General features: G+C 40.7%; 1 protein-coding gene across 2 annotated transcripts; it reads left to right on the top strand.

Annotated features, from left to right (window-relative positions):
- The first annotated feature begins 16,368 nt into the window (after positions 1-16,368).
- Positions 16,369-52,718, top strand: dynlrb2 (dynein light chain roadblock-type 2). Of its 2 annotated transcripts, none has more exons than XM_059993258.1 (4): positions 16,369-16,452; positions 28,490-28,565; positions 45,611-45,778; positions 52,502-52,718. In XM_059993258.1, exons 1-4 carry the CDS (start codon positions 16,450-16,452, stop codon positions 52,543-52,545), a joined length of 291 nt encoding a protein of 96 aa, XP_059849241.1. In that variant the 5' UTR covers positions 16,369-16,449; the 3' UTR covers positions 52,546-52,718. The 2 variants fall into 2 exon arrangements, with proteins under 2 accessions (XP_059849241.1, XP_059849242.1); XM_059993259.1 differs by lacking the exon at positions 52,502-52,718 and adding an exon at positions 47,763-47,839.
- Positions 52,719-68,059: the final 15,341 nt, after the last annotated feature.

The following is a 68,059-nucleotide window of genomic DNA, read 5'->3' as shown; positions in this document are numbered from 1 at the left end:
AGCATGAAAAGGGGTGAGAAATTAAGGGGGGGGGGTAAGGAGGCATTGCCAGAAGTTTTAAGTTTGAGATGGCTCATGCCATCAGATTGGAGGCTACCCAAATGGAATATAAGGTGTTGTTGCTCCAACCTTTTTAGGTGGTTATAGTAGTAGTAAGGCATTGTTCCAGCTATACAAGATCTGAGACTCCACTTGGAGTACCATGTTAAGTTCTCGTCAACTCATTACAGGATGGATATGGATACTATAGAGAGAGTGCAGAGGATATTTAGAAGGATGTTTCCTGGACTAGAGAGCATGCTTTATGAGAATAGTTTGAGTGAACTTGGCCTTTTCTCCTTGGAGTGTTAGAGGATCGGAGGTGACCTGATCGAGGTGTATAAGATAATGAGATGCATTGATTCTGTCGATAGCCAAAGGCTCTTTCCCAGGACTAAAATGGCTAACACAAGGTTTTAAGGTGCTTGGAAGCAGCTACAAGGGGGACATCAGAGCTAAGTTTTTCATACAGAGAGTGGTGAATGTGTGGAATGCACTGTCAGCAAAGGTGGTAGAGATGGATACAATAGGATCTTTTAAGAGTCTCTTCAATAGGTACATGGAGCATAGAAAAATAGAGGGCTATGCGGGACAGAGTCTCTAGGCAATTTCAAGAGTAGGTTATATGGTCGGCACAATGTTGTGGGCCGAAGGGCCTGTAATGCGCTGTAGATATCTATGTTTCCAAGTGTGGCCTCCTCCACTGTCCTGATGACACTCAGGTTGAAGGAACAACATCTTGTATTCCGTTTGGGTAGCCTCCAACCTGATGGCATGGACATCAATTTCTCAAAATTTCCGGTAATGCCCCTCAACCACCCGCCCCTCCCCCTTCTCCATTTCCCATCCCCTTTTCCCTCTCTCACCAGTCAACTTCTGAGCTCTTCACTTCATCCCTCCCCTTCCAGGTTTTACCTATCACCTGGTGGTTCTCTCTCCCCTCCCCTAACCTTTTAAATCTACTCGGCTTCTTTTTCTGCAGTCCTGCTGAAGGGTTTTGGCCCAATTTGTGGACTGTACTTTCTTTCATTGATGCTGCCTGACCTGCTGAGTTCCTTCAGCACTTTGTGTGTATTAGGGATTAGGACTGTGTAGATTGGCGTGAATTCTATATCACCTCTGAAATACTAAGCATTTCCCTTCACATTTTTAAGTGTTTTTCCATAAGGCATAGCATCAAAATTTAACCATTTGGACCATCAAGTCTGCTGTAACACTTGAGCATGGCTGATTTATTCTCCCTCTCAACCCCATTCTAGTACCTTTTCTCCATAACCTTTGATGCCCTTTCTATTCAAGAAGCACAATCTCCACTTCTCGATCTGGATATCACTATACACACAGTGATCCAAAAACAAAGGATTCTATATGCTGGAAGAGCTCTATTCACTTCTGGTAAAAAGACTGTTATCCCAAAAGGATAGCTTTAGTTCTGACAGTGATAACTCCTCATGAGTATTTTACATAATGATCTTTTTCTCTACGAAAGAGAACCAAAAACCAGAGGTGAAAGAGACCTGAAGAACAACTTTAGAATCAGATTTATTATCATTGTCTTTCTTTCTTTTTCAATCTTTTTATTAAGTTTCAAATTAGCAAATATAACAATAATAATAATGGTACAAAGAGATTAGCATTACATTAATAACAGTTAACATATACAAACACAGATTCCAAGTAACAAATGTAGTTTAGCCTCCCAATCACGTAGTAACTGACCATAAAAAAGATATTTTATAATGAGAAAAAAAAGAACCCCTAAACTAAAAAGAACTAAACTAAAAAAAACAAAGATTGTTTGCCATATTTCATCGACTAAAATTATAATTTGTTGTTAACTCCGCTCCTCTATAACTGAGCAAAAAATTACTAAAAAATGGATTCATACATCGATTCCATGTCATTTTCAGAGTTAGTTGTCACGCTTTTCCTAGAGCAACCAGAGCCAAACACATTGCTGAAACTTTTAAAATCTTTGGGACCCCCAGCTAACTTTATTTAATGTGCTCACTTCAATGGCAGGGATTGAATGTCATCATCTCCTATAAAGCGAAACCAAAGGACATATAGTAATTGATAACAAGGTTTCACTCCGAAATGAGTTCAAAGCCTTTTATGCTCACTTTGACTGACAAAACATGGAGGCACTTTCAATAATACCCACAAGCACCAGCCACCCTCTGATTTCAGTCTCTGAGGCAGACATGTCAACATTCTGCAGGAGGGTGAAGGAATGAAAAGTATTTGGCCCAGATGGGGTACCTGGCTAAGTACTGAAAACCTGTGCTAATCAATTGGCTATATGGTTTTGTGATATCATTAACCTTTCACTTCGGCAGGCTGAGATGTCCACCTGCTTCTGGCAGGCTTCAGTTAAACCGGTGTCCAAGAAAAACATGGTAACATACTCAATGACTATCATCCAGAAGCACTTACATTCAAGATGATGAAGTGATTTGAGAGGTTGGTGATGAAAAATATCAACTCCTGCCTAAGGAGCAACTTGGATCTGCTCCAGTTTGCCTGCCAACACAATAGCTCAACAGCAGATGCTATTTCATTGGCTCTTCTCTCAACTCTGGAACATCTGGGCAGTGAAGGTGCATACATCAGTATGCTCTTTATTGACTACATCTCAGAATTTAATACTATCATCCACTCAAAACTAATCAATAAGCTCAAGACCTAGGCTCAATACCCCCTTATGCAACTGGATCCTTAATTTCCTCACTTGAAAACCCAGTCAGTTTGCAACAACATCTCCTCCACAATCACCATCAGCACCAGTGTACCATAAGGCTGTTTGCTTAGCCCCCTGCTCTACTCATCTGATACTTATGACTATGAGGCTAAGTGTAGCTCCAATCTATTTTTAAGTTTACTGATGACACCACTGTTGCTGTAATTCTACCAAACCCGTACATCTGCTTAAGCCCTGTAGATTATTCTCATTCAAATACCCACTCAATTCCCTTCGGAAGAAAATTAATAAATCTGCCTCCACCACCCTCGCAGGTAGTGTATTATTGCTGTAACTGCTTTATCAGTAAAGTGTAAAGTTTTTCTCCCTCACATCCCCTCATTTTTTTCTGTTCAAAATCTTTCATTTGGCGAACAGGAAGAGCTTTCCTCTAACCTATCTAAATCATTTATTATTTTTCTAAACTTCCTTCAGATCTCATATTGTCAAGACACAGAAAGGTATCAATTCAGCCATTTAGGTTCATGGTTGTTCCCTGGTAGCAATCCCGTTAGTTCCATTCCACCACCCCCCCCCCCCCCCCACCGCCCATGCAATTCATTGTCTCCCACACAAATCTACTCTCCTTCATAAAAAGCCTCTGACAAGTGAAGTAAAACAGTGACCAAGTTCTTGATCAACAATTCAATTACATTGCAAAAAGTACTGATGACACACTCTGAGGATAAGAAGTAACTGACCTGTGAACAACAAGAGCCTGTGCTGAAAAAAAGAGGAGAGTTACTGCACAGGGCTGAAAGAAGCTGCAGAGGGTTGTAAATTTAGTCAGCTCCATCTTGGGTACTAGCCTACAAAGTACACCCCCCCCCCCCCCCGCCCCCAATACCAGACAGTGATCCAGCCTGTCAGAATGCTCTCCTTGGTACATCAACAGAAGCTTTTGAGTGTACTTGTTGTCATATCAAATCCCTTCAAGCTCCTAATGAAGTATAGATGCTGTCTTGCCTTCTTTATATCTACATAAGTATGTCGGGACCAGGTTAAATCCTCAGATTTCTTGACACCCAGGAACTTGAAACTGCTCATTCTCTCCACTTCTGATCCCTCTAAGAGGATTGCTATCTATGAAGAGTTATCTACAGTACCCCTCCAAATTACATATCATCACATCCAGGACAAACATCACTTTTCATGCACAATCGTTGGATGAAATTTTATTATTCTTTGGCTGGTGCCACTATTAGAAAACCATCACCAAGAGATATCCCTTCACAACCTTTTCAGAACATTAGGGCTAGTTTGCCATCCTATCCCTCTTTCCAAACTAGTTACTTTTTTATACCTCATTTAATCTTTATATACTGTACTTCAACAACTATTACCTTCATTTTGAAAGCAAAACTTATGTAACTGGAGGATCATCTAGGAAACAAGTCAAATTAAATCCCAAATGACCTCTAGATGAGGTGAAAACTAATAATGTACTTTCAAATAGAGATCTGTTCTAAATTTTGTAGAAAGACTGATAGTTTCTGAGAAAAATATGAAAATAGAGTAAATTGATCCCACACTCCTTGGAATTTACAAGCATGAGTTGTGTCTTTATCAAAGTAAATATTATTCTGAGGAGCCCTGACAGAATAGCTACTGTGAGAATGTCTTCCCTTGTCAGGGATCTAGAACTAAAGGGCCAAGAATATGTAGAAAAGGACACATACGAGAGTGAGTTGAGGGAAATTTTCTTCTTATGCAAAGTTGTTAACCTTTAGAATTCTCCAGCAGGCTGTGAAAGCAAGATTGTGAACAATGAGACAGATCTATTTTTGGTGTAAGACCTTGAATATACCACTCCTGCTCCTGTTCCTTCTGTTAACAGCATTAAGCCCACTACTCCTCTGAGTTTCCAAATCAATTTCTTCCAAGTTTTCTTAAAAATCTTGATCCACTTTCTATTTTTAAATCATATTTCCAGCATATCTTTTTCTATTAATATTCTTTGTAGGAGCCATGCATCTGTCCTCTATCTGATATATATTTTTGTGTTGCACATTTATTATGGTAACTAGTCAAATGAGTGGAGGTATGCTGAAAGCAAAGGAAATAAGTTACCTATTCTTGCTTATTTCATTGCTGTTTGTAGCTTGGGACCGGCAGAGATTGTATCTTTTGCTGACCACTGAGATAATGCTCAATAATGCTTAATTATATGTTTGCTAATTGCTAATAAAGGATCAAATAAAGGGTTTGACTTTTGGAGCAATCATTGGAGCTGTGGGCGCATCCCGCAAGTGTAACAATCCGTACAGTTGAAGGCAAGCAGGATTTGTTTTGTTTTGATTTTGGATTAGTTTTGCTGCTACATTCTTCTTGTGCTCATCCGAAAGTAGCTATGTCTCCAACTCAGCACTATCAGTTCAACACACAATGTATAAACCATTATGTTCTACTGAAGGTTCTTCAATCTGAAGCAAAGTCTGTTTTACCTTCAACAAATACGGTCTAACCTACTAAGTCTTTACATTTTCTTTTTTTATTATTTCAGATTTGCAGAACTTGCATTTTTGATTTACTTCCAGTTTATAGAACTTCCTGGAAATGGCCATGCCATAAAAAGCTGTTGAAATCTATTACTGTAGAGCAGCTATTATCAATGGTGAACGGAAGTGTCACTCATCACTTCAGATATCAAGGGGAGAATGCATACAGTGCCTTTCAGAAGAAAAGGAAGTGCAGATCAGGAAAGAGAATGCTAACAGAAAATAGTATTAAATATTCAAAGTTAATGTCAAGTTTATTACCAAATGCACAAGTCGATGTATAGAGGTGCAACGAAACACTCAGTTGCAGCAGCATCACAGGCAAACAGCATCATATCAGCGGCACTTATAAGAAAAGCAGAGCAACCGTAAATTATGCATAATTTTTACACGGAAATTCAATCAGAACAAAAAAAACAAAGTCGATTTTAGTGCAAAGCCGCATCAAAGCAGCTTGCCTGCGCTGCACTATAGAAGCTAGTGATATTATCAAAATCAAAACCTTCACCTAAAATCAAGGGACTTTCCTCATTAAATTATGAATCATAAAAATTCATACTATTACTCAGCAGATGAAAATTACCCTAATATCTAACTATAAATATTATTCTAAGATTTAAAATCCTTAAAGAATTTGAGCACATAAATGAAAATGGTTAAACTGTAGAAATAGACCATAGACAATAATGGCTGCAAGGTGTAAGGTGACAAGGTTGTGGTTGTAAGGGGAAGCCATACTTTAGATGAGTTTAAGGATTTTCCAGAGGACTAGCAGCAGCAACAACAACATGGTAAAAGTATCAAGGGAATAGCAAACAATTAACAGGCAAATAAAACTTAAAAGTTCACTTTGCATCAGTGGAAAATTATAATTTTCCCACCAGTGACTGAACAGAGCAAAGGAATGGATTCCTAACACACGAACATGGAAGAAAAAAAGGAAGAATTTTACAATGAAGTCTAGTATTACCACAAATGCTTTGCCATGGGAGCCTACTGATAAAATATCATCTAAATTTGATAGGGAAAGCAATTTGAAAACTTGGGAGAGAATCTGGTCACAGAAGTGAGGACCAGCATCACATTCAGTAGAAGGACAAAGGCCAAACAACTTTTTGTGAGGTAGTTTCTGGCATTCTATGAACATTCTCCATGTTCCAGTTTAGAAATGTTGGTGTTGAGAGGAGATGATCCTCATAAAAAAATCCCCAGACACAGATGCCACTGTCCTATTTGAGTGTGGTTTTATATGAGATCAGTTTGTGTCAGTCAGCGTGTACTGCACTTACTGATTGGTTCTGACAGAGGCTCCCAATTCTGCCACTGTACAGTAAATCACTATAGTTCAAATAATAAGTGTGGGGTAGTTCTGCAAAAAGTTTAACTAACTAGGGACACAACAATATATCTGGGAAATTACAGTTAGCATTGTATTTCTATAAACTGAAAGGAATTTCTGTGTTTCAAGTATTATTATTAATTTCTCCAATTTTAGTGAACCTCTGTTAATTGTCAATAACACTGTTGCCTTCAGTGTGCTTGTTAGAGTGATTTTTGGGTTTAGGTCATTTACATTTAGCAAATGGTTTTGGCTACCAGTCTTCTGTTCCTTGATAGTGTATTGTGGATTCAGTTTGGGACAACGCATTCCTAAAAGCTGTGGATTCCAGTCCAGACACTGCTGGCATCTGCGGGATGGATGTGAATCAGAAGGTGTGAAGTTAGTATGCAGTTTCAAAAGAAATCATTGTCTGTACCTTGTAAATATGGAATTGTCCTTTGTGTTTAGCAAATAAATATCGAGCCCCACGTTGGGCCAGCAGACCTTTCCACTGAAAGCATCTCTACATGATGCCTGCTGTACCTTGTTTTGTCAAATAAAGAAGCTGCTTTGTATCTACCAGTAATTTTCTCTGGCGATTTAATTAACCCAACAACAGTGCTAACACACTTTTTGAGGGAAAAAATGTTTTAACATTTTTTAACAGCAGACCTCAAACCTGGTTTCACATTTTTTATAGTCTACTGAGAAGTAGTGAACCCTGCATTCCTAATGTTTAGACATACGGATACCAATGGATTGTAAAGTACCAATCACAAACAAGAGAAAACCTGCAGTTGCTGGAAATCCAAGCAACACACAGAATGCTGGAGGAACTTAGCAAGCCAGGCAGCTTCTATGGAAAAATATACAGTTGACGTTTCGGACTCAGACTGTTCGACGGGACTGGAGAAGAAAGATGTGTAGATTAAAAAGGTGGGGGAGGGGAGAGAGAAATGCAAGGAGATAGGTGAAACCGGGGGTGGGTGGGTGGGAAGGGAAGTTGATTGATGAAAGAGATACAGGGCTGGAGAAGGGGGAGTCTGATAGGAGAAGACAGAAGGCAATAAAGAAAGAATGGGGGGGGGGAGGAGCACTAGAGGGAGGCAATTGGCTGTCATGGTCCCGATGGTTAATTCCCTATCTTTCTCCTAATTTACTTTGATTATGCCTTTGATTCCGACAGTTTAATTTCCCATATACTACTAATTCCCTTTGATGATGGCACACCTGGAACTGCAGTATAAGAACCCCGGCGTCACACCTCTAGTTGCCAGTTTGCTGGTCTTTTTTTTTAGTGTGAGTAAACTATGTTTCCCGACCACTTAGAACCATTTGTTCTAAGCTTAGCTCCAGTTTCAAGGGTTACCTATGAGACACCGTTTCTCTGAGTCAACGCTCTGTGTCAAGTTCCCTCCTGCTTGCTGTTTGGCGTTTTTTACCCGTGTAAAACATCCAAAGTCATTCTCTGTGCCTGTGTCCTGAACTTGGGTTCACTTCAGTTGCTCATTGCAACATGGGCAGGGAAGGAGATAAGGTGAGAAGGAAAAGAGGATGGGGAATGGTGAAGTGGGGGGGGGGGTGGGGAGAGCAGATATTACAGAAAGTTCAAGGAATCAGTGTTCATGCCATTATGTTGGAGGGTACACAGATGGAATATAAGGTGTTACTCCTCCAACCTGAGTGTGGCCTCATTGCAACAGTAGAGGAGGCCATTGATTGACATATCTGATTGGAAATGGGAAGTGGAACTAAAATGGTTGGCCACTAGGAGATACTGCTGTAGGTGCTGGGCAAAATGGTCTCCCAATCTACATCATGCACAATATATGACCCAAACAGACTCACAGGCGAAGTGTCGCCTCACCTGGAAGGGCCATTTAGGGCCCCAAGTGGTAGTGAGGGAGGAGGTATAGGGGCAGGTGTAGCACTTGTTTCGCAAGGATGTGCCAGGAGGGAGATCAGTGGAGAGGGATAAATGGATAAGGGAGTCACGTAGGGAGCAATCCCTGTAGAAAGTTGAGGGGTGGAATGGAGAGAAAGATGAGCTTCGTGGTGGGATCCCATTGGAGATGAAGGAAGTTTCAGAGAATTATGTGCTGAACATGGAGGCTGGTTGGATGGTAGGTGAAGACAGGAGGAACCCTATCCCCAGTAAGGTGGTGGGAGGATGGGGGAAGAGCAGATGTGTGTGAAATGGAAGAGATGCAATTGAGGACAGTATTAATGGTGGAGGCAGGGAAGCCCCCTTTTTTGAAAAAGGAGGCCATCTCCTTCATTCTAGAATGAAAAGCCTCATCCTGAGAGCAAATGCAGAATTAAGAGAAGGGGATGACATTTTTACAAGTAACAGGGTAGGAAGAGGTATTATCCAGGTAGCTGTGAGAGTCCATGGGTTTATAATAGACATCAGTAGATAAGCTGTCTTCAGAGATAGAGACAGCGAGATCGAGAAAGGGAAGGGACGTGTCAGAAATAGACCAGGTAGATTTGAGGACAGGGTGAAAGTTGGAGACAAAGTTGATGAAGTTGTTGAGCTAGGCATGGGTGCAGGAAACAGCACCAATGCAGTTGTCGGTGTAGCACAGGAAAAGTAGAGGATGAACACCAGTGTAGGCTTGGAACTTAAAACTGATCCACGTAGCCAACAAAAAGGCAGGCATAGCTGGGACCCATGCGAGTGCCCATGGCTAAACCTTTTGTTTGAAGGAAGTGGGAAGAGCCAAAGGAGAAATTATTAAGAGTGAGGAAAAGTTCTGCTACACAGAGGAGAGTGGTGGTGGAAGGGAACTGATTGGGTCTGGTATCCAAAAGGAAACAGAACTTTGAGGCCTTCCTGCTGGGGGATAGAGGTGTATAGGGACTGGACATCCATAGTGAAAATAAGATGATGAGGGCCAGAGAACTTGAAATCACTGAAGAAATCCAGACCATGGTCACGGTTGTAGATAGGAAGGGACTGAACTTGGTGGGAATAAAACAGAGTCAAGGTATACCGGTTGAGGGTGCAGAAGTTCCGGAGAATTATCTGGTGGATGCAGAGGCTGGTGGGGTCATAGATGACCTGTTGGAGATGGCGGATGACTATTGCTCTACTCTCTCACCACTCATCACCCTTTTCTTTCTTCCATGGCCTTCTGCCCTCTCCTATCAGGCTCCCCCTTCTTCAGTCCTGTATCCCTTTCACCAAACAACTTCCCAGCTCTTTACTTCATCCCTCCCCCTCCTGGTTTCAACTATCACCTTGTGTTTCTCTCCTTTCTTCCTCGTCTTTTAAATCTACTCATCTTTTTTTCTCCAGTCCTGCATAAGGGTTTCGACCCAAAACGTCAACTGTACTTCTTTCCATAGATACTGCCTAGCCTACTGAGTTCCTCCAACACTTTGTGTGTGCTGCTTAGAACAGTACCAACAATACTTAACCAGCTGCAGTGGGAAAGCCACATTGTTTACATGCCAGACACCATATGCCCAAAAACATACTATTATGCTCTGTTTTGGAGTATCCAGATAATCACAAAACATATATCAGGCTGCTATTCATTGATTACAGTTGACATTCAACACCATCATCTCTACGAATCACCAGACTGCAAACTTGGGCCTTTGTATCTCCATTTGCAATGGATCTTCAACATTTTTAATCAGAACATCAGTCAGTGCAGATCAATAATAAAATCTTCTCCCCACTTACAAACAGGTACACCACAAAAATATAACCTTAGCCCATTGCTCAACTCTCTCAACACTCATAAGTTGGTGGTTAAGCACAGTTCAAGAACCATAACTCACCGATGACACCACTGTTGATAGATCTTGGAAGATGATGAGGAGGCGTACACAAGTGAGATGGATCAGTAGATTTAGTAACAACAGCCTTGAGAGAAACAACAGTGATAGAAAACCAAGCAATTCATTGTGGACTTCAGGAGAGGAAAAATGGGAGAACACACAGCAATACCCATTGAGGGGTCAGTGGTAGAAAGGATGAGCAGCTTCAAGTTCCTGGATGTCAACCTCTCAAAGGATTGATGCTGGGCGCAATGCAGCCATGCAATCACACATAAGGCACACTAGCAGCTGTACTTCATTAAGAGTTCGAGAAGATTTGGTATGCCACCAGACTCTTGCAAATTTCTATACTGTATACGTACAGTGAAGATCGCTCTGTCCGGCTGCACCAAAGGATCCAATACACAGCATCGCAAGATGCTGAGTCTATAGGGTTATAGACTCAGCCAGCTCCATTCCTGGCACAACCCTCCCACCATCAAGGACATCTTCAAGATGCCATGCCTCAAGAAGATGGCAACCAGCACCAAGGTCCCTCACCATCTGGCACACACCCTCTTCTTGTTACTAGCTTCAGGGAGAAGGTACAGGAGCCTTAAGACTTATACTCAATGCTGCAGAAACAGCTTCAAGACCTCTGCCATCAGATTCCCATATGGTCCACGAGACCATAAACATTACCCAATTATTCCTTTTATCCTGCACTATTTATAGTCATTTCATTTTGTTGCATTGTACTGCTGTTGCAAAACAAGTTTCATGACGCGTAAGTCAGTGATAATAAATCTGATTCTGACGCCTGTCATAATCACCAGTTATAATCAAGTTTAATATCACCAGTGTACATCATGAAACTTGTTAACTTTGTGGCAGCAGTACAATGCAATGCATGCTAAACATAGAAAAAACTGAAATACAGTATGTATATATAAATACAAATTTAATAGTTAAGCTAAAAGAAGTCATGGGTGTAGATATCTCCAGTACAGAGAAAACACTTCAAGGACATTCTCAAAGCCTCACTTATAACTCTAATACACTCTCTTTTTAATCTCTGCCTCTCCCAGTGTAGAGTGCCCTCCTGCTTCAAATTATCCATTAATGTTCCTGTACCAAAAAAGACCAAGGTAACATGCCTGAATGACTGGCATCCTGTCGCACTCACCTCAATAATAAGCAAATACTTTGAGAGGCTGGTCAAGGATTACATCTGCAGCCCAAACTGGGCCCCCTACAATTCACCACCAACACAACCATTTGACAGATGACGTAATAGCCACTGCTCTACATACCATCTTCACACACTGAAGGGGATAGAGCAGGTGACAAGGTAGCCCTAACAACAGCAAGGGCCAAACTGTCCCGGGCCATCAGAGAGGCAAAGCATGCACATGCCCAGCAAATCTACAGCCACTTCCAGGGCAGTGGCAACACGCAGCGCATGTGGAAGGGCATTCAGGACATCACCACCTGACTGTGCAGGTGATGCCTCCCTCACAGATGCGCTGAACAACTTCTATGCTCGTTTTGAGGCGGAAAATGACATGACGGCGAGTAAGTCCGCCTCTCCTCCAAATGACCAGGTGCTAAGTCTCACTGTGGCTGATGTGAGAAGAACCCCATGCAGCATCAATCCACGGAAGGCTGCTGGACCAGACAATATTCCTGGTAGAGTGCTTAGAGGATGTACAGACCAGCTGACAGATGTTCTCACTGACATTTTCAACATCTCCCTGAGCAGCACCATCGTTCTAACATGCTTCAAGGCCACCACCATCATCCCCATGCCAAAGAAGTCTTCAGTGTCCTTCCTCAATGACTACTGTCCCGTTGCACTCACATCCATCATCATGAAGTGTTTTGAAAGGGTCGTCATGAGGCATATCAAGACCCTGCTGCTCCCCTCACTGGACCCCTGCAGTTCGTGTACCATTTCAACCGTTCAACAGATGATACCATTGCCATCACCCTCCACCTGGCCCTAACCCACCTGGACAAAAAAGACACGTATGTACGAATGCTGTTCATAGACTTCAGTTCAACATTCAACACAATCATCCCTCAGAAACTGATTGGAAAGCTGAGCCTACTGGGCCTGAACACCTCCCTCTGCAACTGGATACTAGACTTCCAGTCTGGAAGACCTCAGTCAGTCCGGATCGGAGACAGCATCTCCAACACACAGAGCACGGGGGCTCCCCAGGGCTGCGTGCTCAGTTCACTGCTGTTCACTCTGCTGACCCATGACTGTACTGCAACACACAGCTCGAACCATATCATCAAGTTCACCGATGACACGACCATGGTGGGCCTCATCAGCAAGAACGATGAGTCAGCTTACAGAGAGGAGGTGCAGCAGCTAACGGACTGGTGCAGAGCCAACAACCTGACTCTGAACAAAAGAGATGGTTGTTGACTTCAGGAACGACCACTCTCCGCTAAATATCGATGGCTCGGTAGAGGTCATTAAGAGCGCCAAATTTCTTGGTGTTCACCTGGCGGAGAATCTCACCTGGTCCTTCAACACCAGCTCCATAGCAAAGATGGCCCAGCAGCGTCTCTACTTTCCGCGAAGGCTGAGGAAAGTCCATCTGCCAACCCCCATCCTCATCACATTCTACAGTTGTATTGAGAGAATCCTGAGCAGCTGCATCACTGCCTGGTTTGGAAATTGCACCATCTCGGATCGCAAGACCCTGCAACGGATAGTGAGGTCAACTGAAAAGATCATCGGGGTCTCTCTTCCTGCCATTACAGTTACGCTACACTCTGCATCCGCAAAGCAAACAGCATTATTAAGGACCCCACACACCCCTCATACAAACTCTTCTCCCTCCTGCCATCTGGGAAAAGGCACCAAAGCATTCAGGCTCTCACGACCAGACTATGTAACAGTTTCTTCCCCCAAGCTATCAGACTCCTCAATTCCGGAGCTTGGACTGACACCAACTCACTGCCCTCTACTGTGCCTATTGCCTTGTTTATTATTTATTGTAATGCCTGCACTGTTTTGTGCACTTTATGCAGTCCTGGGTAGGTCTGTAGTTTAGCGTAGTTTTTTTCTGTGTTGGGTTTTACGTAGTTCAGTGTAGTTTTTGTACTGTTTCATGTAGCACCATGGTCCTGAAAAATGTTGTCTCATTTTTACTGTGTACTGTACCAGCAGTTATGGTCAAAATGACAATAAAAAGTGACTTGATTTGACTTGGAAGGATGCTCATGTGAGTTCAGCATTGAACACCATAATTCCATCCAGGCTTGACAGGAAGCTCAGAGATCTCGGCCTTGACCCTGCCTCATACAGCTGGATCCTGGGCTTGCTGTCAGGGTTGCCGGTAGGTGGTAAGAGTGGGCTCCCTCACCTCCACCCCTCTCTCTCAACACAGAAGCCCCTCAGGGCTGTGTACTAAGTCCCCTCCTTTACTCCCTGTATACCTAAGACTGTGTCGCCACCCACAGCTCCAATCTGCTAATTAAATTTGCCAATGAGACTACATAGATTGACCTTATCTCAAACAATAACAAGGTGGCCTACAGGGAAGAAGTCATCTCCTTGACACAGTGGTGTCAAGAAAACAACCTTTCTCTCAATGTCGCAAAAAGGAACTGGTTGTGGTTTACACGAGGAATGGAGATGGGCTAACCCCTATTGACACCAATGGATCTGGGGTTGAGAGGATAAACAGCTTCAAGTTCCTCGGCAGCCACATCATCGAGGACCTCACGTGGACTGTACACACCAGCTGTGTGGTGAAAAAGGCACAACAGCGCCTCTTTCACCTTAGATAGTTGAGGAGGTGTAGCTTACTAGAACTTATTCACTAGAATGTTACCTGGGTTTCAGCACCTAAGTTACAGAGAAAGGTTTTACAAGTTAGGTCTTTATTCTTTGGAGCGTAGAAGGTTGAGGGGGGAACTCGATAGAAGTATTTATGAGGGGGATAGATAGAGTTGACATGGATAGGCTTTTTCCATTGAGAGTGGGGGAGATTCAAACAAGAGGACATGAGTTGAGAGTTAGGGGGTAAAAGTTTAAGGGTAACACGAGGGGGAATTTCTTTACAGAGAGTGGTAGCTGTGTGGAACGAGCTTCCAGTAGAAGTGGTAGAGGCAGGTTCGGTATTGTCATTTAAAGTAAAATTGGATAGATATATGGACAGGAAAGGAATGGAGGGTTATGGGCTGAGTGCGGGCCAGTGGGACTAGGTGAGAGTAAGCGTTTGGCACGGACTGTAAGGGCCGAGATGGCCTGTTTCCATGCTGTAATTGTTATATGGTTATATTATATAGTATGGGCCCCCAAATCCTAAGAACTTTCTACAGGGGCACAACTGAGATCATCCTGACTGGCTGCATCACTGCCTGGTATGGGAACTGTACCTCCCTTAATCGCAAGATTCTGCAGAGTGGTGCAGACAGCCCAGCGCATCTGTAGTTGTGAACTTCCCATGATTCAGGATACTTACAAGGACAGGTGTGTAAAAAGGGCCCAAAAGATCATTGGGGACCCAAGTCACCCCAACTGCAATCTATTCCAGCTGCTACCATCCAGGAAATGGTACTGCAGCATAAAAGCCAGGATCAACGGGCTCCAGGACAGCTTCTTCCACCAGGCCATCAGACTAATTAACTCATGCTGATTTGAGTGTATTTCTATGTTACATTGACTGTTCTATTTATTATAAATTACTATGATTGCACATTGTACATTTAGATGGAGACATAACGTAAAGATTTTTACTCCTCATATATGTGAAGGATGTAAGAAATAAAGTCAATTCAATTGATTCATGGAAATCCTTGACTACCTAATTCCACCTATCATTGATAGTCTCAGCCCGAAACGTTGACTGCTTGTTTCCAGATGCTGCCTGACCTGCTGAGTTCTTCCAGTGTGTTGTCCATGTTGATTAATAGATCCATATCTCTGCAAGTCTTTACTTTTCAAATATATATGTGTACTTTTTAACTCTCGAGAGCTCATACATTAAGTTTCAGTCCCTAACACACTCCAGAAAAAAATCTTGATCTTCCCTTTAATCCTTCTGACAATTAATTCAAAATGACCCTCAAGGTTTTTGCTATATTTTTCAGCTATATTTCTATACACCCAGGGCTTCATAACCTTTACAGCTGTATTATCCACCTCTTCATCCTCCTTGATTCCAAAGGAGAAAACCTTTGCTTATCCAGTCATTCTTTATAGTTATTATTTTTTAAATTCTCTCAGAAAGAACCACTGGATAGGCAGTGAGAACCAGGAGTCACGATGATGGGTCCACATGGCATTCAAACAATTTATCCAGCTGCCATACCATGCACAATCTAGTTCACCTGTAGCAGAATCTACAGATCCTGCAAAGGGTTATCAGTTACCTCAGAGCCCACACAGCAGGAATGGAGGCAGGTTATTCTTAACTGCAATGTACTAATAAATAGTTATCAAAATCACTCTCCAAACGATCTCGCTCTTTAGATTACCTTCTCTATCTCCTTTCAGGTGGACTGCTTCTCAGAAATTTTTGCAGTTGGCATGAAATCACAAGAAAATCTGGTAAACTATAACAGATAAGTAATAATTATATTTGCAATTGTACATTTCTGCTTTTTACATCTTCTAGTATCTCTACTCACAACTATCTATTATAGATTGAGATGACAATAGTTGGGAGTAAATGTGCTTCCTTCAATTGATAACGCTCTTTCTCCATACAATTAGCTTGGTACATAATAATTAAATTGTATGAGCCACTAAAAACCTATTTTGAGTCAAATGGCAAGCGTATTGACAATTAGTTACATTCTTATTCCTTTAGTTTTCACACCCTTCACCGACCATCCAAGTTATTTCTCTAAGGATTAATAATCCTAAGAGTTTGGCGAGCCTTTCCGAAACAACACTGAAAGATCAAAGTGGACCCAGTTCACGATTACACAGCACTGAAGAATGTCACACAGCGAATATATCCGGGCCAAGAGTCATTTCCGGTTCCGCCTAGCAACCGGTAGTCACTGTGAACTGTTTGTGTCGTTTCTTGCTGCCGGGTTTTGGGGAGAAGATGGTAAAACAATATATTAAGCCCGTTTGATATGACTTTTTGTGTATTATTGCATCGTGGGGGAAGTGAATGGAGGATGTGTTAATGCTGTTGTGCGGCACGATCTGCTGTTGCAATGAATCTTGAGTGCCCAATAGTTTTTCAAAAAAAGTCGTATTCTGTTCCTAGATCAGATTCTTTTTAAATGTATGTTTCGTTCTCTTTCCAATTTTGAAGATTCATTGTAAGAGTATTTTCTTTACTTTTGTACAGTTTCTGAGGAAATGTGTTCACTTTAATAACACTCGTAATTAATACATCGACAATTTGGCCTAAAATAGGTTTTCATTAATACTTAAGTTCTTGAGCTGCCGAGCAGCTGAATATTGATGGGTTCAATTACTGCATTCAGTATTTTACAATAACGAACTGCTTTGATGGTTTTCCTGTGATCTGGTTCTTCAGACTTCTTCAGCTCCTTTTTTAAAAATCGAGATTTTGCTATTTTTATTGTTCATATTTGGCTGGAAGGCGCTAATGTTTTGCAAATTACCATTCTTACTTATAGCCTGATAGAATCGCTGGGTTCTGAAAGTGTATTAGCTACTTTTTTGGCTAAAAACTGGATGAAACAATAGATTGAGAAACATAATTGTGTATTTTTAAAGAAACAAGATTTGTACTTTTTAAACGGGGTTGTGAGTTATTAGTAATATAATCATTTTCAAGTGTAAAATAGCAATGTGTGTATTTTGGACTCCTGAATTTTATTTCTTGAGAGGACTATAGATTTGTATAATATTTGATTTAAGTATTAGTTACTGCTATTGTCTGTTTATTGCTGATAGGAACAATCTGAGGTCGAAATTTCAGAATACTGTGGCATACTGAGAAAAGATGCTTTCTTCCTAAAAGAGGATTGCAGTGCTAATACTGAATTGTAAAAATTGAAACTCTACGGAGTTGTGGATTTAACAAGCTTTATTGTTAAATAAAAATAGACTGGGAGTTCCTCTATGCAGACAGTTTAGATGGGGTAGAATATGTTAGATAGGTCCAGGAGAGTTTCTTGAAGGAGTATGTGAATACTCCAACTACAGGGGAGACTATGCTGGATTATGGACTGAGGAGTGAACCTGGCGAAGTGACTGATGCACATTTGACATGTGGACGTCATTTAAAGATTAGCGGCACTGAGTTTAAGACTTTTTTCCAGGAAGAGAGAAGGGAAAGGATGGCAAGGTACAGGAACCTTGGATGTCAGGAGAGATAATTAAGTCAAGAAGAAAGAGGAAGTGTAGAGGAAGAGGAAAGTCAAGAAGGAGGCTTAGGAAGCTGGAATCAAACAGGATGCTTGAGAACTATAAAAGGGCCTGAAGAAAACGCAAAAAGACATTTAGGGACGTTAGAAGGGGCTATATGTTAAGTTCTAGGTGAGTAAGATTAAAGAGAATCCCAAGATATTCTGCACATACTTCAACAGCAAGAGGATAACTAGGGAGAAGGTAGAATAAAGGAGATGACTTGTGCTTAGATGCAGAGGATGTGAGCGAGACCCTAAATAAGTATTTTGTCAGTTTTTAATCAAGGAGGAGGATGTAGAGGATAGCAAGATCAGAGTGGAACATACTGAAATGATGTGTTGTAGGGTAGAATATGCCAAAATGACATGTTTCAGGGCAGAGCATGCTAAAATGATGAGTTTCAAAATTAGGAAAGAGGTAGCATTAGGTCTCTTGAAAAACATTAAAGTAGCTAAATTCCTAGACCTGTTGGTATATACCCCAAGTTCTTGAGAGATGAAATTTCTGAGGCCTTCACCAATATCTTTGTATCCTCACCTGCCACAGGTGTAGTGCCAGTGGACTGGGGGAAGGTTAATGTTGTTCCTTCATGCAAGAAGGGAAATAGGAATAACCTTGGAAATTACAGGTGGTTCTCTTGTCAGTGGTATGGAAGCTAAAAGATAGGATTTTTAAGGTTAGAATTTATATGCATTTGGAGAATCGATGCTTTAGGGAGCAGGTTACACCTGAGTAATCTCAGTGGGTGAGCATCTGGGGGACAGTGACCGCTGCTCCCTGGCCTTTAGCATTATCATGGAAAAGGACAGAATCAGAAAGGACAGGAAAATTTTTAATTGGGGAGGGCAAATTATGAGGCTATAAGGCTAGAACTTGTGGGTGTGAATTGGGATGATGATTTTGCAGGGAAATGTACTATGGACATGTGGTCGATGTTTAGGAATCTCTTTCAGGATGTTAGAGATAAATTTGTCCCAGTGAGGAAGATAAAGGATGGTAGGGTGATGGATGGGTGACAAGTGAGGTGGAAAATCTAGTCAGGTGGAAGAAGGCAGCATACATGAGGTTTAGGAAGCAAGGATCAGATGGATCTTTTGAGAGATATAGGGTAGCAAGAAAGGAGCTTAAGAAGGGGCTGAGGAGAGCAAGAAGGGGGCATGAGAAGGCCTTGGTGAGTAGGGTAAAGGAAAGTCCCAAGGCATTCTTCGGTTATGTGAAGAACAAAAGGATGACAGGAGTGAAGGTAGGCCCGATTAGAAATAAAGGTGGGAAGATGTGCCTGGAGGCTGTGGAAGTGAGTGAGGTCCTCAATGAATACTTCTCCTCAGTATTCACCAATGAGAGGGAACTAGATGACAGTGAGGACAATATGAGTGAGGTTGATGTTCTGGAGCATGTTGATATTAAGGGAGAGGAGGTGTTGGAGTTGTTAAAATACTTTAGGATGGATAAGTCCACAGAGACACGTGGAATATTCCCCAGGCTGCTGCACGAGGCAAGGACTAGGATCTTTATGTTCCTGTTGTCCACGGGAATGGTACCAGAGGATTGCAGGGAGGTGAATGTTGTCCCCTTGTTCAAAAAAGGTAGTAGGGATAGTCCAGGTAATTATAGACCAGTGAGTCTTATGTCTGTGGTGGGAAAGCTGGTGGAAAAGATTCTTAGAGATAGGATCTATGGGCATTTAGAGAATCATGGTCTAATCAGTGTCAGTCAGCATGGCTTTGTGAAGGGCAGATCGTGTCTAACAAGCCTGATAGAGTTCTTTGAGGAGGTGACCAGGCATGAGGGTCGTGCAGTGGATGTGATCTACATGGATTTTAGTGAGGCATTTGATAATGTTCCACATGGTAGGTTTATTCAGAAAGTCAGAAGGCATGGGATCCAGGGAAGTTTGGCCAGGTGGATTCAAAATTGTCTTGCCTGCAGAAGGCAGAGGGTTGTGGTGGAGGGAGTACATTTGGATTGGAGGGTTGTGACTAGTGGTGTCCCACAAGGATCAGTTCTGCAACCTCTACTTTTTGTGATTTTTTTTTATTAACGACCTGGATATGGGGGTAGAAGGGCGGGTTGGCAAGTTTGCAGATGACGCAAAGGTTGGTGGAGTTGTGGATAGTGTTGAGGATTGTCGAAGATCGCAGAGAGATATTGATAGGATGCTGAAGTGGGTTGAGAAGTGGCAGATGGAGTTCAAGCCAGAGAAGTATGGGGTGGTACACTTTGGAAAGACAAACTCCAAGGGAAAGTACAAAGTAAATGACAGAATACTTGGTAGTGTGGAGGAGCAGAGGGATCTGGGGGTACGTGTCCACAAATTCCTGAAAGTTGCCTCACAGGTAGATAGGGTAGTTAAGAAAGCTTATGGGGTGTTAGCTTTCATAAGTCGAGGGACAGAGTTTAAGAGTCGCGATGTAATGATGCAACTCTATAAAACTCTGGTTAGGCCACACTTGGAGTACTGTGTCCAGTTCTGGTTGCCTTACTATAGGAAGGATGTGGAAGCATTGGAAAGGGTACAGAGGAGATTTACCAGGATGCTGCCTGGTTTAGAGAGTATGCATTATGATCAGAGATTAAGGGAGCCAGGGCTTTGGAGAGAAGGAGGATAAGAGGAAACATGATAGAGGTATACGAGATATTAAGAGGAATAGATAGAGTGGACACCCCGTGCCTCTTCCCCAGGGCACCACTGCTCAATACAAGAGGACATGGCTTTAAGGTAAGGGGTGGGAAGTTCAAGGGGGATATTAGAGAAAAGTTTTTGTACTCAGAGTGGTTGGTGCGTGGAATGCACTGCCTGAGTCAGTGGTGGAGGCAGGTACACTAGTGAAATTTAAGAGACTGCTAGACAGATATATGGAGGAATTTAAGGTGGGGGGGGGGTTAGGGTTTAAGGGTCGGCACAACATTGGGCTGAAGGGCCTGTACTGTGCTGTACTATTCTATGTAATCTGAGATTTTCCAGGAGGTGACAGGGGTTGATGTGCAGCAGTTGCTTACATGGATTTTAGTAAGGCTTTGGGCAGCCACGATAGTGTGATGCTATTATTATTCAGGATGTTCTGGAGTTCAGGGATTAATACTGGCACAGTCTATGAAGTGTATGTTCTATCTGTGACCACATGGGTTTCTTAGTGTTTTGGTTCCTCCCACAGACCAAAGCCGTACTGGTTGTAAGTTGTCTTGTGATTAGGCTAGTATTAAATAGCTGGGTTGCTGGGCAATGCGGCTTGTTGGGCCAGAAAGGCCTGTTCTGCAGTCAAACTGCCTCTCTACCAGAGGCCTTTAGGTTCAGACCCAGGGAATAATTGTCAAACACAGTTTACTTAGAAGTACGTACTATTTATTAGCAAGCTTGTGTGCTCAGTTAAACCACAGAGCTCGGAAAAATCTGCAAGACAAGTGAAGCCCCAAGTACGGTCTGGGCTGCTGTTAATAGGTCCGTTATTACATACATACTTTGATAAGGGTGCAGAGAAGCTTTCTCATGCAATAAACACTTCTTTGTTCATACATTATACTCATGGCACAACTTGGCAAACTGCCAATAAGTCAATTAAGTTTTAGCCCTTTTAATTCTGCATATAATTCCTTACTGCGCTGAATCTCTAAATAAAATAAATTAAAATAAATCTACAAAGTCCTTCATGATCAAGGTGTCCAGAAAAGTAGGATGCGTGAAATCCAGAGTGACTTGGCTAATTGGATCCAAAGTTGGCTTGAACATAAAAGACAGAGGGTACTGGTGGATAGGTCTTTTTCTAGATGGAAGTGTATGACTAGTGGAGGCTCATGGGATAGTAGGTGGGAACAAGAGGAACTCTTTCCCTGTTAAGATGACGGGAAGATGAGGAGAGCGCAGCTATCCAGGAAATAGTGACTATGTGGGTGAAGACAGCGTCAGTGGTGGAGGAAGGGAAACCCCACTCTTTAAAGGAGGGGTTCTCTGATGTCCTGATAGGAAAGCCTTCACCTGGGAACAGATGTGGCAGGGATGAAGGAACTGAGAAAAGGGAATAGTGTTTTAACAGTGGACAGGGTGGAAAGAGGTATAGTTAACATGGCCATGAGTATAAAAGATGGTAGACATCTTCAGATATGGAGACAGATCGAGAAAGGGGAGCAAGGTGTCAGCAATAAACCAAGTCAGTTTAATGGCAGAGTGAAGTTGCAGGCAAAGTTGATGAAATTGATGAGCTCAGCATGGCTACATGAAGCAGTATCAATGCAGTCATCAGTGTAGCACAGGAAGAGTTTGGGAGCATCATCAGGGAAGGCTTTGAACTTGGACTATTCTACATAGCCAAAAAAAAGGCAAGCATAGCTGGGGTGTCTGGGTGTTCCTTAATTTAATGTTATATAATATTACTTAAGTTGTGAGCATACCCATTGCCACCATATCTTCAGGAGGTGCATTCCAGGCAAAACCAACTCTCTGGGTGAAAATATTCATACTTTACATCTAGTGCTCCTTACCTTAAACCTATACCCTGCAGTTATAGGCATCTCTGCTGAGGAAAAAGTTTCTGACTATAAAAGTAAGATGTTGTATTCATGTTCACGTTTTGGGTTGAAGCCCTGCATCAGACTCATTGTCAACAATTCCTTTCCCCTCACAAATGCTGCACGACCCATTAAGTCTCAACAGTAGATTGTTTTTTCTTTTGTTGCTCTAGATTCCAACATCTACAGTCTTTGAATTTTGCCTCCTATGGACATGAACACTAACATCCCTTTTCCTAACTACTCCTGAGCGGAAAGCCTTACTGTTTATCATGTCTATCCTAGCCTAAAGTACCCTCCCAAAATATATTGCCTTATTTTCAAGATTGAATTCCATATGCTCCAGCTCTGTCCATCTTGCCAACTTATAAGTATGTTTCTGTAGCTGGTCGATCCTCCTCACTACCAGCAATGTTACCTACAAATTTCCTAATCATTTTTCCAAACTGTTAATGTATATAACAAGCGGAAAAATTCCCAACACCAATCTCTGTACTACATTACAAGTTCATAAGCTGCTAATTACAAAAAGAACCTGAGCTGCTCATTCTGTTTCCCATCACCAATTTACTTTTTGGTTTAGTTTTCCAAATTTCCTTGATTGTGCGGATGCTTACCTTGCTTTCCAGAGTCCATTTGACAATAACTGCCCTACCAACATCAACACACTTAGTTACCTCTTAGAGAAATTAAATTCAATTGAGTAGGATCTATACTTAACAAAGCCATGCTGACTATCCTTGATTAAAGCCTGCTTCCAAATACCTATGGTTTATAAATTGTTTTCAATAATTTCCCCACCACTAATTTTAGATTCACTGTCTTGTGAACCTGGCTTAACTCATTAGCTATTGAGTTGAAATAGTTCTGCATTTGCTGATCTCCGGTCAGCTGGACCTTCTTTTGTTGCCAGTGGAGATTTGAGAATTTCTGTCCATGTCTAAGCAATCTTCCGTCCCTTCACTCTCAACCTGGAATATATCTCATCAGGCCCTGGCTGTTTGTTCTCTTTAAATTCCATTAAGGTATCTTCCTTTTCATTGGTAATTTGGTGTGGACTTAGTGAATACAGACTGCAGCCCTGTTTAACCAACACATTTTTCCTGGTCATGCTATTGACTAGGTTCCCCTTTTTCCTTTACATTTTCATAAAGGTGTGCTTACAGTTATCATTAAGGACATTTCCACTTTTCATTGCTACCATCAGGGGGGAGTTGAATGACACACAAGGTTTTAAGAACAGCTTCTTCCCTTCTGCCATTCAGTTTCAGAATGGCCCATGAACGCTACCTTGCTATTTCACTCTCTTTTTGCACTACTTTTTTTTATATATTTCTTAATGTAACATAAGTTTTTATGCATTGGACCATACTGCTGCTGTTGCAAAACAACAAATTTCACATTTCTCAGTGATAATAAACCTGATTCTGGTAAAATAACAGTTTATTCATGTATACTGTAAAATTACAAACATGTAAATGCATTTTCAGAATCAGGTTTATTATCGCTGATATCTGTTGTCAAATTGCAGTAACAGTATGGTGTAATACATTAAAAAACTAAGTTATAGTAAGAAATATTATAAAAAAACATTGTGCAAATAGCATAGAACTTTATTGTCAATTGCTCAAGACAAGATTGCGGTTCTACTCCAGTCTGTAAAATACAGATATTTACAATGCATGTGGTATGGCTTAATTTTTTTTTAAATCTTTCATATTTACATGCAAAAAATGATTTCAATAGTCAATAACGCTCAAAGTCCATTGGCAAGGCAGGGTGCTTCATTATTCAGCTGCACAACAACCCTCAGGAAGAAGTTGTTTTTCTGTTTTACTGTCTTGGCTAAGATATTTCTGAATTTCTGACCAGATGGCAAGAGATTGAACAGACAGTGTCCAGCATGGGATGGGTCTTAATGATGCTATGAGTACACCATAGGCATTTACAGTTGTTGATTGCCTCCAGGTCTGGTAGTTGAGTCCCAGTGATGTGCTGAGCTGTCCCAATTGCTTGTTGGAGCGCTTTGTGATCTGTCTTGCTGCATCTCAAGTCTCACACTCATGCTGTAAGCTGTCTCTCGCACATTAATAAAAGTTGGCCAGCAATTTTTGGGCCAGATTAGCTCTCTTTTAGTAACCCCAGGTAGTATAGTCGCTGTAGTGTCTTCCCTACTATCAAGGTTGTGTTGATGAACCAAGAGAACTCCTTGGTCATGTTCATCCACAAAAACTTGAAACTGGAGGCCCTTTCCACTACCTCGCCATTTATGAATAGTGGGGCTTGTTTGGAACCTCTTGGTGCCCTAAAATCAATTACCATTTCTTTTTTTTTGTCATAATATTGAGTGATACATTGTGGTTTTTGCACCAATTGGACTGTTTCAGCACCTCCTCTCTATATGCAGATTTGCTATGTTTGTGATTGGTGCAATCAGATGGAGAGCAAAATAGTGAGATAGTGTTCATGGATCATTCAGAAATCTGATGGCAGAGGAGAAAAAGCTAACCCTAAAACATTGAGTGTGCATCTTCAGACTCCTTTACCTCCTCCCTGATGGTAGAATGAGAAGAGGACATGTCCTGGAAGATGAGAGTCCTTCAAGATAGATGCTGCCTTAAGGCACTGCCATTTGAAGAATTTCATGATGGTAGAGAAGCTAATGACCATGATGGAGCTGTTGAGTCTGCAACCCTCTGTAACATTTGTCGATCCTGTACATTAAAGTCTCCATACCAGGCAATGATGCAATCCATCAGCATTTTCTCCCTGGTACATCTGTAGAAATGTTATATAACCCTCTCTTCCTCTACTACATTCCACTCTTGCACTGTTGGGATATAGGTAAAATTTTGCAATTCCACATGTGGCAGACGTCCACGAAATAAATGATGATTTTCTTGAAGTAGAAACAATTTTGGAGTGTTGCAGCATACTTCTTTGCCCATCTAACTCCTTACTAGGTCATAAATATGATACAAAGAGGTATTAAACTATAACTGAAAAGAAACAAGATTTTTTTATTCTTCTGTTTGTTATCATATTTTTACTGTTTACAGTTCCAAGGAATGGTTAGATTGACTCAGCTGCAAGCTTTTTCTCCTTCTAATGTTAAGCTGTTTAGCTGAAATTTTGGAGGAAATTGCAAATGAAAACTCATGTATTGCCTGTGGTGAGCAATTTTCAAAACTGCTGGATGTAGTTAGTCTTTTATTTTCTTATTTGAGAAAAGCTGTGCTTTGGCATTATCTCTTAAGTTGCATTTTGTGTATTTTTCTGCTCCACTTCCAGGGTTTTGTGAGCTGAACTGAAGTGAGTCTAGTAGACGGATTGATTGGCTGATTCCTTTAAAATTCTGGTGTCATTGTAGCAGTGTTTCAAATTGCCTACTTAGTATGGCAGAGCGTGTCAGTGTTTAGTCACTAGTGGTTCCATTCCTCACAGTACCAAAGGGTGAATAGAATCATTGTCATATAGAAAATGAACGAGAGGTTTGGCCATGTGTTTACCATTTCACATAATCGAAGTGTCTGCACTTTATCAGTTTATTCAGATTATTGGCTCTTACATAAACACTTTTCATGATTTATTTTCAGTGGTATTTCCACTTGTACTATTTTTTCACCTACGCTGGGCGAAAAACTTATTTCTTGACTCTTGCTAGGGAAACCTGAGGTAGCCCAAAGATGTGTCAGTTCACACTGCATTAGCTAAAAGATGATTTTTATTTACCTGTAGTTATTGTGTAGCTACCTTTCTCAGATAGAGAGGCAAAGGTTTGAAATAATTCCACGTGAATAGAAATACAAATATTATACTTGATCTTATTCCCCCACCCCCATTTTAACTCTGTCCAAACATCAGCCCAGGTCTTTCCCAAATATTTTAATCTGATACTTTAATGCTTCATTCAGATTTTGCTGATTGAATCTTCTTGCATTTTTCCCAATTACTTTTCTTTGTATATCTTGATTTTTTGGTTATGCTTTTAACTCATTTTCCTTTTTTATTTATTGCTCTCACATTTGTTATTTAATTTTGGAAGATTCAGTCTGCTTTGTTTAGACTCATTATCACCATTTTAAAAACTTATTATATAGTAATGATTAACAATGCAAGGAATGGAAGAAAACAATGGATTCAATGCTTTGTACCAACTCCATCATTCAGTAACATCATAGTTGGCATTTTAGCCTGAAATTTGATTCCCAAGGTTTAGGATTCTATCTTTTCAAACTCAGCACCAGTGCCTGCAACAGCCTCCAATCTGAAAGTGACTGTTTTTCAATCCTAAATTCATACCAGTTTGTTACTACCAATCCTATGTGCTTTGATTTCATTTATATCCATTTGTGTGGCATTTTATTGAGGACTTTCAGAAAGATCACGTGCCCCTCATCCACTGAAGTAACCTCATCAAGGCAACCTTTGTATTGATTGTTGCATCAAAGTGCTTTGATTGAACTACCATACTGAGCACCATGAGAAAATATTCTAATAGTTGGAGCACCTTGCAGTAAAGAAAATAGATGTAGAACATTTTGACCTATTTGACACAATTTTTACAAGCTTTTTGGAATCTTCCGTAAAAGGTGGAAAATAATGCTTTTTAACTGCTGTAACATTTCCTTATTCCACAACATATTTTCTGCTGTCTCAGTCCATAAGAGGGCCAGAACACATTTACAAATCTTTTTCTTTCTTTGCATATTTATCAAAGCTTTTACTTTTTTTCTGGCTGGACTACAAATGTATTCTACTTGAACCTTGAATTGTGATGTTTTCCCAATCCTTGGGTTTCCTGCTCTTTTTGGCTACATAATGAGCCGTTTTCTTTATGCTGATACTGTCTTGAGTATATAAGCAATAGTTTTATCATGTTTCCTGTTGGTATTTTGTTTTAGCTATAAATTTAATTTTGATTGTTCAAATATTAGCTATTGCATGATTGATTACTTACTGTAGTTATGTCAATCTTTCATAGGCAGCTCATGCCTTTTATGGTTTGTTTGCTTAGATTAAAGATCCTGTTTTCCCATTAAACTGAATGGCTCTCATTATGTTGCAATCATATTGTGATCACTCTTCCCTAAAGGCTTCTTTACTGCAAGATTGCTAATTAAGCCATTTCCCTCATTGGTTCTTCAACATATTTATCTAGAATTTTTTTTCTTGTACACTGCATGATTTCTTACACTTACTGCTGGTTTGATTTGTGTGTTTTATATGTAGATTAAAATCTCCCATAATTATTATAATACACTTGTGACATTCTCCCTGTATTTCCTGTTTTTATGTAATGGTGTACATTACTACCATGGATTTAGGGCTATAAATAACTCCTGGATATTTCCTTCTCCTGGTTTCTTAGATCTATCCAATCAACTATCCTAGAATTGGTCAGAATGCACTTAGAGTATTGTGAGCAATTTTAGACCCCTTATCTAAGAAGGGATGTGCTGACGTTGGGGAAGGTCCAGAGGTGGTTCACAAGAATGATCCTGAGAATGAAAGGGTTAACATATGAGGAGCATTTGATGGCTGTGGGCCTGTACTTGCTGGGTTTTAGAAGAATGAAGAGGGATCTCATTGAAACTTATCAAATATTGAAAGGACTAGATAGTAGATGTAGGGAGGATGCTTCCTACAGTGGGGAGTCTAGGACCAGAGGACTCAACCCTCAACCTTAGAATAGATAGCTGTCCATTAGAACAGAGATAAGGAGGAATTTCTTTGGCCAGAAAGTGGTAAATGCTTTGGACCCCCCCCCCAAGGACACTCAGCTAAGCACATTAGGAGTACATAAAGAAGCGGGGCAGAAGAACCACATATCTGTTAAAGCCTAGCCATTTCTAGTTTCCATCAATTTGAGTTCGGCACTTAGAATTTGAATTCAACAATTACAGATGTTGCATGAATTCACATGAAGAATTCAATTATTTTAACCAATTTTCCCTATCTGATTCTAATGAGAGGCAATCTGATTCTAATAAGAAGCTATCTCTTGTGTTTTCATACTGTTTCCTTTCCAGAAATATTGGGCTTATCATTATCCCCTCCACTATCACCTGAAATTGTCATCCTTAATTTTCCATTACCAAACGTCTTCAGAATAGTCCACTAATGAGAACAGTAGTAAACCCTTCAAGTTGCTACATTCTTAAATTCTTATTGTTGCATCAGTCAATGCACTTGTCATGCAAGATTTTGAATTATCCTAAATGGTGCCTTACAGAGATATCTCTTGTTTACAGAGTGAGGTAGAAGAAACTCTGAAAAGGATTCAGTCTCACAAGGGTGTGATTGGTACAATAGTTGTGAACTCAGAAGGTATGTCACTCATTGTATGTCTTAATGTATTTATCAATTGTTTTATTCACATTAGTAGAAATGGTTTCCCTGCTGTATAATGCAAACTTTATGACGATGACAATCAATTTTCTTAACGTGGCAACAGATTTGTAGAATAAACTATAGCACTAACAATGTCAACCCATGTCACAAAATCTTCTTAGGGAACATAATCCTTGAAGCAATACACAGTATGTAAATGGAACATTTCTTCCATGTTTGATTTCCAACTATTAAACAAATGTTTTATTGGTCAGAATGTGTTCCTCAGAATTTTGTCCTTTTCTGAAAACTTTGTGGCAACTTGACAGATGGCATTAATGCACAATTTTAGGGATATTGCGGAAGGCAATATCTTGTGTGATGTTGCATCTAGTAAACAGTTGAATAGTTTCTTGATTTCCTAATCATTCTCATCAAAATGGCCCTGCTCCGTAGTGGAGAAGTATTTTTTCCACAGCTGTGACCCACAGCAGTCTACGGAAGAGCACATGAGCTGTGGGTCACTATAGCTCTGGAAGATGGGTGTTGACAGGCTGATTATGAGGCTCTGAGTAGAACATCTAATGAAAAATATTTAAAAAGTTTTGTTCCTTGTTCTTTACTGATTCAGCAGCAAGAGGTATTTCCAAACAAAGGAAACACTGCAGTATTAAAGGTATTTTATTAAAGTTATGTAGCATAAGTGACAAAAAATAATATTTATCCATGCCTCATAATATACTACCAGAGGGAACTGCAAGTGACCAACTCCCTCTCTCTCCCTCTCTCTCCCTCTCTCTCCCTCTCTCTCCCTCTCTCTCCCTCTCTCTCCCTCTCTCTCCCTCTCTCTCCCTCTCTCTCCCTCTCTCTCCCTCTCTCTCCCTCTCTCTCCCTCTCTCTCCCTCTCTCTCCCTCTCTCTCTCCCTCTCTCTCCCTCTCTCTCTCCCTCTCTCTCCCTCTCTCTCCCTCTCTCTCCCTCCCTCTCCCTCCCTCTCACTCCCTCTCCCTCTCACTCCTGATGTCCTTGTCTCTAAATCTCCAGCTCTTAGCACTAGTGTGACCCAGTTTAAGAGAAGATGCCCCACTTGTACAAATAAATTGTTCCTTTTTAAACCTTCAACACCTCTTTTAATCTTTTGCAACCTTTGGTCTAGACACACAATTTAAAAATAGAGAGAGGAGGAAAACATTCTACACTGGTATCTAATCTTAACAATATGTATTCAAAATAGAGACAAAATGTTGGTCACTAAGGGGTAGAAATCACATTCCAAGCTGACACCATATTGTCTTACACATTTTAGCATGCGCAAAAAGGTATCAAATTGAACTCTTTCTTACAGAGCTGTCTTTCATGGGGTACTCAACAATTTTGTCATTGATCTTCTCAGGGTAACACTTCTGTTGGCATTGATTTTTTAAAATTAGGACCATACTGACAGAACTATTAACATGGATTTGGAATCCGGATGATGCAGGACAGATTTGTAGTCCCTCCTTCAGATGATGCAATCTAACCTTGGAAGAAGAGACGGTGATATAATGTTTTGTGTGCCTCTCTAACAAACAAATTGTACTTGCATGGGGACACTGTTAATGAAACTAGTGTTGGTCCCCTGTCTTAATGGCAACAAGAGTTATTCCACACCACTTGCAGGAGTACAAGTCTGCTGCTACTGCTCACACTCCCAGTTGCATATCTAGTTTTTATCCAGTTTATCTATTATGAATCTACTTAGCAGACTGGACTTCCAGAAGACATAGGAACATACCATATGAATGAATGGACTCAGCCTATCAAGTCTGCTCCACCATTCAATTATGGCTAATTTTTTTTTCATTTGTATTCTCCCACCTTTTTAATCCTTAATCCCCTTATCAAATGAGAGCCTCTCAATCTCTGCCTTAGATAGACTCAATGACCTGGCCTCCACCGCCTTCTGGAAATAAATTCCACAGATTCCCTACTCTCAGAATGAAGAAATTACTCCTCATCTCAGTTTTAAAGGGACGTGAACTTACTTCCATTGAGGACATTTATAGCAGCAGGTGCAGAAAGAAGACCTGGAAGATCATTGGGGACACGAGTCACCCCAACCATAAACAGTTTCAGCTACTTCCATCTAGCAAGTGCTACCACAGCATTAAAACCAGGATCTACAGGCTATAGGACAGCTTCTTTCTACAAGCCATGAGTCTTTTAAATTCACACGTCTGTACACTGCGAAGGATTCCTAACACAAAAATTTTTACTCCTTCATGTTGTGGGATAGATGTAAGATTTAAATAAATTCTATTTCTAATTTCCCCTTTATTCTGAGACTATGTTCTCAGATTTTAGAATCTCTTATAAATGGAAATATTCTCTTTGTCCACTCTATCTAAGTGTCTTAATATACAGTATATTTCAATAAAATTCCCCCTCATCCTTCTGAACTCAAAGTATGGCTCCAGAGACATCAAATGCTCCTCACTTATCGAGCTTCTAATTCCTGAAATCATTCTTATGAACCTCCTCTGAACCCTCTCAAGGGACAATCATAATTCAAATACTTAATTTCTGACAGCTAACTAAGCTGATGGAATGGCTTAACTTATTAATCAAATTATGAGGGTAATTCCTGTCTTAGGTTGATGTGTTAATCCATTCTCATTGTTGAGAACTGAGAGTTGCTGGTGGTCTCATCATCAGGAGATCCACAAAAAATGTGTAGGATGAGCAGTGTTTGAGCAATGATGTGAATGATCTTCTTATTAAAAAAATGATCATTTGTTGTGTTTTCCCCTTGTCTCTTTCCTGCACTGAGGCCCTATTTGACTGCAGTAAGACAGGTTTGCCATTATATTCCAATCCTCTTGTAATAAAGACCAGCAAAAGCATCTGTTTTCTATAGCTATCCATACTCTACCATTTTTTTTTACATTTACCTGCTATAGTTCTTCTATTTCATCAAATATTCACTCGTAACACTACCATAATTGAACTACTGGAATATATATATTGTATCTATTCATTAATAAACATCACAAACCATTATTATTATTAATACTGCTAGGAAAATGATTTAAAGATGTATGTGAGAACTTTCATAAAGTTGGATTTCCGTAAGTTGGGTCATCCATAACCCATGGCATCTTTGTATTCTGCTTTTCTTATTTTTTTTCATTTGCATCAAAATATACGAACTGACATTTTACCTCAGGGTATTCCATCTGCCATGTTCATTCCCATCACTTCATCTCATCTTTGGATTCACTCCCTGTTCACTCCACAGGGATGTGTATTTTTTTTCCTTCCCTTCAACAGATATCCAGTTGCCATTTGCAAGTTGCTTTTGAATTTCTTCATCCTCTGGTTTTTTTACTCGTCCTCTTAAATCTGTTAACTGCAAACCTACCATTGTTAGCATTTCCTCCCTTATTGAGTTCATCATTCAGTGGAAAATATGAAAGACTCTTGAATGAACTCAGTCTATGTACAGGAAATAATTGATGAGGCAAATATTAGATTTTAATGCAAGACAATAGAATATAGGAGCAAATAAATCCTTCCCCTGTGAGAGTTTACTGAGACAACAGCAGGCTTTGCTCAAGTGGCACAGTAGCGCAACAGTTAACCAAATGCAGTTGCCCTTCCAGTGGCCTTTGTTCAGTTCCTGCCACTGCATGTTAAGAGTTTGTATATTCTCCACATACCATGTGGGTTTCCTTTGAGTGCTCTGGTTTCTTCTCACATTCCAAAGACATACAAGTTAGTTGGTCACATGGGTGTGATTGGGCAGTGCACACTCATGGGCCAGAAGGGTCAGTTATGGTGCTGAATCTCTAAATAAAAATAAAAAGTAAGTAGTAACTAAAGCAAATAATGCACAGAGCTTGAATTCTTCAGGTTTCATTTTGGGTTCATTTAAGGAGTCTTGTTTTTAAATGTTCATAAACCACTGCTATTCTACAATAAGGAATGCATACTGTTCCATGCTCAGACTGCATTTCGGGAAATCTGATCACTTGGCTGTCCTTCTACCTGCATACAGCCAGAGGCTAAAGAGTAAGGCTCCAGAGATGAGGACAACAAAGAGGTGGTCGCGGGAGGCAGATGAGTGGCTTTGGGATTGCTTCGAGTCTGTGGACTGGGCCGTTTTCAAGAACTCAACAGCAGATCTGAATGAACACACCAAATATGTCATAGTACTTTATATATTAAAAAAAAGTTGTAGATATGTGTGTCCCCACAAAAACATGGTAGCGTAGTGGTTGGCACAACGCTTTACAGCAATCCAGTTTCAATTCCTCTCATTAACTGCAAGGAGTTTGTTCCTTCTCCTACTGTCCATGTGGGTTTCCTCTGGGTGCTCTTGGCATACTGGTTAGTAGGTTAATTGGTCATTGTAAATTATCCTGTGATGAGGTTAGGATTAAATACAAGAATTGCTGGGCTGCATGGCTCGAAGGGCTGTGAAGGGCTTGTCTGCACTGTATCTCAATAAAGAGTGCCTATAGAAAGTGCCCCCACCCCCCCAGAAAATGTTTCATTGTTTTTCAATATTGAATCACAGTGGGTAACAGTTGTTGTATGCGCAGTCTCTCCCATCTCAGCCACTGAAGTTTATAACTAATCCGGAGTTATCATCTATCTCTTGGTGGCTTTCCTCACTAGTCCCCTTCTTGCACGGTCACTCAGATTTTGAGGACAGCCTGTTCTAGGCAGATTTACAGCTGTGCCATATTCTTTCCATTTCTTGATGATTTAACTGTACTCTAAGGAATATTCAATGACTTGGAAATTTTCTTGTATCAGTCTCCTGACTTGTGTTTTTCAATACCCTTTTCACGCAGTTGCTTTGAGTGTCTTCCCGGTGTAGATTTGCCAGGATACTGACTCACCAGCAGTTGGTCATTTCAGATGCAGGTGTATTTTTACTGCAATCAATTGAACCACCTTGGCTACACACAGGTGATTTCCATTTAGCTGATTATGTGACTTCCAAAGCAAATTGGCTGCACCTGTGATGATTGGTGAGCTGTATAAAGGAGGAGTGTTGAGCACTTGTGCAATCAATTATTTTGTGTTTTATATTTGTAATTAATTTAAATCACTTTGTGGAGATCTGTTTTCACTCTGGCACAGAATAATCTTTTTCTGGTTGATAAGTGTCAAAAACAGCCAATTTAAATCCACTGTGATTCAATGTTGTAAAACAATAAAACATGAAAACTTCCATTGGGGAAAGCACTCCGGCATGTGGTGAAAACTGCCCAGCGAATTATTGGCACCCAATTGCCCACCATTGAGAACATGTACCGTAAATGCTGCTTGGCAGGGCGAAAAGCATTATCAAGGATGCATCTCACCTTAACCATGAACTTTTTACTCTCCTCCCATCTGGTAGGTGCTACAGGAGCCTCCACTCCCGCACCAGCAGGCACAGGAAGAGCTTCTTCCCTGAGGCTTGACCCTGCTGAACCTCACATCACAGTGCTAAGCAATACTCCACCCATATTGTACTGTCTCAGTACTTTTATATTTGTGTGATGAAGCACTTACTTTTTATTTGCAGTTATTTTGTAAATAACACTATTCTTTGCATTTCTGTTTAGATGCTAACTGCATTTCATTCGCTTTGTATCTGTACTCAGCACAATGACAATAAAATTTAATCTAATCTAAAAGTACTCTTTATAGGCACTGTAAATAAACAAATAAATCATTCGGTCTTCCCCAACCAGAAGCCTGGGTGAACCAGGAGATCAGCATACTGCTGAGGAGGTCTGGTGACCAAGTAAAACACAAGAGTGCCAGGTATGATCTCCAGAAAGACATCTTGCAGGCAAAGTGGCAATTGTACACTAACTTTGAATCAGTAAAGGATGTTCAACAGCTGTGGCAGGGTTTGAATGCTATTACCTCGTACAAAGTGAAGCCATGTGACATGGGTGACAGCAGGACTTTGCTTCAGGATGAGCTCAATGTCTTTGTGCTCTTTGACCATCAAAACATGGAGGAACTTCCAGGAACTCCCACACTGACCCTGTGAACTATGTGACTGAGGTCGACATGAGAGCATTGGTCAGGAGGGTGAACCCATGGAAAGTATCCAGCCCACATGGGGTCCCTGGCTGAATACTAGTGACATTCGCTGATCCACTGGCTGGAGTGTTCACCAATATCGAACTCTTGCTTCAGCAGTCTGAGGTACCAACCTGCTTCAAGCAAACTTCAATTACACTGGTACCTAAGAAGAGTGTGGAAACCTGCCTCAATGCTTACCATTAAGTAGCACTTATATCCACAATCTCCTCCAGCACAAGTGAGCCACAAGGCAGGGTGCTTGCTCGCTTTACACTTATGGCTGTGTGACTAAGCACAGTTCCAATGCCATATCTAAGTTTGCTGATGACATCACTGTCATAGGTCAAATCAAAGGTGGTGGTGAATCAACATAGGAGGGAGATTGAAAAGCGAGCTGAGCAGTGCCACAATAACAATGGTTGTCTCTCGGGGTCTGAGGAAGACTACAGACTACATTGTGCAGGGTGGCAGTGTTTTTTATGAGGTTGAGTTGTGAGCTCGACACCAACTTGGCACAGATGGAAAGCGTGCTCGGGGATGGCCTGTCACTGGATTGAACTCGGGAACCTCCGTTCTCGAACCCGGCGCTGATCTCACTGCGCCACCAGCCGACCATTGCACAATGTAACCAGTGCATGAAAGATATTAAAGTGGAAAAGCCTTGCACAGAGGTGATCCCAGTCTCTTAGCCTCAGAAGTCAGGATTCAGTGGCATGAAGAATCGTTAAGTCTGGCAACTTCCTTGGCTGCATTGGATGGCCGCGTCTTCTTAAATGCTCTGCCGCGCCCTACGCATTCCACAATGCGCTGCTGTAACCCTTCTCGGCCATTGAGCCCCCAGGGTTTCCTCCACCTGATCCACCAAAGCAGTCTTCGCATGCTGGTATGAGCATGCCACAATAACAACATGTCACTAAATGTCAACAAGACCAAAGAGCTGATTATTGACTACAGAGGGGGGAAACCAGAGTTACATGATCAGCAACTTTAAATTCCTCAGTGTTATCATTTCAGAGGACCTATCTTAGGCCCAGCATGTAAGTGCAATTATGAAAAAAAAAGCACAGCAGCACCTCTGCTTCCTTAGGAGTTTGCATAGATTCAGCAGGACATCACAAACTTTGACAAACCTCCATAGGTGTGTGGTGGAGAGTTTATTGAATGGCTGCATCACAGCCTGGTATGGAAACGCCAATGCTTTTGAATGGAAAATCCTACAAAATAGGGTGGATAAAGCCAAGTCCATCGTGAGTAAAGCCTTCCCCTCCAATGTATACATCAAAACTGAGTGTTGTCGCAAGAAAGCAGCATCCATAATTGGGGACCCCACCATCCAGACCATGCTCCCTTTTCACTACTTCCATTAGGAAGAAGGTACAGAGCCTCAAGGCTCACACTACCCCTCAACCATCAGGATCTTGAACCAGTAGGGTTAACCATTCAACTTCACTTGCCCCATCACTGAATTTCCAGTTTAAGACGGCACATGTAAATCTCTGACTTCTGGCTGGTGGCCAGTGAAATAAAGAAAACAGCTAAATACTTTGTTAATCACTCTTTTACTGGTAAACAATCATTGCAAACAATGGTTTGTAACTTCCTTTTGGACTTAGAGGCAACTCGAGTCGAGACAGTGGACCTATCGCTGAGAGTGAGGAAGACTCCAGGCTGGGCCAAATAGGAAAGGTCATGTGCAGGCCATATTGAGGCGGCGGGGTCCAGGACACGGTGTGTAATGAAGTGACTGAACCCAATGTTTGGATGACAACTTGGGCACCAGGCAAGATTGGAAAGGCCACGGTTGGGCCAGTTCAGCTCACTGCTCGGCTCTATACTGAACTAAGTGTCTGAGGATGGATTCTTTGTGGAGTTCAGTTCAGAATGCTGTATACAGTTTGCATGATTCATGTTTTTTCCCCTTTGCACATTGGGTTATTGGTCTTTTTTTAGTGGGTTCTTTGGGCTTTCTTTGTTTTGTTGGCTGCTTGTCAAGATGAATCTCAAGTTGTATAATGTATACATACATTGATAATAAATGTACTTCGAACTCTGAACTGAATTGTTCCCATAACCTATGGACTCACTTTCAAGTACTCTTCATCTTGTTCTTGTTACTTTTTCTTATTTATTTATTATTATCTTTTTCCTGTTTTGAAATTGCACAGTTGTATTTTGTGCATTGGTTGTTTGTCTGCCGTGTGGCTGTGATCTTTCCTTTATTCTGTTATGGTTCTTGGATTTACTGAGTATGCCTGCAAGAAAATTAATCTCAGGGTTATGTGTGGTGACACAAAGCCATAAGACATAGGAACAAACTTAGGGTGTTTGGCCCATTGAGTCTGCTCTGCCATTCAATTGTGACTGTTAATATTTTGCCCTCTTCAGCCCCACTCCCCAGCCTCCTTGTAACCTTTGATGCCATTCCAATCAACAACCTATCAAGCTTTGCCTTAAATACACCCAAAGACCTGGCCTCCACAGCTGCCTGTGGTAATAAATTCCACAAGTTCAACACCCTCTGGCTAAAGAAATTTCTCTGCATCTCTGTACTAAATGGACACCCCTCTATCCGGAGGCTGTGACAACTTTTCCTAGACTGCCCCACCATGGGAAACATTCTTTCCCCATTACCATGTTCAAAATTCAAAAGGTTTCAATGAGATCTGGCTCCCCCAACCTTCTAAGTTCCAACGTGTACAGATCCAGAGCTATCAAATGTTCCTCATATGATAACCCTCTCAGTTCTGGAATCATCCTTGCAAACCTCCCTGTCCAATGCCAGCATATCTTTTCTTAGATGAGGAGCCCAAAAGTGTTCACTATACTCGAGGTGCAGCCTCACTTGTGCCTAATAAAGTTTCAGCATCACATTCCTGCTCTTGTATTCTAGACCTCTTGAAATGAATGCTAACATTGCATTTGTCTTCCTCACCACTGACTCAACCTGCAAGTTGACCTTTAGTTTGTTCTACACTAGGACTCCAAAGTCCCTTTGTATCTCAGAATTTTGGATTTTCTCCTATTTAGAAAATAGTCTGCACATTTATTTCTTCTACAGAAGTGCATGACCATGCATTTTCCAACATTGTATTTCATTTGCCACTCTCTTGCTCATTCTCCTAGTATGTCTAAGTCCTTCTTCAGCCTTACTGTTTCCTCAACTTGGCAACAAATCCATCTATTCCATCTTCTAAATCATTGATTATGCACCATAAAAAGAAGCGGTCTCAACACAGACCCTTGCAGAACACCACTGGTCACTGGCAGCCAACTAGAAAAGGACTCATTTAGTCCCACTTGCTGCCTCCTACCAATCAGTCAATGCTCTAACCATGCCGGTAACTTTCCTGTAATACCACGGGCTCTTAAGTTGGTAGGCAGCCTCATGTGTGGCACCTTGTCAAAATCCTTCTGAAAGTCCAAATATACAACATCCACTGCATCCGCTTTATCTATCCTACTTGTAATCTCCTCAAATAATTCCAATAGGTTCATCAGGCAGGATTTTCCCTTGAGGAAACCATGCTGGCTTGTGTCACCTTGTGCTCCATAACCTCATCTTTAACAATTGACTCCAATATCTTCCTAATCACTGAAGTCAGGCTAATTGGTTTGTAATTTCCTTTCTGCTGCCTTCCTCCTTCCTTGAAGAGTGGAGTGACATTTGCAATTTTCCAGTCCTCTGGCACTCTGCCAAAGTCCAATGATCTTTGAAAGATCGTTACTAATGCCTCCACAACTCTTTACCGCTACCTCTTTCAGAACCCTAGGGTGCAGTTCACCTGGCCTGGGTGACTTGTGTACTCTTGGGCATTTCAGCTTTTGAGCACTGTACCCCCCCCCCCCCCTCCCCACCCCAGTAACAGTAAGTGCACTCACTTCTCTTCCTTCACACCCTTCAACATCTGGCCTACTGCTATTGTCTTTCACAGTGAAGACTGATCCAAAATACTCATTTAGTGCATCTGCTCCATCTCCTTGTCTCCTGTTATTATTTCTCTGGACTAATTTTCTAGCGGTTCTATATCTACTCTCATCTCTTGTACTTTTTTACATACTTGCGAAAGCTTTTACTATCCACTTTGATATTGTTTGCTAATTTGCTTTCATATTTCATCTTTTCCCTGCTATATTAGTTGCTCTTTGGAGATTTTTAAAAGCTTCCCAATCCTCTGTCTTTCCACTAATTTTGCTTTGTTGTATGCCCTCTCTTTTGCTTTTACATTAGTTTTGACTTCCCTTGTCAGCCACATTTATGCTATTTTGTCATTTGAGTATTTCTCTGTTTTTGGATTACATCTATCCTGCACCTTCCTCATTTTCCCCAAAAACTCAAGCCATTGCTGCTCTGCTGTTATCCCTGCCAGTATCTTCTTCCAATTTACTTTTGCCAACTCCTCTCTCATACTACTGTGATTTCCTTGACTCCACTGAAATACTGCTACGTTAGACTTTACTTTCTCCCTGTCAAATTTCGTTGAACTCAATCATATTGTGATCTCTGCCTCTTAAGGGTTCTTTTACCTTATGCTCCCCAGTCACCTCCAATTCATTACAAAACACACAATTCAGTATGTAGGCTCAACGACAAAATGTTCTAAAAAGCCAACTCTTAAGCATTCAACTTACTCACTCTCTTGAGATCCATTACCAACCTGATTTTCCTAATTGACGTGCATGTTGAAATCTCCTTTGACTATCACAACATTGCCTTTTTTACACAGCTTTTCTATTTCCTGTTGTAATTTGTGGTCTACATATAAGCTACTTTTGGGAGGCCTGTATATATAACTACTATCGGGGTCCTTTTACTCTTGCTGTTTTTAACTCCGCCCACAAGGATTCAACATCTTCTGATCCTATGTCACATCTTTCTACAGATTTGATGCCATTCTTTCCCAGCAGAGGCACACCACCCCTCTGCCTACCTTCCAGTTCTCTGATACAATATGAAATCTTGGATTCGGCTCTCAACTACAACCATCCTTCAGCCACAATTCAATGATGGCTACATCATAACCAACAATCTGTAAAAGTGAAACAAGATCATCCACCTTATTTCTTATACTTAGTGCATTAAAGTGTAACACTTTGATTACTGCATTTGCTACCCTTTTTGATTCTGCATCCCTAATGCACTGATACTCCCCTGCTGGCTGCAATTTTGCCCTATCATTTGTCTGCCCTTCCTGACTATCTGACTGCACGCTATCTTTGCTTTTTTTTAAACCATCTGTCCTATCCTGAGTCCCTTCACTCTGGTTCCCAGCCCCCTGCCAAACTAGTTTTAAACCTTTCCCAACAGCTCTAACTAACCTACCCATGAGAATATTGGTCCTCCTCTGGTTCAGGTGCAATCTATCACTTTTGAATAGGTCATACCTTCCCCACTACCGCCCCCCTCTTCTCCGTCTTTCTCTTATGCACCACTGATCTATTCTCAGTGCCAGTAACCTGATCTCCATGGCATTCCCCTGAGTGGTCATCCCCCACAACAGTATCCAAAGCAGTATATTTATTATTGAGAGGAATGGCCACGGGGTGCTCTGCGCTAACTGCCCATTCGCCTTCCTATTGCTTCTCCAGATGGTCACCCAGCTACCCATTTCCTGCAACTTAGGAGTGACTACTTCACTGAAACTTTGATTGATGATCTGCTCATTCTCCTGTACAAGCCAAACGTCATCCTGCTGCTGCTCCAGATCCCTAACACGGTCTTCAAGGAGCTGCAGCTGGATGCACTTCACACAAGTGTAGTTCCTTGTGAGACTGAGTTTCCCAGGACTTCAACATCCGGCATGAAGAACCACACAACAATCATTTACTACACTAGGTAAGAGAGGGGTAAAAAGGGAGCCTTAATAGAAGCGTACCAGAACCAATGCCTCTTTTGAGCCCAAGTCTCCTTTGAGCCAAAGCCTGACACTCCTACTCTCACCACAAGCATATTCCTAGCAATGGCCGCCCCACTTGTCCCTTCCATACTTTTAAGTAAATATCACCAACCTGCGAGAAACCGTGTCGCTATGGCCTGCTTCTGCCACTGATTGGTCTGCAGGAATATAGGTACCTTGTTAATAAATTTACTTTGAACTGCAAACATCAATGAAACGATGCATTGCCTTATGAATTAAGACATGAAATGGTTGGCACAGTGGCTCACAGTTGGTATTGCTGCTTTACTGCACTAGGGACCCATGTTTATTTCGGACTGACATTAGAGTTTGCACTTTTTTCATGTGACTGTGTGGTTTTCTTCAGTAAGGCATCCAGGTGCATTAGTTGTCTGTTAGATGTTACCCTTGAAGGGGAATTGGTAAACATGTATAAGAAAAAATCAGGAGAGGAGGAATGGATTAATAGGAATGTTCTCCAGGAGCTAGCGTAAATCCACAGGCTAAATGGTAGCCTTTTGTAGTATAAGAAGATAAATCAAAATCAGTAATAACAACACATTCATTGGTTACCTAATTAAAGTGTATTTAATTCATTGCTTGTCTATTGGCACCTTCGTATGAAAATATTTCTATAAAAAAATGAAGCTTCAGCAAACCTCATATAATAAATCATGGTGTGCAATTTTAATTAGCATGGTGACATGGATAATCCTCCCTGTGGTCTTTAATGATTTAAATCAGAGAAATGCTTCACATTTGTTCTAGCTCTGGGTACTACCCAGAATATCAAAAAATATTAGCTAATTCTAGCCAAAATTCTGCATGCAGCCTTTTCTATTAAAGTGGTAATATAATATCCAGGATCAAATGAATATTCCAAGAAGTTATTCTGTAGAACTCCTTTATCTTTTTTCCAATGCAGAATAGTTAAATATCAAACTGTGATCATCAAAGGTTTGGAGAAACTGCTGCTTCTGTCAAAGGTGAAAACCTTGTAGATTAACTCAAAATTGCAATACATCGTCTATCCAGCCCCTTGTTGCCAGTTTTTTTTAAACATTAACCAACTTGTAAGACTTAAAAAACTACTACAAACTTTTCAGTGCTTTTTAAATTGCAGCATCTGGTGTCTCTGATCACTGACCCTGCAGCTGACATCAGAACATCTTTCAAGAGGGTAAATCCTCGCAAGGCCCTAATGGTTGTACTTGGTAGTGCACTGAGCACCTGTACTAACCAACAGGTGGGGGCTTTCAAGAATATCTTCAGTCACTCACTTCTGTAGTCAGAGGTTCCCACCTGCTTCAAAAGGGCAATAATCGTATCGGTGCCCAAGAAGAACAGGATGAGCTGCCTCAATGACTTTTGCCCAGTTGCAGTCGCATCTACTGCAATGAAGTGCTTTGAGAGGTTGGTCATGACCAGAATCATCAACTGCCTGATCAAGGACCTGGACGTGCTGCAATTTGCCTATCACCACAATCAGTCTGCAGCAGATGCAACGTTACTGGCTCTCCACTTGGCCTTGGATCACCTGAGCAATAGCAATACTGTACCTACGTTAGGCTGTTTATCGATTACACCTTGCTGTTCAACAGTCATACCCGCGGTCCTAATCAATAAGCTACAAAACCTGGGCTTCTGACCTCCTTCTGCAACTGGATCCTTGATGTCCTCATTGGAGATCAGTGCAACCAGTCAGTGTGGATTGGAAATAACATCATCTCACTAACAACTAACATAGGCACGTTGTTAAGTGAGTTTAATTTAGCCATTAGGTCTGTCAGAAACCCTAAATCCAGTAGCCACGCATCATCTAACAATTCCTCATGCTCCTCGTTTCTTGTCGACAGAAAAGTCTTTATCTCAGGTGCACCGGGCAGAAAGAAATGAAGTAAAACCCTGCAACCCTGGAAACCACCACTCTTTACAAACAGCTTTCCGTAGCAGGAGTATTGCTATATTACCATTATCCTCATTAGTATTACTTATTTTTATAATGCTCACATTACAACAGTATTTGTGTATTTATTTTTCTTTTTTTTCGCGAGCTACTGGGAAGGTCTCAAAGATCAACTGGTCGATCGTGATTGACTGGTTGGCGACTACTAATTTAGACGATGAAATAGATGGCTTTGTTGCCAAGTTTGTAGATGAATCAAAGATTGGTGGAGGGGCAGATAGTATTGAGGAAACAGGAAGGCTGCAGGAGGACTTTTACATACTAGGAGAATGGGCAAGAAAGTGGCAAATGAAATACAATGTTGGAAAATACATGGCTGTGCACTTAGGTAGTAGAAATAAACGTGCAGACTATTTTCTTACTGGGGAGAAAATCCAAAAATCTGAGATGCAAAGGGACTTGGGGTTCTTTGTGGAGAACAACCTAAAGGTTAACTTGCAGGTTGAGTTGGTGGCGAGGAAGGCAAATGCAATGTTAGCATTAATTTCAAAAGGTCTAGAATACAAGAGCAAGGATGTGATGCTGAGGCTTTATAAGGCACTGGTGAGGCCATACCTTGAGATTTGAACACTTTTGAGTTCCTCTTCTAAGAAAAGATGTGTTGGCATTAGAGAGGGTTTGGGGGAAATTCACATGGATTATTCTGAGAATGAAAAGGTAATCGTATGAGGGACATTTGATAGCTGGACTCTGTACTCGCTGGAATTTAGAAGGGTGGAGAAGGAATCTCATTGAAAGCTTTTGAATGTTAAAAGGCCTGGACATTGTAGATGTGGAAAGGATGTTTCCCATGCTGGGGGAGTCTGGACACGAGGGCACAGCCTCAGGGCATCCGTTTAAAAGAGAGCTGCGGAGAAATTTCTTTAGCCAGAAGGTGATGTATTTGTGGAATTTGTTACCACAGGCAGCTGTGGAGGACAGGTCATTGTACATATTTAAGGCGAGCTTGATGGGTTTTTGATTGGACACGACATCAAAGGTTACAGTGAGAAAGCCAGGGAGTGGAGCTGAGAAGCGGGGATAAAAGAACCAGCCATAATTGAATGGCGGAGCACACCCGATGGGCGAAATAGCCGAATTCTGCTCCTCTGTCTTATGGTCTTATGGACAGCTCGGCTTTACTTTCCCCTGTGAAGTGCTGGTTGTTCTGCTGCACGTTTCTAACATTTTTCTGTTTGATTTTAGTGGTTGAATTTTTACTATAAATTCCAACAATCATTTTCTGTCAACAGTCATCAGCTGCTTTGTGCAGAGTATCTAATTTGCTTATCCTACTTCCCATCTACTTAAGCTGTATTGAACCACCATAGAACTCGTGTGTATATGGAAAAAAATGTACAAGCATGAGTTAGTGCTTTTGTTCTGTCCCACCGTGTCATGGCTTCATCCACTTCACTACCTCATTCCTTCTGTTGTTCCATATTCTTTGAACAGTAAGAAATATTACTATGTCCTCCTTGAATACATTTAATAACTTGGCCACTATTCACATATGTAGTAGGGAATTCCAAGAGTTCACTGCCTGGGTGAAGAAATTTATCCAATCTTGAAGCTGTGACTCCGGGTGTGGACTTTCCAGCCATTGGGGTTGCCCTCTCTATTCTGAGTCATCCAGTCCTGTATAGGAATTTTATAGGTTTCCATGAGGTTTCCCATCATTCTTCAATCTCCTGTAGTGTAAATCTAATCTATCCTTGTATATTAATCTTGTTAATGCAGGAGTGGGTCTTGGTGACTTTTGTCATCCCTCCATAACAGGAACATCATTCAAAGTTCAAAGTAGAATTTATTATCGGAGTGCATACATGTCATCACATAAAATCCTGAGATTCTTCTGCAGGCATACTCAGCAAATCTATAGAACAGTAACTAAGCATCAGGAACTGTAAACAAACTGCAAATGCAGCTGTAAATAATAGCAATAAATAACGAGCATGAAATAACAATATAACAGAGTCCTTAAATGAGTGTAGCTGTACCCTTTTGTTCAAGGCCCTGATGGTTGAGGGATAATAGCTGTTCTTGAAGTTGGTAATGCAAGTCCTGAGGCACCTATACCTTTTACTAGTAGCTAGAAAAGAGCACTGTATTGCCTGGGTGGTGAGGATCTTTGATAGTTGCTAATTTTCTATAGCAACATTTCATGTTAATGTACTGAATGGTGGGAGGATTTTTACCCTTGATGTACATGGACAAATCCACTAGCTTTTGTAGGATTTTCCACTCAAAGGCATTGGTGTTCCCATACTAGGCCGTAATGCAGCCAGTCAGCACACTTAACACCACACAAATATACAAGTTTGCTAAGGTTTTTGGTGATGTGCCCAACCTTGGCAAACTCCTGAGGAAGTAGAAGTGAGAACAAAACTGCACATAAAGCTAATTGGAGTCTTATCAAAGCCCTACACAGCTGAAGAAATCTCTTGCAATGAAAGCTAGTGTACTGTCTACATTAAAATTTAAAACTTCTGATATAGGGTCTCAGGCCTACAATATAAATTCTGTGTATTTTTCCATTAATACTACCTGACCTGACTTTCCACATTTTATGTTTCTATTTCAGATTTGTAGCACTTAGTTTTTCTTGTATGTTATCCACCTTTTTAACTGCTTTCTGGATCTGAAGACTTGTTTTCAGCAAATAGTGTACAAGAAATGCAAATCTTGTCAGACCTGTCATATTCATGGGAAGCCTGAAGATAAGCTTCTTCCTTTTGATTGGCTTTAGTGCTTTATTTTAATGCTGTGGTTGAAAGATAACCATATTTGAAGTAATACTGTAGAAAGTACGATAGCTTTGTTTCTCATCAGAACTAATTTATGGGAAAAGGAACAACTTTGATGGCAACCAACAGGCAGACCATTTTTAATGAGAAAGTGAAGATGAATAATATTCACAATTTCCAGAAAATGCTTGATATTTTTGTCAAAATTTGCATGCAAGCCCTTTTTATATTCAATGCAGGTACCCATGCTGAATTTTATTTACTCTAAAAATATTAATTTTAAATTGTGTATTTTTCCAATCATTTGGACAACCAAGGAAAATTAATCTTAAGATAAAACTGTAAAGTGAGGTTAACTTATAAATTTCTATAATTGCAATTTGCAGGAATCCCAATTAGGACAACTTTGGACAACTCCACAACTGTGCAGTATGCAGGACTATTCCATCAACTTGCCATGAAAGCTAGAAGCACTGTCCGAGATATTGACCCACAGAATGACTTGACATTCCTACGAGTCCGATCAAAAAAGCATGAGATAATGGTTGCACCAGGTAAGGATGTGTGATTTTTAGCAGCAAAGTTTTATTTCTTGATAGATGGCAATGCAAACAATTTAAAGGCACCGAGTGAAAACCTGAGGAAAGTGCTAATATTAATTTGTCTGTGTTCTCTGCTTTTCATCCTGTATGTCCATTGCCTTCGAATATTGTGCATTCAAGTTAAATTTGGTTCTAGTAATTCATGGAGTGTTACCAAGCCTTTAATATTAAAGAACAGTATGTCTTTTTGGGTTAGGGAAGTTGAGGGGAGGTAGAGAATTAGGAAGAGTTTTTAAAACCACTTTTTTAAACCGAATGCACTAAAAGAAGTTAAAGAACATTTAAGTGTATGTATGTACAATAGAACTATAGAAATAACTTGTTAGCATTTCTAAAAGCTATTTAAGTGTACATTTTCTCTATTTATATTTGTTTAACCTAATAGTCATAAAATTGGGCTAACAACTTAGAAAGCATGAATTCAATGGTAATTAGTTCATTGACACCAGAAAGGAAATGGATTATTGCCAAATCCTAAATATTCACTGACGCAACTCAATTTGATCTACTAGATTGAACAACACTCCTAACTATAAATGGCTCCTCATATCCTCAGTAGGATAGGCAATACATATTACCTTTAGCAGTTAGGAATTCAAATTCCTAAAAAAAATGTGAAAATCTACCTTTCATTTACACTTAAGATCAGGTGATGATGCCCCCGCTCTTAACTAACACTTGCTGATTGCCTGGATATGAACAAGTTTCAAAAGGATTTGCCTTCAGATTTTTCACTAGTATAATGCTTTACAGTTCTAGTGATTGGCATTTAATTCCTGGTCCTGTAAGAAGTTTATACATTTTCCCCATGACCATGTGGGTTTCCTCTGGGTGTTCCCACATTCCAAAGGCTAAGAAAGGTTAGTAAGTTTGGGGGATGCTATGTTGTCACTGGTTGAGACTCGGTGAGGTCTGGCTAGTAACAAACAGATCTAAACCATATGCAGACAGATGGAATTAACCTAATTTTACATCACGTTTGGCACAGACATAATGGGCCAAAGACCTGTTGCTGTCCTATTCTTTACTATGTTCTATAGAACAAAGCCTAGACACTTTTCCCAACAGAGATTTAGATAAGTGAAGGGATGAGTCATATTAAAAAAGAGCTGAATGTTAGCCCAATTTTATGACTATTCATTTAAACAAATATAAAATAGAGAAAATGTACAGTTAAATAGCTTTAAGAAATGCTAACAAGTTATTTCTATAGTTCTAATGTGCATTAATGTTCTGTGACTTCTTTAAGTGTATTTGGAGAATATATAAGCTCCTTACAGGAGCAGGAATTAAACCCTGATTGCTGGCACTGTAAATTCTTATACTAGCTGTTTTGCTATTGTTTGCTACCACACATTCCACATTACATCAGTGACTGCACTTTAAAAAGTACTTGAAAGCACTTTGAGATAGGGTCATGAACATTGCTGTTTTGTGGATAATAACAGTCTTACGGCCTGTGATGAGCAAGAAGTTATATTCATTATCCCAGCATGGTTCAGAACAGCTAAATGTTAGAGGTTGGATAAAACTTTTATCTCCATGATCAAATAACAGAATAAATTAAAAATATTTATCAAGCATGCTGTAATAAATCGTGTTGGCAGTCAGATTCTCTACAATGAAGGTTACAAATATAAATTTGTTTAAAATATGATATGGATTGGTTTGCAGCCATGTGAAATGCCTAATGCTGTATATACAAAAGAGCTTTTAAAAGCAATTTCTCAACAATAATGTTTTTGAAAGAGATATTGGAGCAGTTTCAGAATAAAGGACAAATGTACATTAAGAAAAGGACAAAATAGATTTCATTTATATATTAAAAAAATTAAGAATTCTCCTACCAAAATAGATGAAATCATGCCAAGTATTTCTGTTATATGTCTGATTAAAAAATCTTTGACTCTGTGCTGTTTCATGAAATTATTTATAGGTGCTTAAAAATTCTCTCATGATACAACTCAGATGAAAATGGATAGCCTGTGAAAAGTTGTATCTAATACATGGTAATTATTTTTATAAATATAATTTGTTGTGTGAATAACTTCAGCATATTCATTAAGGTGAAAATGAAGACCTTAATAACTCCTTATTACTTTAACTCTGCATTCATGAGTCACTGGGCTTGATTATTCATGGAGCATTGTGTACTCGCTTCCAAATTAACCTGCCATTTATCAAATTACCACTGTTGACTCTGTTTTCTTTATTTACCATGAAAGAAATTTACAATCCAATGTGATCACCATACTTGTTTAAGCAGCCTGTTGCTAATGTGTTAATGGAATGATTTCACTTAGACAGTTGTATTTTGGTCTGTCATAATTTTAATTTTACTGGTCATTGCACTTAATATTAATAGCAAGAGCAGCAATGACCAGTGCTGCATCTCAGTATAAATGAAGCTCAAGTTCCCTTGGCATTTTTAAGTCTTTTGTACGATTTTCACATAATTACCATTATTTTCCGAAAACCATAGGCAACTGATGAAACAAGTTTATTGAATTATAAATGTGAGAAAGTCTGAGATGCTGGAAATCCAAAGCAACACACACAAAATACTGAAGGAATTAAGCAGGTTAGGCAGAATCTATGGGAATGAATTAAACATGACTCTACGGGCCACGACCCTTCTTCAGGTCAGGTTGGTAATTAACTGATATAAACCATATGCAGGCAGAAGGAATTAGCCTAATTTTATATCATGTTCAGCACAGACATAATGGGCCAAAGGACCTGTTACTATCCTATCCTTTACTATGTTCTATAGAATAAAACCTAGATACTTACCCCAACAGAGATTCAGATAAGGGATGAGACATATATAAAAAAGCTGAATAGTTCTTTGTACCTTCGTAGGGAATTAGTTGTGTTTCAGGAGTAATCTGTTAAAGGCCTTGCTATCCTTCTTTTGTGATGAGAGAGTCATGTAAAATTAGCAAGTCAAGTAAAGAAGTTACAATACCAGTTTTGAACTTGCTGACAATTTTCAAAATATTACTACTTTATAAATGATTTTTGGAGAACAAAATGATTTGAAAGAGAATTGTGCAGTTTCTCTTGCAAATTCCTTAGTAAACTCTTTGTGCTGGTAACAGAAAAGTGGAAAAATATGTTGAAAACTGAGTAAGTTTGAAGGTTCAACAATTTGAATGGGAGCTTTGATTTATTTACACTGTTATCATCTGCTTTCAAGATTGTGGTCATTCCAGTCTCTGTTATAAATGACTTCTTGTTGGCTAGAAATTTCCAGCGAAGAGATTATTTTTTAAAAAAAGCTCTTGTATCAACTCAGGATAATTTTATTCAGGATTATTTTTAGTTATAATTTATTGGTAGCAGGTTTTGCCATCAAGTAAAAGCTAGTCTGACATCTCAGACACACTTCAGGATAAATAGTCTTTCTGATCCTGCAGCTCAGTCTTAATTAAAATTGGTTTGTTATTATTATTACTACTATTATAACTCAGAATTAGTAATGTTTCTTAGTACATTGTTGCATATATATCCAGCAAGCAATCCCACTGGAATTAAGCTAGTATGCAGGGCAAATGAGAAATTGTTCAATTTGTCGTTGCCTCTAATAACCAATGTCACCCAACTTTACTAAAGAAGCTCCAATACGTAGATCAAGCATGACCAGTGCCTATAAAAAGTATTCACTCCCTTGGAAGTTTTCATGTTTTATTGTTTTACAACATTGAATCTCAGTGGATTTAATTTGGCTTTTTTGACACTGATCAACAGAAAAAGACTGTTTTGTGTCAAAGTGAAATAGATCTCTACAAAGTGATCTAAGTTAATTATAAATATAAAACACAAAATAATTGATTGCATAAATATTCGCTCCCTTTAATATGTCACACCAAATCATCACTGGTGCAGCCAATTGGTTTTAGACGTCAAATAATTAGTCAAATTGAGATCACCTGTGTACAGTCAGTGTTTCAATTGATTGTAGTAAAAATACACCTGTATCTGGAAAGTCCAACTGCTGGTGAGAGAGTATCCTGGCAAAAACAACACCATAAAGACAAAAGAATACAAAAAGCTTATTGAAAAGCACAAGTCAGGAGATGGATACAAGAATATTTCCAAGTCACTGAATATCCCTTGGAGCACAGTTAAATCGATCATTAGATAATACAGCACAGCTGTATATCTGCCGAGAGCAGGCAGTTCTCAAAACTAAGTGACTGTGCAAGAAGGGAACGAGTGAGAGAAGCCACCAAGAGACCTATGACAACTCTGGAGAAGTTACAAGCTTCAGTGGTTGAGATGGGAGAGGCTGCACATACAACAACTGTTGCCCAGGTAATTCATCAGTCACAGCTTTATGGGAGAGTGGCAAAGGAAAAGCCACTATTGGGGGGGAGAATCTCATGGAATCTCGGCTAGTGTTTGTGGGAGACTCTGAAGTCAGCTGGAAGAAGGTTCTATGGTCTGATTAAACCAAAATTAATTTTTTTGGCCATCAGACTAAACGCTTTGTTTGGCTAGCATTGCATATCATCAAAAACACACCATCCCGAATGTGAAGCATAGTGGTGTGGGGATGCTTCATCTTAGCAGCCCTGGAAAGGTTGTGAAGGTAGAGGGTAAAATGAATGCAGCAACATGCAGGGAAATCCTGGAGGAAAACCTGATGCAGTCTGCAAGAGAACTGCAACTTGGGCGAAGATTTGTTTTCCAGCAAGACGGTAGCCCCAAGGCTGCACAGAAATTGCTTAAAAACAACAAAGTTATGTCCTGGAGTGACCAAGTCAGTGTCCTAACCTCAATCCAACTGAGAATTTGTGGCTGGATGTGAAAAGAGTCATTCTCTCATAATCCCCATGCAATCTGACAGAGCTTGAGCAGTTTTATAAAGAAGAATAAGAAACAATTGCTGGTCTAGATGCTTAAAGCTGATAGAGACCTATCTGCACACTCAAGTCACTCAAGTAATTGCTGCCAAAGGTGCATCTACTAAATACTGGGTTGAAGGGGGTGAATACTTATGCAAATGATTATTTTGTGTTTTATATTTGTAATTAATTCAGATTACTTTGTAGAGATCTGTTTTCACTTTGACACGAAAGAGCCTTTTCTGTTGATCAGTTTTTTAAAAAACAAGTTATATCCACTGTGATTCAATGTTGTAAAACAATAAAACATGAAAACTTATGGGAGGATTGAATACTTTTTATAGGCACTGCATACATACACTTACAGAAGCATTAGTTTTGACATGCTATCTAACAATAAGAGTTGGGTAGTGGGTTCAATAACTTCTAAATTGTCATCTTGAGATAATGAGCCTTTGCAAGCTTGCTGCCCTTGCAATACACCACTGTCTGTGAATAAAAGTCAAAAATGAGACCCTGGAAAATGTGGGCCACTTGCCATACTCTGGAACTGATTCTCAACAAAGGCAGACATTGATGAAATTCACCATTCCGTCATACGTCAGCACAGTATTTGACCATCTGAGGAAAAAGTGTTAGAAGATCAGATTTCAAATCTGTCTAATCTTTATTGCTCTGGATCATGGACTGATTACAACAGACAACTCGCAGCATTGTAGAGGCAATTTTGCAAAACTCCAAATTCACTGGTGAGATAAGTGAGACAATGTCAGTATCTGCTGGCCCACTGCCATGTCACACCTTGCTATTATTGGGTGCAAGTAAGTGTGTTGAAAATCTTGAGCAACACACAAAATGCTGGAGGAACTCAGCTGGTCAGGCAACATCTAGGGAGGGAAATAAACTCGATGTTTTGAGTTGCAACCTTTCATCAGAACTGCAGTGATGGCTGACTGATGGGTTGACCTCATTTTGAGCCCAACATCACTGTGGTTAATTTATGAACAATCATGGCAAACTATCAGCAGGTAGGAAAAAAACAATTCAAGAACCCTGTATATGCTCAAAGCTGTTTTGGAAAAAGTAACATTTCCACTGATTTGTGTTCATCCCTGTCCTCTGACCATTCAAAATGGAAAAGGAACCTTAAGGATCATATTAAGAATCATGACCCATTCAGCAGGAGAAAATGGTAACCGAGCATAAATGATAGAGGAAGTATGTACTCTCTGATCAAGATCCATCTCCTTCCCCAATTATGATAGTCTGTGAATTCCACATTGGTTTCATCAGCCAGCTTAGAATGAATAAAACTCAACTAGAAGTGAGTTGCCTTCATCTACAAGAAGTTATCTAACAAGGGAAGATGGGCAATGAGTTCCATAATTTAAATACCAGAGTCTCACAAATAATATATGATAAATCAGTACTACTTAAGCTGGTTTCTTTTTTCTGTCATCCATTGTGGAAGCATACAGTAATACATAATGTCACTCACATAGATTCAGAAGATAAAGAAAAATAATCACTAGATGGTTAAGGTTATAATCTGTTTTTGAGTCTTGATTAATTTTAAATGTCTGCCTGATGTAATTTGTCATAAATATCCAGTATATTTTTGCAAATAAAAGGGTTTCAAACACCATATACAAATTCAAAGAAAAACTATAATTTGTCTTATGTAATCTGTTGCAATGGAGTTTTGGGTTTTTTGAGTTCAGTGTTTTAAAATAAAGAAAATATTGCAGTAAATTGAATAGCTGAATAAACAAAAGATCTTATTTTTCTAATCCCTTAAAGTTTGAATTTTCTGTTTCCATTGCAGATAAGGAATACCTTCTAATCGTCATCCAGAATCCAAGTGAATAAATTCAGAATGGATATCTAAAAGACATCAAGGATAGCATTCAGCTGTTAGACTAACACTTTAATAATTTAATAGTGAAAAGTGAATTTGTAAACAGAGGTTATGAACCAGAAGTTTGAATTAATGATTTTTTGTTTTAAAAAAAACTTAAAACAATAAACAGTAATGCCATGTAGCCTGTCCTCACTTTTGTCTTTTTCATTATTTGCACTATAGGTTTAACACAGAAGGAAACCATTCAATCTAATCAGAATATTGTTATGCTCCATCTGCAGCCTCCCCATCTTTCCTCATTAATGAGTTTTCTCAATCCTTTGGCATGGGTTAGATGGGCTAAAGGTCTGGTTTCTGTGCTGTAGTGTTCTATGATTCTAACTCTATTTAAATCTACCTGCATAACCCTCTAACTTTTAACTTCATTACGCTTGTTCAACCAAAACTCTATCAGGTCTTTATTAGATCATCTACCTACCTTCTGGGGAAGGAAAATATTGCAAATAGTTGATTTCCCCCCCACCCCGATATGTACATGGTTGCATTTTTAGTATAATTCCTGTAAATCTTTTCTGCACTGCTTTTATTTCCTTTTCATTAGTGACAACACAGCGCCCAATTATTCCTAACCACAATTGAAGAAAGGTCTAGTGTAAGTTCCCTATTTTAAAATCCTGCTCTTCCAGAAATAAATCCTTATGCTTGCTTTACTCTCATCATTCCCTGTAAATTACCAGTAATTTAGCTTTGAGTGAATGGTCTTTCTGTATAGCATGATGCCCTTATTCTTCTATCCCTTCTAGGATTGTAATTTGCAAGTAATCAAACAAGGTCCCAAACCCTTCCTAGGTCCTGACTACCCTGTATTCATCCTCACTTGCATGTTAAGTTTATTAATGCGCTCTTGTAATCTGTTGCATTTTTCCTGTGTTGACTAATTTCTGCAATTTTGTATCCTCTGCAAATATAATATTTGCTCATATTCTCAAAGTCTAAATTATCATTGTGAATTGCAAACATCGTGAAACTTTGTGCACCTTGTTCCACTGTAGTAGCTACACTGGCTGTCTAATTCATCCTATTACTTCTACCCTGTCTCTGCATTCTCTGAACTGGGTCATTAGGTTTCTTATAGAGTTATAAAGCACAGATATAGGCTACTTAGCCCAACTTCTTCAGCCCAATCAAGATAACAAACTAACCTCATCCCATTTGACTGCATTTGGTCCTTCTTTTGCTAAACCTTTCCTATCTATATACCTGTCCAAAATGTTTCAAACATTCCAATTGCACATGCCTCTACCACTTCCACTGACAGCTCCTTCTATGCATCCCACAAGCTTCTATATGAAAATAATTGCTCCTCAGGTCCACTTTAAATCTTTGTAGTCTCATCTTAACCCCATGCCCTTTAGCTTTAGACTCTCCTACCCCTCTGCCTTCTTTGCTCCAAGGAAAATAATCCTAGCCTAGTTAATCACCTTATAAATCAAACCCGCCAGTACAGGGCACCTCCTGCTGCATCTTTTCTGCACCCACATCGTTGGATCACATTTTCCTATAGCATAGCAATCAAAGCTGTACATAATATTCCAACAGTGGTCTAATCAACAAATTGTACAACTGCAACGTGCCACTCCATCAATGCTGGAGTTGGTGAAGGCAAATATGTTTCACCTTTATCACCACCTTCTCTACTGCATTGCTACTTTTATTCTTCATTGGACAACAGTCCCCAAAAACCTTGTCATTCACTATGTATGTTCTGGCCTGGACTAATTTCCCAAAATGTATTACTGTACTTGGTTCTTTTATGATCCCAGCCCCCTCCTTTGTGAGAATCGCAAGAGCACCCGTCGAAAGGTGGGGGGGGGGGGTCAGTAGACCCAGGAAGTGAGAGAGAGAGAGGGAGAAACGTGCCAAATTGCACGTCCCACCCGGGATGCAGAATAAGACGACAGCGACTATTGTCTCATGGAGACCACGTGAAAAGCCCTCGGGCAAGGTGGGCTGGTTGAGAGAGAGATTGCATCATCCCAACCTGATTGACACCTGCGACCCCGTGAGGAAGTATGAAGGAGAGTCTCAGGGGGACAGCTCCCTCAGACGCACCAAGAAGACACGAGAGTGTGATCCCGCAGCAGCGGGAAGCCATTCTGAAGGAAGCCACGTGCGTTAGATTCCGGGATTGGAATTTGTGGCTGGAATCACAAAAAACCGCTTTTAACTAACATCGGGGAGAGGAAACCAACGCTCCCCCGATTTCACGGAAGCTTCATCAAGAATCGGCAAGTTCTTTCTCTTCTCCCCCAATCTCTCTCTCTCTCGGTCGCCCCACGTGAAACCCAGCGAATTTCAAAGGGCTGAGGCCTGCAGCCTTCTGAGTGACTTTTATATTTCCAACGGACAATCTATTAACCCCTAGACAACAGCAGAGCTCACTTAATAATGATGATTATTACTATACCCGCGCGTTAGATTGAGTGTTGACGATGTGCACTATCTGAATGTATGTATTAACCTTACTTTTGTGTCCCTTTATAAATAAAAACGTTTGAAAATAGTGACATCAGACTTCAACGGACCTCTCTATCTTTGCTGGTAAGTTCTCCAGTTATGGGAATCGTAACAGTTGGGGTTCTCATCTCGGGATTTGACACCAAATTGGGAGGCCAGTGAATCGGGCTTGTAAATCAAAAAACTTGAATCTGGTTACGCAGGTAGCCAGAGGGGAAACCAGCAAAGATGGACGTGGGTGAATTTATAGAAAACCTGACGGTGGGGGCGCTAGAGGCGGCCACAAAATCAGACTTGTTAAATTTAGCGAAGGGGTTGAACCTCACAGAAGTGAGGTCGTCCATGAAAAAGCGGGAGGTACGAAGGGCCATAACTCAGTATTACGTTGAGAAGAATGTGTTTGAAGATGAGGTATTGGAAGATATCCCTGACAAAGTACCATCAAGTGGGACGGTTCAGTTAGAGGTGGAGAAATTAAAGTTGGAACGTGAAATTAAGTTAAAAGAGCTGGAAGCGGCTGAGAGAGAGAGAGAGAGAAAGGGTTGAGAGAGAGAGGGAAAGGCAAAGACAGCATGAAATTCACCTAAAGAAGCTAAAAGCAGAAGAGAAAGAGAGGGAATGGGCCGAGAAAGAGAAACAGAGGCAACATGACCGGGAAATTGAGAAGATGAGAAACGAGCGAAGAGATCAAGGGTTAGACCAAGCGGAGCGGTTTAATGTTAGTAGGGAGTTGAGATTGGTGCCCCCGTTCGAGGAGACAGATGTCGATAGTTATTTCTTGCTTTTTGAAAAGGTGGCAGTAAATCAGAAGTGGCCAAAGGAGCAATGGGTGGCATTACAAAGTGTGTTAAAGGGGAAGGCCCAACGAGCATATGCAGCGTTGTCCCTGGAGGAGGGAGGAGCGGAGAATTATGATGAGGTAAAGAAGGCCATTCTCCGGTCTTACGAATTGGTACCTGAGGCCTATAGACAAAAGTTTAGAAATTTAAGGAAAGGATGGAATCAAACGTATACCGAGCTAGCGCATGAAAAGGGGGTGCTCTTGGACCGTTGGTGCACCGCAGAAAGGGTGGACGAGGATTATGGGCATCTCAGGGAGTTACTTTTGATCGAGGAATTTAAAAGTTGTGTTCCGGAGGAGATCCGGATGTATTTGAATGAGAAGCCGGATAAGTCCATGTCAGAATTTGCTAGGTTTGCGGACGAATATGTCCTAACCCACAAGACAAAGACTTCCTCGAATAAAGGTCCCCAGAGAGACCGTGGGAACGATCGAGAAAGTCCGACGAGTGAGGCAGAGGTCCCACCGGGAGGTAGCGGTAAGGTTGAGGGGGAAAGGCAAGACGGCCAGCAGGTTCCGGGTTTGACCTGTTTTAATTGTGGAAAGGAGGGGCACATTGCATCTCGATGCTTTGCTCCGAGAAAGGAGATAGAAAGAGGGAAAGCAGCAGTCCCTATCAGGTGTGTCGTGGTAATCAGCAAATCGACCAGAGAGCCGAGGGTAGACAGAGTACAAGAAGGCTCTGGGAGTTGTCTGTCACACGGAACCGTGTCTGTGACGGAGGGAGACACACCAGTTCCCGTACGAATCTGGAGGGATACGGGCGCTGAACTATCCCTGGTTAGCCGTAAGGTACTAGAATTTGTCGAGAAATGGGCCTGGTAATGGTGGAAGGAATAAATAAACGGATAGAAATGGTGCCCTTATATAAGGTCATTCTGGATTGTGAGCTGGTGTATGGATCAGTTGAAATAGGGGTGCCCTCAGAATTCCCAAGAGCTGACGAGGACATCCTGCTGGGGAACAACTTAGCAGGGGGTAAGGTTTGGTCAGCCATGCTGCCGACCTGGCGACCGGCGAGTGTGGTGGCCCCGCCCCTAGCGCCCAAGGACCATCTCGCCGGCGCGGTCACTCGCAGCCTGTCGAGAGAGACAGCTGAGAACGAGAGCAGTTTAAATCTGGCCAGTTTTGATTTGGCCGAGACGTCTTCGATGACCCTGTGCCATGAGGGTTTAGAGGGTGGTAAGACGAAGAGTAGTAAAGTGAAAGGGGGTAAGGGAGAGGAGATAGATCCGCCCTTAGCAAAGAGAAAGGTCCTAAAGGTAGGAAATAAAGATGAGAAACAGATAAAGCTGTTAAAAGGTCCCGAGTTGGACATGGATGATCTGTCTGGTTTGGCAGAATTGTTTGAAGAACTTGAGAGTTCTAAAGGTGTTCCCGATAATGAGATGAGGGCAGTCCTAGATGGAAAGGGTACCCTTGCCTCGAAGGAGTCTGCTGAAAGGGCCGAGGAGGTTGTTTCAGCTCGCAGGGTTGCGCCTTCTCCGGGTGGGAGCTGCCCAGAGAGTAACTGGGAGAATCGGGGGAAGTTAGAATCTGAAAAAGGTACGGGTGTTGAAAGCCTGGAAGAGGCAAATGTCCCATTTGAGTGGGTCCAAGATGGGGATGCACGTGGTGCTGAACCTGGTAACGGAGCTCAGAAGTCGTCTGAGGTATCTGATTCAGGGGAACGGGGCAGCCGTCCTTGTGGGTCAGATAGACTTGGTTCAGTGGGAAAAGGGTTAACCTTGGTAACCGGGGGAAGTGTGAGTTCCCCGGTGTTTGTACTCGAAGGTGGGTTCAAAGTTAACGCAGAATTTAAGAATGGGGGGGATGAGGATTGGTGTTGAAGGAAACGGAAAGTCTGTAGTTTCCAAATCGAAGGAAGAAATCTTGAACCTGGCAGATCGCTCACAGAGTGAGCCGGAGGATAGCGGGGCTCCCCACTCTGTTGTTATGCCAGGATGGGGTGTGAAGAGGCCACCTTCGACATGCTGCTTGAGCGAAGAGTTCGAATCAAACACCAATAGCCTGAAGGGGACTGATAAAAAGGCCAGCCACCTGGGTAAAATCAAAGAATTGGGTGGAGATTGTCTGGGGCATGGTGTTGCTGAAATAACCCCAATGAATGGGGCGGGCGGGAGTTCACCACGAAAAACTACTCAAGTTCCCCACGGGGGGGGGGGGGGGGGGGGGGGGGCTCGCCGAAAAAGAGGCGACGGTTATTAATGAGGATGCCATTGTTAGACAGCCAAGCAGGTTGAACAGGTTTGCGCCCAAGCCTGTGAATAATAAAGACAGCCCTTTGGAGACCTGCTGGTTAAGTTAAACGACTGAAACGATTAGTATTCGCGTAAACTTTTGTAAATGCACCTAAGCTAAGGTCACACCTCCTTAGTTTTGTTGCTTAAGAGAAAAAAAATAAATAGGTGGTTATTGAATCGAAGTCTGATGTACGGTTCGCAATGTTAAGATATTAAAGAAAGGGACACTGTAATCATTAACTATTTAGATGCTGACTTGAAAGTATAACGGTAGTACTCTGAAAAGAAAAACTTGTGTATTGTGTTAGATTCAAAACTCCTGTAAGACTGTGTACCACTCCGTTTTAACCGCTGGTAAAAACGTTTTAAGAGGGGAGGTGTTATGATCCTAGCCCCCTCCTTTGTGAGAATCGCAAGAGCACCGGTTGGGGGGGGGACAGGACAGTAGACCCAGGAAGTGAGAGAGAGAGAGAAACGTGCCAAATTGCACGTCCCACCCGGGATGCAGAATAAGACGACAGCGACTATTGTCTCATGGAGACCACGTGAAAAGCCCTCGGGCAAGGTGGGCTGGTTGAGAGAGAGATTGCATCATCCCAACCTGATTGACACCTGCGACCCCGTGAGGAAGTATGAAGGAGAGTCTCAGGGGGACAGCCCCCTCAGACGCACCAAAAAGACACGAGAGTGTTCCCGCAGCAGCGGGAAGCCATTCTGAAGGAAGCCACGTGCGTTAGATTCCGGAATTGGAATTTGTGGCTGGAATCACAGAAAATCGCTTTTAACTAACATCGGGGAGAGGAAACCAACGCTCCCCCGATTTCACAGAAGCTTCATCAAGAATCGGCAAGTTCTTTCTCTTCTCCCCCAATCTCTCTCTCTCTCGGTCGCCCCACGTGAAACCCAGCGAATTTCAAAGGGCTGAGGCCTGCAGCCTTCTGAGTGACTTTTATATTTCCAACGGACAATCTATTAACCCCTAGACAACCATAGAGCTCACTTCTTAATGATGATTATTACTATACCCGCAAGTTAGATTGAGTGTTGACGATGTGCACTATCTGAATGTATGTATCAACCTTACTTTTGTGTCCCTTTATAAATAAAAACGTTTGAAAATAGTGACATCAGACTTCAACGGACCTCTCTATCTTTGCTGGTAAGTTCTCCAGTTACGGGATTCGTAACAGTTCCTACCAGAGTTAATTCCATGTCCCCACTTTCAAACAAACATTTCTGTTTGAAATCCATGCTGAGAATTGATTATTATGTTACTTCTGTCCAAATTTTCTGTTCTCTTGTCGGGTTTCCAATATCTTCCTCCCACCCATATTAAGCTGATGAATCTGTGATTTCCAGGGCATGGTTCTACCTCTCATATAATTATGTGGGATAGGAGTTGGTATATTACTGGGATATGTACTGTACAGTGAAAAGCTTGTCTTGAATACTATTTTTACAGATTTACACAGAGGTCAAGAGTCCATCTCATCATAATTAAGGAACCATTTAATGTCTTATAACAGCAGAGTAGAAGCTGTCTGTGAGCCTGTTAGAATGTGTGTTCAAGTTTTTTTTATCTGCTACAAAAGGAGGAAAGGAGATGAATTTCCAGGGGGTGTAGAATTTTGATTATGCTGGCTGCTTTACTGAGGCAGCGAGAAGCATAGACAGGCGCTATGGAGAGGAACCTGGTTTCTGTGATGTACTGTGTTAGAGAGACAACTCTCAAGTTTCTTCTTGTCAGGTGCAGAGCAGTTGCCACACCAAGATGCTAGGTACCCAGACAGTATGGTTTCTGTGGTGGTTCAATAAAAATTGGTAAGGATTAATGGGCCCATTCCAAGATTCTTTAACCTTCTGAGGAAGAAAAGGAGTTGGTGAGCTTTCCTGGCCATGACATCTACGTGGTTGGACTAGGGCAGGCTATTGGTGATGTGCACTCCTTGGAAGCTGAAGCTCTCAACCATCTTAACCTCAGCATCATTGGTATAGACAGGAGCAAGTGCACTGAAGTCAATTGAAGTTCTTTTGCTGACATTTAGGGAAAGTTTGTTGTCATGACACCGTTACTAATCTCACAATCTCCTTCCTGTTCTTCTTCCTATATGTTACTAACCTTTGGATAATTATAAAATATGTGTAGTCATTTCCTATTTCCTTAAATTCTTTTAAGGATTTTTTTATGATTACTTCACAAAACCATCTATCTGCAAAGGTTTTATCCTCTGAGTATATGATTGGTTTATTTAATGGAATCCCCTTTTGTATTTTAAATCCATTTATTCTCATCATCAAATGCCATGTCCACCTTCTCCATCTCCCTGGTGAACACTAATGTAAAATAATGACTTAGTGTTTCTGTATCTCCCTGTTGCAACCAATTTGTCCCTACTTTATTATTTATGTATTTGTGAAATATTTTGCTAATTTAACATTCCTTGATGTTTTCAGTTTCTTTTTGTCTTTATTTAATTTTTGACTGGTATTCTATCTATGGGCTGTTCTGCAGTCTACAATAATAAGTACTTTATTGATCCCGAGTGGGAAATTCTTTCATTACAGCAGCAACATTTAAAAGCACACTTAGCAGTGTGCAGACTTAACTAATAATAAAGTACAGAATAATAACATGCACAATAATAATTTACCAATGTGCAATAATTTGCAATAAAAATGTACAAAATAATAAAACAGACAATTGTACTATAATGTGTTCTCCTGTTGCATATCTTTATTGCACTTAGTAGGAAAGATTCGCTGTCACAATCCCCGTCACAGCAGAGCTGATTGAGTCTGTTCGAAAGGGTGCTCCACTGCATATTCAGTAGGTCATGGAGAGGATGTGCCAGATTATCCATAATGGATGACAGTTTGTTTAGTGACTTCCTCTCCACCACCAATTCAATAGAGTCCAGGTTGTAGCCAAGGATGGATCCATCCCTTTTGAAAGAAGACGGCACTCGCTACAACAGACTGGTAAAACATCTCTAACACCCTGCTGTACACATTGGAGGACTTCAGCTTCCTTAAAAAATGGAGTCTGCTCATCCCCTTCTTGTCACCAGCCTTGGTGCTGGTTTTCCAGTCAAGTCTGTTGTGGAGGTGAACACCTTTTTTCTTTGTCCCCAGTTGTTCCCTTATCATTATTCATCTAGAGAATCTTGTATTTAGTTTGTCATTTTAGACATTCCAATTCTATCCTATTTATGTTATTCCACATACCCAACCGTATTTCCGCCTCCTGGACTTTTTCCTACCCTTTCTAACTGGTATACTGCATTATACCAAATAAAAATCAAGAGTAGCCTTACTTTAATAAAGTAATCTTTTGGTTATTAATGTATGTTTGTAGTTATGATTCAACAATTAAACTGTAACTTGTTTGTACAGTTTTGCAGTTCTAGATTAAACCAGAGATCTCCTAGAGTCACACAGTGTAAAAAAAGGTGGTAGTTCAGCCCAATTCATCCATGCAAACTGCAAGCTAGTCTCATTTTGTTTGCATTTAGCCCATAGCCATCTAAACCTTTCTTATCCATGTACTTACCTAGATGGATTTTAAATGTTGCTAATGTGCCTGTCTTAACTATCTCATTCCAAATACACACCCACCTTTGTATGAAGAAGCTGCTGCTGATGTCCCTTTTAAGCCACTGGGCTCTGATCTTAAATATATACCCATTTTGTTTTTGTTTGTTTTTAGTATTGCTTTCCTGAAAAAAAAAAGGTGCTTTCACCCTTTCTATGTCGTTCATGATTTCATATATTTTTATCATCACCCCTTAATCTACATTCCAGGGAATAAAGTCCGAATCTATCCACCCTTTCCTTATAACTAACTACTCTAGAATGAAACAGGGTAGAGAAAAAGCAGCTTCCATAATCCCAGTTTCAAAGGTTAAAATAAATTTATATCAAAGTACATACTATATCTGTCACCTTACACTGCCATGAGATTCATTTTCTCACAGGCATTCACAGTTAACAAAATTACAGTAGAATCAGTGAAAAATTACACAAACAGCTCCCAGCCCTTCAAAGTTTGAGGAAATAAAGATTTGGCACTTAGCAATGGTTTGAGGTAGTGCAGTGGTTCCCATCCTGTGGTCTACTGGGGTTAATAGTAGTGGTCCATGGCATGATTAAGGTTGGAAAGCCCTGAGATAGTGGATTAGCAGCTCTGTTTAGTCACTCTCTTATGGACTTAAAACAGCACCCCTTCACCCCTCTATTTCTCCATATTGCCCACTCAAGTTTTTTTTGCTAGATAGACAATAGACTCCATGCTGTTTATATCACATGTAAGCAAAGACGTGCTTATACAAGCACATGATCTTAAATGCATTCTTTGCATCTGTATTTACTTGGGAGAGAGACAAAGAGTCTATAGAAGTGAAGCAAAGTGCCATTGACTTCATAGATTCTATACAGAGTGCAGAAGAGGAGGTGTTTGTTGTTCTGAAGCAGATCAGAGTGGAATAATCCCCAGGGCCTGACAAGGTGCTCCTTCAGACCCTACAAGTGAAAGTGCAGAAATTGCTGGGGCCTTAGCAGAGATACTTAAAACATCCTTAGCAACAGGAGAGGTACTGAAGGATTGGAGGAAAGCCAATGTTCTCTCACAGTTTTAAAAAGAAGGCTCTAAACAGAAACTAGAAAATTATAGGCCAGTGAGTCTGATGTCATCTGCAGGAAAATAATTGAGGTACCCTAAGGGACCAGATATATAAGAATTTGGATAGACATGGACTGATTAAGGATAGTCAGCATAGCTTCATGTGTGATAGATTGTTTTCTACGTGGACTAAGGCAGCTGACAAGGTCCTGCATGGGAGACTGTTTGAGAAGGTTCAGTGGCTCAGCATTCAGGATGAGATAGTAAATTGGATTAGACATCAGCTTTGTGGGACAAGCCAGAGAGTGGTAGTAGAGGGCTGCCTGTCTGACTTGTGGTGTGCCACAGGGATTGGTGCTGGGTCCTTTGTTGTTATTCATCTATATCAATGACCTGGATGATTATGTGGTTAACCGGATCAGCAAATTTGTGGATGATACCAAGACTGGGGGTGTAGTGAACAGTGAGGAGGGCTATCATGGCTTGCAGAGGGATCTGCATCAATTGGAAAAACGGGCTGCAAAATAGCAGATGGAATTTAGTGCAGACAAGTGTGAGGTTTTGCTCTTCAGTATGACCAACCATGGTAGGTCTTACACAGTGAATGGAAGGGCACTGAGGAGTGTAGTAGAACAAAGAGATCTGGGAATACAGGTACATAATTCTTTGAAAATGGCATCACAATTAGATAGGGTCGGAAAGAAAGCTTTTGGCACATTGGAATTCGTAAGTAACTGTATTGGATACAGAAGATGAACTGTTTTGGTGAAGTTTTATAAGACATTGGTGAGGCCTAATTAGGAGTAGTGTGTGCAGTTTTGGTCACCTACTTGCAGGAAAGATGTAAGTAAGATTGAAAGAGTATAGAGAAAATTTACAAGGATATTGTGGGTCTGGAGAACCTGAGTTACAGGGAAAAATAGAATTGGTTAGGACTGTATTCTTTAGAACACAGAAGATTGAGAGGAGATTTGATAGATGTATACAAAATTATGAGGGGTATAGATAGGGTAAATGCAAGCAGGTTTTTTTCCACTGAGGTGGGGTAAGACTAGAACTAGAGGTGATGGGTTAAGGGTGAAAGGTGAAAATTTAAGGGAACATGAGGGAAAACTTCTTCACTCAGAGGGTTGTGTGAGTGTTGAATGAACTGTCAGCACAAGTGGTCCATGCAAGCTCCATTTCAATGTTTGACAGCACTTTGGATAGGTACATGGATGGAAGGGATATGGAGGGCTATGGTGCCAGTGCAGGTAATTGGGAATAGGCAGTTTAAATAGTTTTTGGCATAGACTAGATGGGCCAAAGGGCCTGTTTCTATCACTAAGCTAAAATTCTAAATTTATTTTTAACTGGATTGTCTGATAGGAATTCTTGCTGATGTCCTGGTTTTCTCTGCAAGGCAAATTTTGTGCCAAAATATGTGCAAATTTCAATAAGAGAATTTACAATCTTGAGATGATTCTTGGCAAATATGAAAATCTTCACCATTTAGGAGGAGGGTATTCAGGTTTGCTGAGGAGTGGAACAACAAACGTCATTTTGTTAAGTGGCAGGTAACTTAACAACGTTCATTTTTTATCTCAGCAAAGGAATGGCTATTGAGTACAAATTATTGAAGTTTCACGCTGGGCAGTTACGTACATTAATGTTTCTTGGTTCTAGTCCTTCCCTCCTCAATCGGAAAAATTACACAAGATAATTTATATGGGAAATAGTGTTATCTATGTTAGTTCTAGTGAGCAAAAAAAAGTAAAAATCAATTTCTATATTTGGGTTCTCCAAAAGATAAATGTAGTTTTAAATAATTTACACTGCATGACTTTATCTTTGTTTTCTCAGGGGAGAAAATACTTGAATCATAAAATAAAAGAGAATTGTACTACTACTTTTTATAATTGACCAGCTGTTTAGCATACTTAGCTCCATTCGCTTTGGACTTATGACTGTGTAGCTAAGTACAGCTCCAATGCCATATTTAAGCTTGCTGATGGCACCATTGACATGAGCTGAATCAAAGGTGATGATCAATCAGCATATAGGAGGGAGACTGCAAATCTGGCTGAGTGATGCTAGAACAACAACTTCTTACTCAATGTCAGCAAGACCAGGACTTTTGCATTTGCAGCTTGTTCTCTTTTGCACACTGGTTGTCCACCTTGTTGGTGCAGTCTTTCATTGATTCTATTATGGTTATTGGACTTATTGAGTATCCCTACAAGAACGTTAATCTCAGGGTTGAATATGGTGACACATATGTACTTTGATAATAAATTTACTTTGAACTCCGAGCTTTGAATTCCTGTACTGGCAGTCAATGTTAAATGGACAATCTCTGACTGATTGGTTGATTTCCTCGCATTTAATCGTCCTTCCCCCTCGGAAACCTCCAGCAGAGCAAACTCGAAACTTAAACAGAAACTGGCACCAACCTGACCAGATGAAGGGCAGCGTCTGCTCAAAGTGTCGACACTTTATTCCCCTCCAGAGATGCTGCCTGACCTGCTGAGTTCCTCCAGAATTTTGTGTTTGTTGCTCGAGATGTTAGTTCACTAACTCTGTCTACCATCAAAGTGGTTTTGACCCACAACAGCATTATATCTGACATCCATTGAATTATCTCCCTGGTTCCTGTTTAAAGTCAGGACAGGTTTCTGCTAATCTTCTTATATTCTTATACAATACTGTACAAAAGCTTTAGGTTTGTATATGTGTGTTTGTGTGTGTGTATATATAGCTAGGGACCTAAGACTTTTGCACAGCACCATGGTATTGTACCATAAAAAATTGACATATGCAAATAAGATGAATATGGTAGTGCTGCACAAAGGGAGTTTAAACTGGAGTTGCAGTGGGATGGGAACCAGAGTGACAGAACAGATAGTGGAGGCAGATGCTGTTAAGGCCTCAGATGAAGTCAGGAATCAAAAGGTTGAACATGGTGTGACTAATGTCCTGAGCTGTGAATATTTCAAAGCAAGAAGTATCATAGGAAGGGCAGATGAACTCAGAAGGTGTATCAACAGCTGGAATTATGATATTGGAGCTATTAGTGAGAAGGGCAGGACTTGCACCTCAATATTCCCGGGTTCTGTTGTTTAGACGTAACAAAGCGGAAGGGATTAGAGGAGGAGGGATCGTGATACTAGTCAAGGAAAATATCAAGGCAGTGCTCAGCCAGGACAGACTGAAGAACTTGACTAGAGAGGCATCATGGAAGGAACTGAGTAATAAGCAAAGTATGACCCCATTAATGAGAGCTTTATTATAGACTACCCAACAGTCTGAGTGATTTAGAGGGGCATATTTGTGGCAAGATCACAGACTGTTGCAAGAAGCATAAGGTGTAATATTAGGTGATTTTAACTCTCCATGTATTGATTGGAACTTCCATATTATAAAAGGACTAGATGGGATAGAGTTTGGCAAATGTATTCAGGAAAGTTTCCTTAATCAGTACATAGAAATCCCAATGAGAGAGTGTGCGATACTTGGTCTGCTATTAGGGTATGAAACAGGGCAGGGGTGACAGGAATTTACATAGGAGAACACTTTGCACCCTGCAATCACAATGCAATTAGTTTCAAAGTAAATATGGCAAAGGATAGGTCTGGTCCAGAGGTTGAGGTTCTAAATTTGAGAAAGGCCAATTTTAATGGTATGAGAAAGGCTCTGGCAAGTGTGGATTGGGATGGCTGTTTTCTGGCAGTGTACTTGGAAAGAGGGAGGTCTTCAGAAGTGAAATTTTCAGGGTACAATGCTTGTTTGTGCCTGTTGGAATGAAAGATAAAGATTATAGGCATAGGGAACGTTAGTTTTTAAGAGATATTGAGGCCCTGCTTAAGAAAAAAATGGATGTGCCTAGTAAGTATATGCAGGTAGAAACAAATGAGGTGCTTATGGAGTATAAGTAACGCAAGAGAACACTTAATTAAGCAATCAGGAGGGCTAGAATGCATGAGATTGCCCTAGCAGAGAAGGTGAAGGAGAACCCCAAGGGATTTGACAGATATATTAAGAGCAAAAGGATTGCAAGGGACAAAGTTAGTCTTCTGGAAGATCAGAATGTTAATCAATGCATGGAGCTGAAAGAGATGGGAGAGATCTTAAATGAATTTTTTGCATCTGTATTTTCTCAGGGGATGGACAAAGAGTCTATAGAAGAGAGGCAAAATGGCATCAACTTCATGGACCCTGCACAGATTACAGAGGTGGAGGTGTTTGCTGTCTTGAAGCAAATTAGGTTGGATAAATTCCCAGGGTCTGAACAAATTGAATAGGATGGGACTTCATTGCTTGGAACTTAGAAGATTGAGAGGAGATTTGATAGAGACATACAAAATTATGAGGGGTATAGAAAAAAACAGGCTATTTCCACTGAGTTTGGATGAGACTACAACTAGAGTCATGGGTTAAGGGTGAAAGGTGAACAGTCTGAGGGAAACATGAGGAGAAATGTCTTCACTCAGGGGGTCATGAGAATGTAGAACGAGCTGCCAGAGCAAATGGTGCATGTGACCTCGATTTCAAAGCTTAAGAGAAGTTTGGGTAGGTACATGGATGGTAGGAGAATGGAGAGCTATGGTCTGGGTGCAGGTCGATGGGAGTAGGCAACTTAAATAGTTCAGCACAGGTTAGATGGGATGAAGGACCTATTTCTGTGCAGTACTTTTCTCTGACTCAATGACTCTATATGTGAGTGATCATAAACTTGATTCTGATATGGGTCTCTATTGTGGACTGAGAGTGAGAAGGGGGCAGGGAGAGGGGAATCATGGTTTGGAAAAGGAGAAGGGAGAGAGGAGGGAATGCAAAACACCAGAGAGACATTCTGTAATGATAAACAGACCAATTGTTTGGTATCAAATGACCTTGCCTGATGTTTCTAGGCTGAGTGTGTCTGCACCCACACCACCTCTGCACCTGGCTGTCCTCTCTGCTACCTGTCCCACATGCTTCTGCAGTGCTCCACCCTCACCATTATCAACATCCTTTGCTCCTGCAGATTTACAAACTCATTGTCAGCTGCACATCGACAGATATAGTACTGCGCAAGAATCTTAGGCAGCCTAGAAATGCAGTATATATGTGCCTAAGACTTTTGCACAGTACCGTACTGCAACATCAACAAGGGTTCATTCCGAAGTCTTAAGAGACTACAGATGCTAGGATCTGGAGCAAAGACAAACTACTGGAGGATCTCAGCAGATGAAGCTGTATCTGTGGGGTAGAAGGAATTGTCAACATTTAGGGTCAAAACTCTGCATCGTATCTGAGAGTGGAGAGGGAAAATAGCCAGTAAG

Source organism: Hypanus sabinus, chromosome 17, assembly GCF_030144855.1.
Source record: "Hypanus sabinus isolate sHypSab1 chromosome 17, sHypSab1.hap1, whole genome shotgun sequence".
Lineage (NCBI taxonomy): Eukaryota > Metazoa > Chordata > Chondrichthyes > Myliobatiformes > Dasyatidae > Hypanus > Hypanus sabinus.
This window is presented reverse-complemented; position numbering and strand designations above follow the sequence as displayed.

Coding starts and splice junctions, on each gene's coding strand:
- dynlrb2 (XM_059993258.1), top strand. Junction 28,566..45,610: donor AATAGTTGTGAACTCAGAAG/GTATGTCACTCA, acceptor TGCAATTTGCAG/GAATCCCAATTAGGACAACT. Junction 45,779..52,501: donor TGAGATAATGGTTGCACCAG/GTAAGGATGTGT, acceptor TTTCCATTGCAG/ATAAGGAATACCTTCTAATC.